This window comes from Diospyros lotus, chromosome 9 (assembly GCF_014633365.1).
Source record: "Diospyros lotus cultivar Yz01 chromosome 9, ASM1463336v1, whole genome shotgun sequence".
Taxonomy (NCBI): domain Eukaryota; kingdom Viridiplantae; phylum Streptophyta; class Magnoliopsida; order Ericales; family Ebenaceae; genus Diospyros; species Diospyros lotus.
In genome coordinates this window covers 5,612,810-5,683,093 of record NC_068346.1, presented here as the reverse complement: position 1 = coordinate 5,683,093, position 70,284 = coordinate 5,612,810, and the positions used below count along the sequence as shown (strand labels likewise).

General features: G+C 34.8%; 8 protein-coding genes across 14 annotated transcripts in view; 5 read left to right on the top strand and 3 right to left on the bottom strand.

Annotated features, from left to right (window-relative positions):
- The window catches only part of LOC127810142 (non-specific lipid-transfer protein 1-like), a 1,092-nt gene extending 231 nt beyond the window's left edge, over positions 1-861 (bottom strand). Inside the window, exons 1-2 of the mRNA XM_052349420.1 lie at positions 437-861; positions 1-146 (exon numbers count right to left, since the gene is read on the bottom strand). The exon at positions 1-146 is cut by the window's left edge and continues 231 nt beyond it. Of these exons, the coding sequence (XP_052205380.1) occupies positions 130-146; positions 437-785 (366 nt within the window). The 5' untranslated portion in view covers positions 786-861 and the 3' untranslated portion in view covers positions 1-129. The remainder of the gene's footprint in view (positions 147-436) is intronic.
- A 3,268-nt stretch (positions 862-4,129) lies between these two features.
- LOC127809131 (glutamate decarboxylase 1) lies at positions 4,130-7,364 on the bottom strand. The gene is made up of 7 exons (XM_052347833.1): positions 7,064-7,364; positions 6,702-6,906; positions 6,360-6,560; positions 5,625-5,839; positions 5,240-5,493; positions 5,003-5,055; positions 4,130-4,732 (listed from the first exon to the last, which is right to left on the bottom strand). The coding sequence occupies exons 1-7, from the start codon at positions 7,147-7,149 to the stop codon at positions 4,250-4,252; spliced, it is 1,497 nt and encodes a 498-aa protein (XP_052203793.1). The 5' UTR covers positions 7,150-7,364; the 3' UTR covers positions 4,130-4,249.
- Positions 7,365-14,545: 7,181 nt separating this feature from the next.
- LOC127810178 (protein NRT1/ PTR FAMILY 8.3-like) lies at positions 14,546-20,383 on the top strand. Its single transcript, XM_052349500.1, has 5 exons — positions 14,546-14,730; positions 15,551-15,656; positions 15,786-16,003; positions 17,874-18,430; positions 19,365-20,383. Exons 1-5 carry the CDS (start codon positions 14,668-14,670, stop codon positions 20,185-20,187), a joined length of 1,767 nt encoding a protein of 588 aa, XP_052205460.1. The 5' UTR covers positions 14,546-14,667; the 3' UTR covers positions 20,188-20,383.
- Positions 20,384-21,290: 907 nt separating this feature from the next.
- On the bottom strand, positions 21,291-29,040 carry LOC127810346 (cell division control protein 2 homolog). Of its 6 annotated transcripts, none has more exons than XR_008025409.1 (11): positions 28,890-29,040; positions 26,440-26,497; positions 26,177-26,358; positions 25,443-25,523; positions 25,067-25,187; positions 24,646-24,819; positions 24,118-24,278; positions 23,946-24,027; positions 23,783-23,854; positions 23,413-23,571; positions 21,291-21,790 (listed from the first exon to the last, which is right to left on the bottom strand). XR_008025409.1 is itself a non-coding variant. In XM_052349776.1 (9 exons), exons 1-9 carry the CDS (start codon positions 26,449-26,451, stop codon positions 23,482-23,484), a joined length of 975 nt encoding a protein of 324 aa, XP_052205736.1. In that variant the 5' UTR covers positions 26,452-27,296; the 3' UTR covers positions 23,139-23,481. The 6 variants fall into 6 exon arrangements, 1 of the variants encoding a protein (XP_052205736.1); XR_008025410.1 differs by having other exon boundaries at positions 28,934-29,030; XR_008025412.1 differs by having other exon boundaries at positions 28,910-29,024.
- Positions 29,041-30,814: 1,774 nt separating this feature from the next.
- On the top strand, positions 30,815-32,171 carry LOC127810345 (putative F-box protein At3g16210). The gene has a single exon (XM_052349775.1). It carries the CDS (start codon positions 30,875-30,877, stop codon positions 31,985-31,987), a length of 1,113 nt encoding a protein of 370 aa, XP_052205735.1. The 5' UTR covers positions 30,815-30,874; the 3' UTR covers positions 31,988-32,171.
- A 6,638-nt stretch (positions 32,172-38,809) lies between these two features.
- On the top strand, positions 38,810-44,445 carry LOC127810173 (cell division control protein 2 homolog 2-like). Of its 2 annotated transcripts, XM_052349490.1 has the most exons (9): positions 38,810-38,938; positions 39,850-39,904; positions 39,984-40,165; positions 41,614-41,734; positions 42,387-42,560; positions 43,482-43,642; positions 43,744-43,825; positions 43,912-43,983; positions 44,130-44,445. In XM_052349490.1, the coding sequence occupies exons 2-9, from the start codon at positions 39,893-39,895 to the stop codon at positions 44,217-44,219; spliced, it is 894 nt and encodes a 297-aa protein (XP_052205450.1). In that variant the 5' UTR covers positions 38,810-38,938; positions 39,850-39,892; the 3' UTR covers positions 44,220-44,445. The 2 variants fall into 2 exon arrangements, with proteins under 2 accessions (XP_052205450.1, XP_052205451.1); XM_052349491.1 differs by lacking the exons at positions 39,850-39,904; positions 39,984-40,165 and adding an exon at positions 41,281-41,367 and having other exon boundaries at positions 38,861-38,938.
- Positions 44,446-47,941: 3,496 nt separating this feature from the next.
- Positions 47,942-48,537, top strand: LOC127809211 (NADH dehydrogenase [ubiquinone] 1 beta subcomplex subunit 7). Its single transcript, XM_052347971.1, has one exon. It carries the CDS (start codon positions 48,051-48,053, stop codon positions 48,354-48,356), a length of 306 nt encoding a protein of 101 aa, XP_052203931.1. The 5' UTR covers positions 47,942-48,050; the 3' UTR covers positions 48,357-48,537.
- A 16,269-nt stretch (positions 48,538-64,806) lies between these two features.
- LOC127809219 (myb family transcription factor MOF1-like) lies at positions 64,807-68,937 on the top strand. The gene is made up of 6 exons (XM_052347981.1): positions 64,807-65,335; positions 65,448-65,524; positions 65,642-65,678; positions 66,173-66,326; positions 66,480-66,768; positions 68,496-68,937. Exons 1-6 carry the CDS (start codon positions 65,209-65,211, stop codon positions 68,814-68,816), a joined length of 1,005 nt encoding a protein of 334 aa, XP_052203941.1. The 5' UTR covers positions 64,807-65,208; the 3' UTR covers positions 68,817-68,937.
- Positions 68,938-70,284: the final 1,347 nt, after the last annotated feature.

Here is a 70,284-nt window from a genome sequence, read left to right as displayed (position 1 = left end):
CCATAGCACAAGCTGCTACAAAAAGCTTCATTGGGCCATAAAAAGGCTACAAATGGCCCACACATAACTTGTCTTATTTAACGCTAATTAGCATAGATGGAGAACTCAGGCCTTGGCTTGCCCCCCTCCTCATGGCACGGTATACCCTGCATCCAGACACAACTCAAGTGATTAGCCCAAAAGTGTTCATGTTCGAACACATAAACGAATTAGCACAATATTCAACATAATGTAACTTAAATCAAACCAATGTGAGATTTGGTCAGTTTGGTTTAACTAAAGCAGTGGGTCCATATACTCGGCCTAACTCAACTAATTGACTTGTAATCTCGATAATGAATTGAAAACAAGTCTGAAATGAAATTGGTCATTGATTGGGCTTTTATATGGGCCAAGCTAAGCCCATGTAGGCCTATAGCGATGTGAGATTACTTACTTCCACACTTCTTCCCAACGGGCCTGTTCTTGAGGCCACACCTCTTCGGAATGGAAATAGCAACCCCGGGATTGATGCCGGATTGCTTTGCCAGTGGCGACAGCAGAACGGCGCAGAGGCATCTCGGCGCCGTTCGAATCAACGCACTAACTTTGGCACAGCACGGCGGCGGAGCCTTGGCGCCGGGATTCCTTGCGGCGGCCAAGCAGGGGCTCAAGCTGGCGGCCGCCTCCCCAATGGGCGTCCTCCCACACTCTCCGGCCGCCGTGGCCACGTCGAAGCAAAGCTTCGAAGCCAACAGGAAAAGCATCAAAGCGGCGAAGCTGGTTCTCATCGTAGAGCCTGCCATTAATTGGTTGGTAATTAAGGGGCTTGGATTGGATGGAGTCAGTGGTGGTCTGGCTATCTAGCACACTGAGTCGAGCTAGAAGTGGAAGGCTTGTTATATATAGTTAGAAGATGCAGTGTGAAAAGGATGAAGATATGGGGGGGGGGGGGGGGGGGGGGGCGGTTAGTGGGGTGGTTGGGGAGACGTGGAGGCTTGCGGTGTTAACAGGTTCTACATGTAATCATACTTCTAGATACTTCCATCTCTTAACTTTTCTTTCTTCCACCACATTCTATTATTTAGTTTAGAATAACAACGAGTACGGCTTTTGCCCCCTTCATAATAAAGGGCAAAAAAAAGGGGTATACCCTTCATAATCATTGCAATGCTTAAAGGAATACGATGGGTATCTTTATAAGAATTCTTTACCTTAAATAATCATTCCAATGCTTAAAGGAACAAGATCGGTATCTTAATTTTTAATCTTAAATCAACCAATATCGTTAATCGACTTATTTGTACAGATCAATGAGTATACAAATCGAGATAATGCAAATAGCCAACAAAAAGAGAAAAATGATGAAAAATGAAAAGGAGATCTCGATGAGAAGACAAGCGAAAAAAAAGAAAAATCTAAAAAACCTAATGGCCCTCCATAATTCTAATTTAGAAATTGTACTCCATTCATAAAGTCCCTGTTCATTATATTAGAAGTCATTGAAAGGTCAAAACTTATTAAATTATCTAAGAAGACTGATAAACCTCTAGAAAAGGAAAAGAATGCTTTTTGCCAGTTCTACTAAACTCAAGGGCTAAAATGTAATTTCAAAAAGTCTGTAAGTGTGAAACCTGCAAAGTTGATGGCCGCCGGTGAAAGTCAAGGATTTTGGCAATAGAACGGTTAAGGTCGTGCCGGGGATAGGTCTATCTTGGCCTAGGAAGCTTGGCGACCAAGGATCGGCCATTGATTGGCCGAAGGTGGCCAAGTTTTGATTATAAATAAGCTGAGGGTTTCAAAGTTTTGGAGCATCAAATCACTCATGTTTGAGAGTGATTCAAGGGAAATCGATAAGGGGTCTTTGTTCCCTAAGTTAAAAGGAAGAATTCTGAAGAGTTTGGTGCGTTTTGGAGTCAAAATAAGAGAAATCCACGGTTGTCGAAAAATTGCGAGATCGTCGAAAGTCGAGGTTTTGCAGTTCGATCGAGGGCTTTCCAATGGATTTTTTTAGCAAATGAAGGCACCATCATTATCGATTTGAAGAGATTTTCAAGGTGGTGTGATTGGAGAAATTTTTTGGTTGTTGGCGGCGAAAGGCTCGCCTGAGAAGACAACAAACGCGTGTAGTGCACCCGCGGGTCTTCACTAGTAACCGTTTGGGAAGATGTTTATTTTTGGAATTATTGAGGGAAAAATAAGAAGAAAATAGATTAAAATTATGAAGAAATTATGAAAAAAATAGATATTGATACTTCTTTGAAAAAATATGATAGGCAGGGTACGTTGAGGCTCAAAATTGAGTAATAATATGATTATTTGAGGTCGGTACAAGAATCGAGATTGAGCATAAGAATTGAGGTACTCTAAGTTACGTTCAATGTGAGTGTTCCTACCTAAAACTTGATTTATTTGTGAGTGGTTCGACCTTATACTTGATTTATTTTTTACAAATGGTTTGACGTGTGATAGGTTAATTTCACGTGGATGGTTCATCCAAAATATTTATTTACATGTGCATTGAAATGTCGTTTTATGTAATGCATTGTTACATGTTGTGGTTATGACATTGGCATGTGTGTTGGAAATGGGTAGTGTTTTCGGGTTACTTTTGAGTGGGAACATAATCCCTAACGTGATTATGATATGCCGGATTTTTGCGTTTATGTTGACATTCCGATGATGGAAGTGATAACGATTATTCCCTAGGTGTCGAGAAGATGCGTTAATGTTGCCTCTCTTAAGGTAAGGCTCTATTCTGCCAACGTGTCTATGTGATTATGTTACATTTAGAGAGAATGTTTTTTCCCTATGGTATGGGTTAAGTGCTGTATGAATTCTCTCAGGCTGGGACATGTCGGGATATATCAGTTTATTTATGGTTTTGCATATATTTATAAAAATGTTTTGAACTCTCACTTAGATAATTCAACATCTAATTTGAATTTTGTCACTGGAATATTTAAACGTTTCAGGTGAAAGCAGCGATGTCAAGAGAAAAAAAGATTATCAAAATGTAGTCGTTAGTTACATAGGTGATCTTTAACATATCTTTTGACTATATTTGAGGTATTCAGTTGTTACTTCTGAGAGATAAGTCTCTATGTATTTTGTTTTGAAGATGTCATGTTGAACAATAGTACGAGTTCTATGTTATAAATAAAGCATTTACAATTATATATCATTTAAGATTTCAATCTTGTTTCTGCATATGTTATGACATTACCTATTTTAGTTTATTGATTTTTAAGTTTGATATACTGAGAAGGCCTAATGAGATTGTTGAAGAATAATTTATATTGAGTGTATGTTAAAAAAAAATATTCTTAAAATTTCAGATTAATACTACGCTTGAAAAAAACATAGAGTTATAGGAGTAATGAATGGTCAAGGTGATTTGATCAAGAGAAAAGTTGTCCTCGTCGCAAGGATGAGGACGAGAAAAAAGAAAAAGGACGAGGGTGAGGGGGAGGAATTCGCAAGTGGTGGTCGTCGTTACACTGGCGAAGGATGCCATCGCTATGGCAAGGATGAAGACAGGCAAGAGTGGCAGAGGATGACAAGAGAGGAAGGTGTGGTGAGAGTAGGTAGGTAGATGAGAATAAAACACTAGAAAAAAAAAGAGAAAAAAATTATTATTAATAGAATTTAAAGTAGGGTCAAATTAAAAAATTGTGTATTCTTTATAGAATATATTTAAAATATTTTTTTAAATTTTAGTACAATTTTAGAAAGTAGAAAATTTATTTTTTTATTTTTCAATTTTAAAAAGAAAAACCATTTTAAACACAGTTTCCAGTATTCTCCCTCCCTCAGTAGAGATATTTTGTGAAAAATAACTCTTATTTTTTTACAAGTAAACATGCCTTAAATTTTTTTAACTGAATACATTTTATTCAGACTATATATATGGAAGGGTATTATTTCAAAATAAAAGTTCTGCTTCAGCCCAATTGACATCTAGGCGTTATAAAAAAAAATGTTATCTAATCAAAAAAATATTTGTATATATAAATATGAAAGTAAAATTAATATTAAAAATATATCTAATAATTTTTTGTTGATAAAAGGTGGAATGTTTATTGAATGAAGAACAAAAGCCAAACAACGGAAGATTATCTCTACTTAGGACTAATTAACAAGATTAATATTGTCAGTGAAATCAGCATCCCCACAAGGAAGAAGATTATCTCTGGACCCTTAATTAAAAAAAAAAAAAAAACCTTTCAACTCTCAAGATTCTCCTCCATCAAAAACGCTTCTGAAAACCCTAGCAAATCGCTTTCCTGGCCAAGACGAACTTCTTCCAGACATCCGTGATCTCCCTCTGCGTCTCCAATGGACTCTTCTTGCCGATTTTCCCGTTCCTGATCGCCTTCTCATCATCTTCCCCGGCCGCGGCGGCCGTCTTCTTCTTCGCCGGCGGCAGCGCCTCGAGCTCGTGCATCACCTTGGTGATGTCGAGCACCAGGCGCTCCGCCAGGGTGCGGGAGAAGTCTTCCCGGATGACGACGCGGAGCACCGTGATGTGCTGGGCGTCGGCCGGCATGGTGTAGGCCGGGACGATCCAGCCGAAGCGGCGTAGCATCTCGGAAACCTGGAACTCGTTGTGGCGAGAGTTGTCCTTCATGGAGAAGGCCACGAGGGGAACGCCGTCGTCCTTGGACACTATGTTGAATTTTCCAGTCTTCTCCAGACCCTGTTTCAGCACCAGAGCGTTTTCCCGGCAGTTCTCCATCACATTCCGGTACCCCTGCTTGACACACAACATTGCTTGGTTAATTGATTGGATAAAGTGATTTTAGGACCCAAAAAAACAGTCTATGTAACTGAATACCAGTAATATTTGTAATTCTAGATATGAAAATCAAATCATGTCTTAGTCTTACTTTTTGTCACAGTAAAAAGCTTCAAATTTCTTAACTTTTCACACCAAACAATCCGCGTTCAATATTCTTTTTAACTTTGTTCTTCTTTGTTTTTATTGGGTGGGGGCTTATATACAATTTCATCAAGCTTTTACCTCATATCCTAAGCGAATGAGCTGATAGTACTGAGCAATGACTTGACTAGACCCTGCAAAATGTACGTAAGAAGTTACGGATTAGCCGATTAAGTATGGGAGAGGATAATTAATCCCAAAATGGCATTAAGCTTTTTTAAATGTAAATTTGGTGTTTTAACAATTGTATGGGAGTAAAAATAGTAAAGGGAATCTGTTAGTCACCTGCGAATTTAATTCACAAGTTGGTTAATTTACCTTTGGAGAAATTGAGGGTGAAGGTGGGTTGATCAGCTCCAAGGTAGTTGATGTGGAAGATGAGCTCTTCAGGCAAGTCCTCTTTGCTTCTCCAAACTACCCACCCAATGCCTGCATACACAAGCCCATACTTGTGCCCGCTCACATTGATGCTCTTCACCAACGGTAGCCTGAAATCCCACTCCAGCTCTGGGTTCAGAAATGGAGCTATGAATCCGCCACTCGCTGCATCCACATGAATCGGGGTGTCCCATCTAAAGCCGTCCACATGAAACACAACACGATTAAGATGGCTCGGGTTGACAAAATTGAGATGAATGAATACTAATAGAAGAAATTAAGTGGATGGAATAGAACAAATTATCTTTTATCAATTTATATATACCCAGTTTCCTTGTTCTTCTCGAGCAGAAGATGGTTGAGGAGCTTGACATCTTCGAACTCTCCATTGAGGGTTGAGCCCAGTATAGCAGCAACGCAGATGGTGTTTTCATCCACCAGCTCCACAGCTTTCACAGGGTCCATTACATAGTAACCTTCCCTTAGCTTCACTTCCTTCAACTCCACTTCAAAGTAGTTTGCAAATTTCTCCCAGCATACCTGCACAAATTAATTAATTAATTAATTAATTAAACACCCACAGGGCCGGCCCTGGGCATAGGCTGCCTAGGCAGCAGCCTAGGGCCCATGCCAATTTTTAGCCAGCAGGGGCCATGCCCATTTTAATTTTCAAATTTTAAATTAATTAAAAAAATAAAATTAATTAAAAATAATAAATTTAAAAATAAAAAAAAACGTTAGGGACCATGTCTATTTTAAATCATTATAAATTTTTAATTAATCTTAATCTCTCACCTTTCTTTTATCAATAATTAATCTTATGAACATTAATATAATTTTTAAAATGAAATATTATAAATTTTATATAATAATTTTTTTATTTAAATTAATTTTATTTTTAAATATAATCATAGAGGATCCATAAAAAATTTAGCTTAGGGCCTATAATCTCAAGCCGGCCCTGAACACCCAGTCACAAATTTTGACTATTAATGCTGCTCGCACCAACTAATTATATATATATCTAAGACCTTGATCCCTCTCCGGTGGAATTGGGTACCTGGACGTTGGCTCCGGTGACAATGTTGGGCTTGTCAAAGGGCTTCCCCTGAGCCTTGCGCTTGTTCTGCCACCTCCTCTTGAAGGCAAGTCCGGCCAGCATTATGGCCTCCGACGAGCCAACTGTTCCCACTCCGACGGCCGTCTCGGACGCTTCCAGTGGAGCGTTAAACAGATGGGCTATCATGTTCACACAGCGGTTCTGCAATTTTACTTACATGAATTAGTACGTATTATACGTATGGAATAAATTTCAGGTTAATGCTACTCTTTAAGGTATTATATCTCTAAATTTAATTACTCTATTATATCTATAAGGTATTATATATATATATAAGCATGCCTGGAGATCGGTGGTAACAGGGTACTCGTCCATGTCGACGTAGTTCTTGTTGATGGCGGCCATCATGAGCTTGTCGCACTCGGGCTCCATCCACGTTGTGACGAAGGAAGCCAAGTTGAGCCTGGGGTTGCCGTCCAGCATCAGCTCGTCGTTTATGATCTGGTACGCCGCCTCCTTCGGAATCGACTTCTCCGGCAGCTTAAACCTGCAGTACGTATATATATAGTACTAAATTAGTTAATATTCCTTCAGTTAATTTCATCATCAAAAGCAAAAAAAAAACCAAAACAAAAACAAAGAGAGCACGGCAACATCAATGGATGCGAGCGAGAAGATGACTTTGACAGTTTGATTGTAGGTACCTTGGCAAGGAAGAACGGACGTAGCGCGAGGCGAAAGTGGAGTGGATGGAGAGATCGGATTCGGAAGAACTGAATGAGAGAACCATGGCTGAATTTGTTAATTAATTAATGATCAGTAGTAGCTAGAGAGAGGGAAGAAAGGAGAAGGAGAAGAAGAAGAAGATCGGGGATGACTTGTGAAGAGAACAAAAGCATTGGGTAATTTATAGGGTGGGAAACGCGGATTGTTGCGCGACGATCGAATTGGAGATGTGAAAATGGGTATGGGAGGGGTGGGGTGGGGCGGGGCGGGGATCTTTTAGGGCCATAGGGAAGGAGACAGCCAGTTTCCAAGCGACTTTTGGCCTTAAGAATCAAACCATGAGAACTAAAGAACGACTTCAATTAAGGCAGCACATTGACAGTTTTTCTCTTCTTCATAAAAAGCAAGTCAATCTATTTTATATATTTGTTCGTCTGTGTATATGCCTTTATGCTGCGCCAGACGTTTTCAATTTTCAATTCATAGTGCGCCTTTCCAGGTTTTATCTCTCTGTTGCATTCAGATCAAAGAATTAATTCTTGATTCCTATTTCTGGGTGAATATTTGGATAGATTGGACTATTAACTTTGAAGAACCAAATTGGCTCAATTTAGTTTAGTTTCTTTTTCTATGTTTGGTTTTGGCATGGGCTTAACTTTTGAATAATACTTTGTGATGATGGCATATCTTGATTTTAAGTAAAATTATAAGAATATTTCCCATTAGAAACTCTTCAAATATGACATCTGTTCAAAAATATCTTAAGAGTTGAATCAATAATAGCAAGGGATACCATAGATCTTAGGTCCAAGGCCTAGATCTAACTTGGGAGGCAATATTAAGCCCAAATGAAATATGTGACTTGAAGGATTGAATCCGAACTTAGACTTGGACCTAAACTCGCATCACTTCTTATTAATATTTACTCATTTGTTTAAATTTAATTATTTTTGTAGTATAATCATAGTCATTCGTTAGATCATTCACATGGCATGATTGTGACATTCTCTATCTATATGAATATATGAATTTAAAACGTTAAGTACTTAATTAATTGTATCATTATCGCGTCGCTTTATTTTGAATCTTACGATTGATTATAGAGCACTGTCATTTGACAAAAGAAACAATTGTTAGACAAGATCAAAATTAAGTATAACCCAAAACATCTTAGAGTTAAAAACCCTAACCAAGAACACAACCCTCAAGTGCTTCTGGTAATGATTGACCCTAAAACATCAACAATACTATTTAATCCAAAAATTCAAACCAACCATTAGGGTCCTTTATTATCTTCATGCATCCAATTGATATATTAGGGTTTAGGTCTAAACCCTGAGGGAATATGAAGCCAACTCACATCAATTATTTTATGCAAGAATCTCTTAAATTTTATGTTACCTGCCTAACCTGACAATTTGTTAACATTTCACAGATAAATTGTTGGGTATAAATTTGTTACACTTTAGGCTTTCAAATAAGTTACATAATTTTGTTGCATGTACATTCTTGACTTTCTTTTTCAATAATTTACTGTTATTATATTTTGCTAGAATCAAGATCTAACCCCAATTACATTCAATTTTGATTGAGTTAAGTCGATTCAATTAAATTTTACCTAATGATTAAATTGATTGGGTTTATAACCCAGAACCAGCCCAACCATAATCACCCTTATTAGATAAACTTATAAATATGTGTTTTAATTCTCATTAATTAATACACAATAACCTATATGTACTCACCTAAGGATAAATTTAAACATTTTTCACAGAATATACTATTAATCCCTCACTTAATCTTCCGCAATATTTGTAAAGACCATGTTATTAAAATTATATATGTAACACTTGTCCAAGCTTGATCAAAGGAATCATATAATTGACACCATTAATTGACTAATGCCCTAAAAGTAACATCTTATACCAAAAAATATTACTAAAATAATGAGACTAACAATTGTACAACTAGAACCATTGACTAGTGATATATAATTTGTAGAACCATTAACAATTGTACAATTTTATATTTGCCTGAAAAATAATTAAGGCATTACCATCCATCCAACCCCCACCGGCCACCAGCACATGGGTTTTGACTTTTCACCAAGACATATACAAATAAACAATTATTTATGCTTTGTTTGTCTAACGCTAGGAAACAGTCGAAACTTAAGAAACGCATTATTCTCAAGTGAACTTGGAGGTGAAGAATCTAATTCCAATCCTCTTTCTAGATGAAAAAATAAGTAAAAAATTATTACTTGGAAACTTATGTTTTTACAATTTTTTTTTTTTAAAAAAATCGCTATTATGCTGATGATCTAGAGAAGGTAGAATAAGTGACCACAGAAATGGTAATTTAATGGAGTTATCAAAACTCATGATTTAGGGAGTGTTGGTTTAGAGTTTCATGAACTTTTAGTATTCTTGTTTTAAATTAATTATTATTATATGCGATGCCTATCGTTATTAATTGAGTTAATTTAAGAGTCATTATCGGAACTTAATATAACATAATAAGTCATTGATTATTAAACAGTCTCGTCAGGTTTAACCTCAATATGAAAAGAGAAAGTGGCCCATGACCATGACCAAACAATGCAAGCTTCGTCAAGATTATTAATATATATATATATATGAATGGGTGGGCATAGCATATTGGCAATTCAAATGTGCATACGCAAGCTATTATAGGTGCGGTAGCGTTGCTTATTTTCATTTGAACAAAGAAGGGGTAAAAGATAAAGAGGCAGGCAACCATTATAACACTTCATTGAAACGTGTATAGAGCAATTCATTAGGTTCTTGTCAAGTGAACCTGAGACCGGGAGGTTAGGTAGATTTAAAAGTAACCAACGGCGAGCCCATGGATCACAAGATGATGGCCATTTAAGCAGTTTTCTAAAGGAAAATATGAAACCGGCTACTGCCGTCGGTGACCGAAATTAACCCCGATACGCGGCGAATCTTCGCCGGCGACTTTTGACCCCCCTCGTTGGTCTCCATCGCTCCACCTAGCCGAAACACTAAAATTAGTAAATTTAACATTACCACCGTCTAGAACTTTTCCAGATTGTTCTCTTTCCTTCCAAGGAATTTATTCTTTTAGAATATATATATATATATAATATGGAATTATTTAATTATTATCTCTCTATTTAAACTTATAAATTTTAAAGAGATTAACCCTTAATCTCAAATTTGTACAATGATATTTTTAATCTGTTTGCTAGGAAATCAATTTTGATATCACTTGTTGGCCATCAAATTGATATCATTTGATCTAAAATAAAATAATTAATTTTACATGCAAGTTAAATAAAATTACTTTTAATTGAGCTAATTTTGACTTAATTGTTATAATTGAAAAGATTAAACAAAATTACAAATTCAAGAAAATGATTGGATTATTTTCACACAGTTAGCCCTTCAACGAAAATTAACTATATATAAATAGCAATTTTATACAAAAGATGGTACTTATTAACAAAAATACATTGTAAAGGAATTTAATCATCAAAGTAGTTCATGATTATTGAAAAAAAAATCATTTTTATATCTCATCGGGTAAATTACTAGAAATTATCATCTTTAACTGTATATTCAACTTTGGGTAAAAAATATTATCTTTAAAGTGCATATTCAACCTTGAGTAAAAATGTTAATATTTTTAATAGTCAAACTAAACTTTTTTTTTTTAAATTTTAATTGTGAAGTAACATTACACTCAACGTCCAAAACCCTAATTAAATAGTGAAATGAGAATATATTCATGAGGTGGGAAGACTATCCATCTAAAATAGAATAGATGTGCTTTGAGAGAACTTTTCGACCATTGAAATAAGTAAAATTTTTATGTTATTTATGTTAAAATAACATAATATTTGTCCAATGGTGATAAAATGAATGAAAGAGAAGGTAAGTCCCATCCCCTTTTATGTTATGGGCAAGAGAACAAAACCCTCCGAACAAGAAAGGAAGACTGATTTATTGGCTCACAATAGCATTAATTGCGGCGTAAGCAATGGATGAGATCAAGGCTTTTGAGAGCGAATAGCTTTTGGGGGGTATGGTCTGAATCTGAACAAGCGGTCCCCAAGAGGTACATACCAACCCACCACCAGGCACGATAACATAGACCCTGCAATCTGGAATCTGATTCTTGCAGCAGCCAATAAGGAGAAGCTTGATTTTTCATTATACATAAAATTGTATTAAGTAAATTCAAAGTAACATAATTTGAAATAATATTACAAAAAAAATATTAATTAAAAGATTAAGATAAATTCTATCTCGACCTCCTATAGTTGGTGTTAAATTTTTTTATTTTTTTTTCCTTCTATTAGGCTTAAGAACTCAAACGAGATTGTTTTTTATGTTAATTTCGAACTATCGAAAACGAAAGTAAGTGTTCCTTTCAACCCAAAGAGATGGTCGGATGTGAATTTACAACGACAGGGAATGGACTTTGGAGATTGACATGGCATGGAGTGATTGACACCTACAAAGCACTCAAACGCTCAAGTAAATAAGAGATTAAAGTGACAGAATATCAATAAATTCGAAAAGAACATCTCTTGATTCTTGATAGAGCAAGTTTATATAAAAAGATGAGAGCTCCTCATACATGCATGTTTGCATCGAGTATTACAGGATGATGGGACTGGATATCCAACGCCGACAAAGCTCCTTGACAGTGGCATGGTCTCAAAGAGATCTTCATTAAATATGAATGAAATCTGTCATTAATGAAGATGTGATACTCATCATCTTCATTAATGGAGATGGAATCTAGAGTGGACGTTGGAGTATTCAACTTGCAGTGATAATAATAGCTATTGCAGATTAAAGTTGGGCTGAGATTGGGTCGTGGGCTGGGCGATCTTTGGGCTTTCTAAACTAGTTAGACCTAGTTTGGCCAATACAATTCAGAAAATAAATGGCGGGGTTCAAAGATGTTAAAAGTAAAATTATATGGAACTAATGATTTAATCGAAGAGTTTGTTTTTGTCTAAAAAAAAAAGATTATATATAAAGGCATGAAATATGAAAAATATACCACATGGGTATTTGAGAAAATGACTTGGTGCAATTTAATAAATTACAACTTATATCCCGGTATCAAATTAAAACTGTAGAAAATTTCTTTAAAAAAGACCCAAATCATAATAAATTTATGTGCAATATTTATTGTGTCTTTTTAAGGAAGATTGGAATATGGGATCATCTCATCTGAATACCCAGCAATATGGGCCAAGATGGGCCGAGCGACCCAGCTCGCTAGACTTGGGCTTTGTAGGCCCGTTTACTCTGGGTTTACAAATGAGCCCATTGTCCTCCTTCTATTCTGTTATTTGCATTTTATAATTTATATATGGATATTTCTTAAATTAATATGATATGATGTGTCAAATTGCATCATGATGATGATGATGAAGTATTTATGGGATACAAAATTTTATAGTTACTAAATTAATTATTGTATATATTTTAATTCTGCCGCACTATAGAACAATCAGTAAGAATTTATTGCAAAATCTATTTGTTGTAACAAAGAAAGTGGGTTTAAGTCCAAAACAGCGAGAAGACCAAACAAGAGGCCTTGAAAATTTTTCAAATAAAGTACTTCTTGGGAGATCCTTTGAAATTTTTGCCAAATAAACACGAAAGAGGCAAAGTTCCTCTACTCGTCAGTTTAAATAGGGAGTAATTTCTTCAATTAAGGTATTCTAAAATTTCTATACAATCTATTTGAATGTTTTCTTATTTTTCAACTAAGACAAATTAAAACATTGAAGTTTCCAAAAGAAAGACACTTTGTGACTCTCACTATTTTTTTATTTTATAGGTCTCTCAAAAATTAAAAGTTTAAGATGAACACTCTTTTATAATTATAAATTTATTATTATATTTTGATAATATTATTATTGTGCGTTTGTCTTCTAAATTTTTAATTCTCTTTTCGTTTGGTATATAAAAATAAGCTTAAAATGTTTAAATTCATAATTTTATATTTATTATTATTATATTATTGTTTAGGCATGTGACAAATCGAGAATCCTCTTTTCTGATTGGAAGAGGGGAAATTGGATTCAAAACAAGTGGTGCGTCGCCATCGGCGACCACTTTGTTGGGGGGAATTGCCAGAGCAGCACGCAACCACTCTTTTTCTTTCAGGAGTGAGAATTCATCTTGATTTTGGTTTTGAAGTTTAAACCCAACAAACAAACAAAGATGCTATGCTATGCTTGCTGGTCGCATACGCAGCCACGCCTCTTAACAAACCATTTGGTCCTTTTCTCGCAATTTGCAGCCGTCTCTCGTAGGCTTGTTAATTAACCATACCTCCCTCCCAACTCGACTCCTGTTATATCTTATTATTTATAAAATTTAAAATTTATTTATAATATATCCCAACTAGATTCCTTATAATTAAATGGGCAAATACACCCCCCCCCCAAAAAAAAAAAATAATAATAATAATAATAAATAAAAACTCAATTTCTTTTTTGTGAAATTATAAATTTATCCAAATATTTTAATTTTAATAATTTTATCCCAATTGTCTTTAACATTTAAAATTAATTTAAGAAACATGTGTTATTGCTGATGTGATACATAATTTATTATAAAAAATATAAGTGAGACCTACATGTATATATATAAAAAAAAATAAAAAAAATAACCTCCAACTAGTAAAGGAAGAATTTGCTGGGGTATTACTCTTTGAGCCCTCAAGTCCCGTATTCGAGCCCTGTCTAGGAAATAATTCAATAAATAAGGAGTGACCTTAAAAAATAAAAAATGCTTGTCGTCTTCACGTTTGCGATTATACTAAGGGTTAAAATCTGTTTGTTAGATCATCTGATTTACCTCTCCTACTAGAATCGTGAGATCGAGCGCAGCTGGGGCACGAGTAATAGCACGTAATTTAAAATAATAATAATAATAAAATTATACATGTGAGTCTCACTCGTATGTGTATATGTGATTTTTATTCATATTTTTTTATGATAGATGACTTATCACATCAATAATAACACAAACCTCCAAAATTGATTTTAAGTATCGAATAAAATTATACTCAATTGAACTAATTGAGATATAATTATTAAAATTAAAATGTTTGAATAAATTTATAAATTTGAGAAAATGTTTAGATTTTTTTTTTTTTTGCTATTTTTTCTGATTAAATTTATTAAACATTAATTAAAAATCTAATTAATGTCTAATAAATTTTAATAATTAATAATATTTTTAAATTTTAATATTTATTTTGTAGACTAGACATAAATTAGGAGGGCTGCCGTGTTGCAGACTGCAGAGTCCTGAGATGAACCGGGACACTTTGGGCAACGGGGCACCCCCTCTACCTCTAGAATTAAATATTATGTGTATCTTCATATATTACGTCACCCAGCCAGATTCCTGGATCGCCCCCCCCGTTATATAAATAAAGGAAACCTTCGAGGGTATCTCGTTCGCAATAATATTGCTTCAATCCGCATCTATAACTGTGGATATAGATGCTTAGAGATAGATAAAGAGAGAATACAGAGAAGGATCGTTGAATCCTGGTGATGGGAACCCTGGAGGAAGAGAGATTGGAGGAGAGGCTACTGTTGGAGGGTGGGATTCCACTGGTACCCTTCTATCCTCTTTGACCCCATCTTTATTTACCTTCTTCATCTGCGTTTGTATTTCCTATTATTATCTAGATCTGTGATTCTGAGTTTAAATTCTAGATTTGAATTTCTAACTTTGTTCGATGTTTCATTTGATTGAGGACGGTTTTGATGTTAGGCTTGAGTTGTGTTCTAATTGAATATTAGGTTAATCGATTGATTCGGCGTCGAACTGCAGTTCAGCCCTGGTTAGATTGGATTGATCCTATCTGAAGTACTTTTTTGTCTTTGTTTTCTTCCTTCTCTTTTGGGTCGGAAATGTTGGATTTGAATCCGCTCTGTTGTGACATGTGAGTCTGCAGATAGGAATTGGGGGAGAAATTTATGGAATATATAAAGGCAGAAGGAGTTTAAATTTTCTGAGGCTGGCAATATGGGAAGCCTCTTCTTTTGATCTTTAACTCTCCATGGGTAAACCCTTCTACATGACCCCGTGCGTTCTATTTCCTCGCTCGCTCTCTCTTGGAGAGGCGTTCTGATGGTACCCTTGGAAACAGTACCTCTATTCATTTTTGGTGGTTCCCTAGCCGTTCCTTTGGTTTTAGTGTGTTTGTGATACTCAGTAACATTCTTTGCAAATCTTAACCAATTGCTGGTAGTTGCTAGCTACAGTATTAGCAAATTAAGAGTTATTCTACCTGGACTGTAATTTATAGCACATAGGCACCAGACGTAATATTTGCACTCACAAGCAAATGCAAGCATTTGGCAGCCGGACTTCTAATGCAACATTTATTTTCTAAGATGTTTCTGTTTTTTGCCTTATATTTGCCTTCAGGGTGAAAGTAATGGACTGTACACCGGAGATGGTTCTGTTGACCTTAAGGGACAGCCAGCGCTGAAGAGCAATACAGGAAATTGGAGAGCTTGCCCCTTTATTCTCGGTAATTACTGGTTGATAATTTTTCATGTTTATTTGTATTTATCAAAAAAGTATCATCTAAATTAAACAATTCATTATTAATTTAATGTTATTCCATTTTGTTCTTCTAATATCTTTGGATTAAAAACAGGCACTGAATGCTGCGAACGTTTGGCTTACTATGGGATTGCTACAAATCTTGTCACCTATCTTACCACAAAATTACATGAAGGAAATGTCTCTGCTGCAAGAAATGTTTCCACTTGGTCGGGAACTTGCTACCTAACCCCCCTTATTGGAGCTATCTTGGCAGATGCATACTGGGGAAGATACTGGACCATCGCTGCCTTCTCCACTATTTATTTTATTGTAAGTATGCATTGGGCTGTACCTGTGCTCAAAACTCATCATAAGGAGTTGGAAATTATGCATGGATGGCCATAGTGTTTTTTTTACCTTGCTTTGGTTTTTCTTCCTATTGAACATGTGCACGTTATTTCTTCATTTTTGGTACAAATGATCATGTTCCTTCCAATTGTGCATCTACTGTTCTACATTAGAAGTCGGAATTATGCTGCTGTCCTACTGTAGGGGAATAATTCATGCTAGAGATGTGAGACTTTGTATTTTGTTGGCAGTTACAAGTGATCATGGGGAAAAGTTTTGGCTTTCTATTATCTTGGAAAACAATTCGTTTTGATAAGCTTTTTGCCTATTTTTTTTTTCTTTAGCATTCATCAAGGCTATGTTGAAATTCAAAAAGATTTTGATTGCTAACTCCTACCTAGAAGACAATAGTTTCTATTGGTTTCAAGAAATTTTTATTCCTTTATTAGTTCAATAAGAAAGGTATATTTTTAAAACCTTTAGCCTTAGGTATTTTCCAGGCATATCCCTTACAGTGTTTATCCTTTTGTGTTATTTCAGCAAGAAAGGTATGATTTTTAAAGTCTTTTAATCCTAGGCACGTCTCTTGCTTTGTTGAAGGATTTATCTGGCAACTAACCAAACGATATGGCAAAATTAGAAGAATCAATATATATAACTTTAAAGCCCAGTATGCATAGATACACACACACATATATAGAAGCACTAGGAGGACAAATAAAAGAGTTATCTGGATGTTATATTAAAGTCCTGGCACAAGTTGAAGAAATTGGAGAGAATCATATGTGATGTTGAAGAAATTGGAGAAAATCATATGTGATGAGCCTGTTTGTTAGGCTGTAATTGGTTCATTCAGAATATATAGCCCTTCTTTTTTACCTTGTTTTCTTTCTTTATTTTTCTTTTGGTAACTTGTCACTCATTGTGTTCTATTACATGTATTTCTAGTATTTGTATGGAAGCAGGAATTAAGAAAATGGGAGGTCTTCAATGCATGAGGCTTTTTGCTTTGTGAAGGGAGGGGGAGGGCTATATTGCACGGCCTTCCCTTTGCCTCTTGAAACACGAAGTAATGAAAAAAGGATAATTACAAAAGCATGCTTGAGGTTTTTCATAATATTCACTTTTCATTAAACTTCATGTTAGCTTTACAAAAAAAATCCTAAGCAATTTTTGACCTAACAGAAACCTATCTAATGTCCAAATCTTCATAGAGGAAAATTTCACAAAAATAGTCAATACACTTCCCAAGAGTAGATAAAAGTGTTGGTAAAGTTGCTAGTCCAAAGAAAGTCATATGAGGGGTTTTAGGTATCTAAATTATCCCTTTAAATGATTTTTTTAAAGGGATAGTTTGACTGTTTGATACCTAAAACCCTTTAAATATTTTTTCTTTTATGGACTTGCAACTTTACCAACACTTTTATCTACCTTTAGGAAGTGTATTGAGTATTTTTGTAGAATTTTCTTTCATAAAGATTTAGACTTTAGCTAGGTTTTTGTTTAAAAATGGTTTAGGTAGGCTTCTGTAAGGTTAACAGAGTTTAATTTGAAGTGAATATTATGGCAAACCTTAGGTATGTTTTTGTCCATGAGAGTAACTTTTTTTGCCTATGGTATTTTTAGCATTTCTGAGTTGGGTATTTCACTTAGACTATTCTTTCCGACTTAAGTCAAATGCATGCCCATTCTGGTTCTGGCTTTTGGTCCAGTTTAGATGCATCCTGATTGGGCATGTTAATCGAGAGTTCTAGGTATTATATTTGGTTTCCAATCTGTTCCCTCTTCTCTTGTTTGTAGGAATGGCTTTTATCCTCATCCCTAACATTTTAAAATTTTTGATTTGGTTTAGGGGATGTGCACATTGACCCTGTCAGCAACGGTTTCTGCACTTAAACCTGCTGAATGTGTTGACTCCATATGCCCTTCTGCCACTCCTGCTCAGTATATGATATTCTTTTCTGGGCTGTATCTGATTGCACTCGGAACTGGTGGGATCAAACCATGTGTTTCTTCCTTTGGGGCGGATCAGTTTGATGATACCGATACTAAAGAGAGGGTAAAGAAGGGCTCATTCTTTAATTGGTTTTATTTTTCTATCAATTTAGGTGCTCTTGTATCGAGTAGTTTAATTGTGTGGATTCAAGATGATGTTGGGTGGGGCCTAGGTTTTGGCATCCCTGCATTGTTTATGGGCATCGCTATTGTAAGTTTCTTTTCAGGCACTCCTTTGTATAGATTTCAGAAACCAGGGGGAAGCCCTCTTACAAGAGTGTGCCAAGTTTTGGTTGCATCATTCCACAAGTGGAATGTGGAAGTGCCTGGAGACAGCAGTCTCCTGTATGAAACGCCAGACAAGACCTCATCCATTAAGGGAAGCAGGAAACTGGACCATACAGATGAACTGAAGTAATTTTTCCTCTTGTTCTCTTTTTGAACAACTTGAATCAAAACCATAAGCTTAATTAGTTATCAGCTTTTTCTTTCGCCAACTAGTGATTATTGCCTTTGACAATTGATTTCTGCCTCACAAGTATTTCATAGTTGATATGTTTTGGATATTTCACACAAGCGAGATATGTTTTTGTAGTTTTCTTGGTATATACTATTTACTTTAGGAAATGGGACCACCCAGCATGATTATATTCCTGCACCTCTAGTGATGAAAGTATATGATGCTTTAGTAGGCTTCTTGAATTAATCATGTATTATAATGTAAGAAAAGCTTACCATGTGGGCTTCCTCGCAATATTCTCATAGTGTCTGTATAGGCAATGATTTGGCTTTAATACTCTGCTTGATAGATTAACGGTTCTTCTGAGTACATTCAGAAGGGTTTCATTTTAGTTCTTGTATGACCTATCTCTGTCAAATTTTTGTTTCCAAGTTGACCAAAATTGAACAATAAGATGAAAACCTGAATATTCCCCCTAGGTTGGTTTAAGGACTTCTCAACTGCAGTGTGAGTTTTGGTGTTCATAGTCATAGAGCTTTATTTATTCATTTGTCATTCCTGCATTATTTATTATCAAAGACTAAACTGAGCATGATCATTGTCTGATTTGAGATATGTAGTGTATGCTGACCTGGCTTGGCAGGGAGAATTACAGGAACCATACGCGTCATCTGTTCTATTTGCAAAATTGACCTCCATTTACATGTGATTTGAACTATCTTGAGTTCTTGTAATAATATCTCTTGAATTGATGACTTTTATCCTATAACAGACACCCTGTTTTTTATAGTTTTGGATGCTAAAAAGATTTCTCACATCTTGGTTTCTTGGCCTTTTAAGCAGCGTATTTTTGTAGAACCTTACTGAAACTAGTATTGCCTTATATAGGTGCCTAGACAAAGCTGCAGTAATTTTGGATGCTGAGAACCAGAATGGGGACTTCTCCAATCGCTGGAGGCTTTGCACTGTGACACAGGTGGAGGAACTGAAAATATTGATCCGGATGTTTCCAATTTGGGCCACTGGAATCGTCTTTGCTGCTGTTTATTCACAGATGGGTACAATGTTTATTGAGCAAGGGATGGTGATGGACCGAAAAATTGGCTCCTTCTCCCTTCCTGCGGCCTCTCTTTCAACGTTTGACGTGATCAGTGTGATATTCTGGGTGCCCGTCTACGACAAATTCATCGTACCCATTGCAAGAAAATTCACTGGCAAGGAGAGAGGCTTCTCAGAGTTAGAGAGGATGGGAATCGGCCTCTTCATCTCAATCATAAGCATGGCGGCTGCTGCTTTGGTGGAGATGAAGAGGTTGGCACTTGCCAAAGAATTCGGACTGGTTGATGAAGATGTTCCAGTGCCTCTTAGCATCATCTGGCAAATACCGCAGTATGCCTTGATTGGCGCTGCAGAAGTGTTCACATTCATCGGGCAGCTCCAGTTCTTCTATGACGAGTCGCCTGACGGCATGCGCAGCTTGTGTAGCGCACTATCCCTTCTGACGACTTCGCTGGGCAGTTACTTGAGCTCGTTGATTCTAACTGTAGTGACATCCATAACAACCGAGGGCGGGAAAGTTGGATGGATACCGGATAACCTGAACGAGGGTCATCTCGACTACTACTTCTGGCTTTTGGCGGGGCTGAGCTTCTTAAACATGGTGGCGTACGTCTTCTGTGCCAAAATCTATAAACAGAAAAGGGCTGCTTAGTTTCTTTTCTTCCATTGAAGGGTTCTGTTGCAGGTTGTGAATATGATTCGCCATGTCCTGCAATTTTTATATTTCCTTCCAAAAGCTCAAAGCTTAACAGCTGCCTGTAAATATATATATATATATATATAATGCAGGGATCTTGTACTCTGTTTACACTTGCTTGCAATAAAAAAACTTAAAAACATTCATCTTACTGGAATCAGACTTGAGTGTTACAGTGGGTTCATTGCTCTCTATTGTTTGAATTAGAAAACCGCACTTTTAAGTGATAAAAATCTAGTCTTTTTAACGCCCATAGATTTTTTTTTTTATCAAGTGAGTGTCTGTCTGGTTTTCCTTTCATCTTGGCTGTTTTGAGAAAATCACCTTTGTGAACAGTAGAAAAAGAACATGGGTTACTATTAGCAAGCATGTTAGTCAAAATTTCAATTTGAATATACCTTCTTTAACTTTTAACTAAAAAAATGAATAATTTAGGCATTTAAAAAGTGACATTCTTCATGTAAAATTATGTAATATAATTTATGGGTAAAAAATAAATCCATTTTTCATTTTCCAAATGTGCATTAATTCAATTGTGTTTCTCAAACTAGAGTTACGGTAGCTTAAAAGTTCATTTGAATTTATAAAATTATTTGTGGGTAAAAAATTAGAAAGATGAAAATCGTACCTACTTAAATAATTTTAAATATCTAATCAGCCTAAGATAACATGAATCAATCAAATAGTATATAACTAAGGATAGAACAATCAAAATAGAGTTTTGAATTAATACAAAATTATAGAATGATTTTTGTATGCAGAATCTATTTCATGTGTTAATAAATAATGGGCTCTTATTTAAACGAGAAGAGTATTGTGGTAATTTTAACAATTGGACAAACCATTTTGACATCAAATTTCAGATTCTATACCAATATTCAATCTTAAATCCTTATTCTCAAGTGACTATTCAATCAACTATGTTTCAATTTTTGACTAAAATTGAGGTTCTAGATTATCAAGTCATCTTCCAACCAAAACCCAATTGCCTCTTTGGCAAAGGTCCAACATATATAGTTATTGGCACCACCATCACCATGTCCAGTTTGCTCAAAACTAGTAAAATCCACTGAAATGGTTGAAAGAGAGTCTTATCTTTCTAATTAATGAGAATTTACTTTCTTTATGGCTCTAAGTATCACATTATTTATGTCTAATCTACGAAGAAAATTGTCATTACAAAATGCAGTCTCTTATGACGACAGCATCCCTGTCATTACAAACTGGGGGAACGAATTAGTTCGTTCCAGCCTTTACAGACGCACCTGAATCTCACCAGAGATTTGACGGGCAATCTCGACAAGATTTTGATTTTGACCATTAGATCTTCTGGTAGATCACTGCGGCAGGAGATCGTTGCTGGAATACCATCGGCCATTCTGCTCGGAACTAAGAAACGCACTAAAGAGCAGAAAGAGGAGGATTTGATTTGGTTTTCTTCCTGGCACTGGCAGAATCCAAAACCAGTTTGGTATACAAAGCGTAGCTAGGATTAGGAAGACTGTTCCATTCCACAGACGTCGGATGTCTGCTTGACTTGAAAATTTTGATTTATTCACTAAACAAAGTAAAGTAATCGTCAGTCATTTATAATAGTTTCTTCAAATGGACAAAAAAAAAATTTAAGTACTGAAACGTAGAATGCAAAATCAACACGTATTAAATGATCTGAATTAAGTACACCAAACCTAGCCAGGAAGGCTAACGCAGTCATGTCAACTTAAAAAATTGGATTATTAATTCTATAAACAAACTAGAAGATGATATTTGGGCCTGGTGGAGCTTTCGCCAGATCTTCAATTTGTCCACCCCGGCTCAAATTCTATTTTGGATTATAAACTAATCCCACTTAAAATAATGCAAGAGTTACACGGAAATAAGAAAAACAAAAGAAAAAAAGAACAAATTAAACTGATCATTCGTTTCTTTTCACATTCAATCAACGTCTTTGCTCATATATCTCATCTCTCATCAATTCAAACAAAAGAACCGAGTTTCCTGTCAATTGTCGTTATTTCGATCAATCTCAACCCTTCCTCTTTATTCTGACTGACAACTCGAGAATCACGATCGACAGACCCTTCCCTTTCTCCAACTAACAACTTGTGACCAACTCACAATTCTCCTTCCTCTTTACTCCTACCAACAATTCACAAGTTGTGACCAATCCATCATTCCCCTTTCTCTTTACTCTAATTGACAATCCGCAACCTATCTATTCTCTTCTGTCCACTTTGCTCTGACTGACATCTCACAATGTATCTATTGGTGAGTTAATAATTTAGCGGCCGCTGGTCATTGTGTTTTGCTATTTTGTTTTCACAAGTTTAATGGCACGTTTATTACACGCTTAATATTAATTAAATAATTAGATAGTTAATATATGTAAATTATAAAAATTAAATATTCAATAGATTAGATTTAAAATTAAGAGAAGCGATAGTCTTTTCCTATAATGTTTAGGGGGGAAAAAATGAATTTGGCAAGTCCTCTAAAGAAATTCAAACTTGGACCTCAAATTTAATAAATAATCTCCCCCATCCTATTGAAACTTGAAAGTTATATATATATATTTTAAGACAACATATTAAACATTTATCTATGAGGTCGGGAATGTTAAGATTCAATGGCTCTTTCTAGATTAATAAAATTTCAGCAGAATTTTCATTCTAAAATATTGTAGACGTCATCACCGACTCATCACGCTAGAATAATCCAACACTAACAACAAAGTGATGGAGGACAGCTAGATCTAGATGCTAACCATATAAGAATTAGTTGGAATGCTTAGGCCATTCTAGTGTATTCTACCAACTTACTTCACCGACTCACTAAGTCGGTTATTATAGGCTATTAAAAGCCATGTAGTGGAGAGTTGTGAGAGAGGGGGGGGCAGCAGAGTAGAATGGTGGGGCAGCAAGTTTGTGCGTGCAGTGTTGTGAAAAGTCGGTAGTGTGTGTGTGTTGTGGTGAGCGTGTAAGGACAAGTGTGTAGTAAAGGTGTGTGCGAGTACTTGTATCAAAGTTGTTGTACAAGTTAGTCTTGCGTAATAAATTTGTTATTAAGCCCACCGTATTTCCCCTTTCAACTCAACACGGAATTATATTTTTTACAAAGAAAACATATTCAGTTGGTGTGAAAATTATTTTTTAAAATATAAGTATTGCAATAAATTGTTACCAGGTAAAAGAAATACAGGCGATATATTTCCAGCGCAGGCATATAGGATGAGGGATCAGGGATGTGCAATCAAGCACTAGTTTCAAGATCTCTGAAGTACGGATGCTTGAGTGCCTCATGAGCTGTAATTCTGCTGCTTGGATTCATACACAGCATTTTCTGCAAACACAAATGGTTATTCATCAGGTGAATTGAACCATTGCAGACCATTATCCAATTAGATTTTTAAATTACTTTCAGTGTGGAATGTATTCCAGAACTGTAAGCTTAGTTCTAAACAAGTTCATGTTCTCTTCTTTGTTTCTTTGTTTTGTTTTTAAAAAATTGTCTTTCTTATTGACCCTGTTAAATATAATGAAGCGCAACTTACAGAAAGGAGATCTAATCCAGCAGGCTCTAGACCAGGGACAAAGTCGGCAAGATTTTTGGTATTCGAGTGGAACTGTTGGCAGAGGTAGAGCAGGGTGAGAACAGTACATGTTTTTTGAACTACAAGAGGAACACTAAAAGGAAAGCAAAAGTCAGCACAAAACCTGCAACTCAGTCGCGGTGGAAATGAAATCAGTCTGCGAAGTCACTCCAGGCCATGTTGCCTCGTTTGGGATTCCAAAGATGCTTCACATTAATTACAAGTAGTGTTGAATAGGGGACTTAATTCACAACATAAAGGCTTAAGCTTGTGCATGCAATGAGGGCTTGCACTACCTGAACATGTCCAGCATTGTGATAACTCCGCCACTTCCCGTGAAGAGAGGCTTCTGGGTTACCATCTCTGCAAATATACAGCCAGCAGACCATAGATCAATGGGGGTAGAGTATTTCAAATCGAGCAGCAGTTCCGGTGCCATGTATGGTAGAGTTCCCACCTGAGGAGAACTACTTTCCAAGTGTGAGAATTATAGACATGCAGCACAAAGATAGCAAGTGGAATCAAACCCATCTTAGATCTGGTAGAACTGTAGAAGATTTTCAAGGAAAACAAACTAGAACACATACAACTAGTTTTAAAGAACAAAAGGTACATGCATTCAAACAAAACATATAAATGGAAGATAAACTGAAGCATAGCAATAATCCTATAGATAATCCGATAAAAAGGCCACAAAAACAGAGGAGGATGCTCTTTTTCTGCACCAATAATTAGAAGTGTATTGTCTTTATTCACTAAAACAGTTCGATGTAAACAGAAAACTAAAGGAAATAGCAACCCAGCAGATGGTAAGAATAACATACATTGTGGGAATAACTCCTGAGAGGAACGCCAAATGCCCTGCCCAGCCCAAAGTCAGCAAGCTTCACTATTTTGTTATTCAGATCCACAAGCAAATTCTGAGGTTTAAGATCTCGATGCAAAATTTTGTGAGAATGGCAATAGCTTACTCCACTCAGAATCTGATACATAAAGCTCTGCAAAGAAATATTCAAGTCAATCAGAGCAATCTTATATATAAATCGGTGGTGTTATTTCAAATGATTCCCCTTATCTATCATTGCGCCACAGAATTGATCTCCTGGAAAACAACCAAATCTGCAAACTTAATCTCACTGTATATTCTTTTCCCTGATGATCGGAGTTACTTCCAAAAAATGAAACAAACATCAATCTATTCACATCAAGCACCAGGGACTTCAAGTGACTGAAAGTCTCACCTACCTTTATCGTACGCGGATCCTTTGCAACCTCTGGATGGGATTCCATGAATTGCCTTAGGTCTAGGTCTAGACGCTCGAAGACAAGATCGACATATTCCAAATTGGTCCGAATATCTAACAGCCTTTTCCAGAAATTCCATTTAAGAATCATTCAGGAACTTCATCAAATAATAAGAATATCATAGATCACAAGTAACTAAACATACAAAAGCAATTGGCACCGGATGGAAGAGGAGGAGCATAAGCTAACTCATGGACTTGCTTTTACATGGAATCACTATCATTAATTTCAAAAGGACATATTAGGTAAAAAGACAACCATTCCGATAATAGGACTGGATTTTAAGTACAAACCTATCAAGTTATGCATACATCACCTAGTAGAAAGGGGCATTATGAGAGAATTGTATGGATATCCCTTGTCGAGAGCATGTTTAATCATTAGTGATTCTACAATGCTGAAGAATGTAGAGAAAATTCGGTAGTCAATGATTAATAAAATTCTTACGGAAACAAAGATGAGAAAAGAAAAGGGAAACATCGTTAGTCAATGATTAATGAAATTCTTATGGAAACAAATATGAGAAAAGAAAAGGGAAACAGAATCTTGTTCTAAAACAATTCTATATAGATTCAACACTCAACATGGAATCGTTGTGTTCTGCACAAGATTACAAAGAAGATTGCCATCATTATGGATTTTAGCAGCATTAGAAGAAAGATTTCCATTACTGTCAATGGAAAGTAGCATTTAACTCCCGGAAATATAATTAAAAATTATGCTCATTTGAAAACTAAGTAAATGATTGACTACGATAAATGATGATGCCACCCGTTTTCTCGTCATCCCATTTTGGTCAGACACCTTCATATCAAATACGTGTTATTTTCCAATTCTATAATCCATAATCCATTTTCATCTTGTACTTTGTGGACATAGTAATGTTTATATATTTAAAAGTTAAACTTGATTGACACTTTTGGGTAAAGCATTTGAATTATTATAAAATGAAACTTTAATCATGCAATGGCCTAAAGAAAAGAATTTATCATGACTCAATCCCACATTTGTACCCGAAGTCAAAGAAAGAGAGTTTTGTTAACTAATCACCTGACTATGTTAATGTGATCCAGTTCCTTCAAAAGTGAAACTTCTCTTATCACTGAGCTAGGCACTCCATGCTCATCTCGAATAAAAATTCTCTTCAAAGCTAGAGTCTTAGTGGTCAAGGAATCACGGCATTTATAGACCATGCCAAAGGCACCTTCCCCAATATTCTCCATCAGCTCATACTGCAACGACCGCAAACATGAGTAGGGGAAGTGGATAAAAATGAATAAGCATATAGCACCAACACAAGGAGAGAACTCTACCTTATCATCCATTTGATCAGATCAGACAGCCCCAACTCTTAGTAGAAAATAATAGTTGCTGAGATTTTAGACATAAAGGCAATTCTCAGTAACGAGCTCAATTAGCTAGGCAGAATGGAAAAATGAACAGTCAAGCCTTCATCCCAGTAGGTGGGATAGGCTGCATGAATTCTAGCTAGCTGATTCACAAACAAGAACATGCCAAGGCAGAATAGAAAAGTGAACATCAATGTAAAGATAAAAAAAAAAAAAGAGGAAAAAAGGCCGCAATGTATTTATACTCATCATTGATAACATAAACCCAGGGCTACCAAATTCACACCCTCAAGGCAGTAAGGAAACTAAAATATCATGAAGCAATTCTTTTCTTTCCAGTAAGTACTTATGAAGCAAATTTTGACAAGGAATATGAGTGTAATTTTTGAAAATCAAGGAATGACTTATATACTTGGGCCTGACTATGATTTACTCAATATTATATTTTGCCTTAAATGTATGCAACAGAGGAGCATTCTAAAATACATGATTCTTATAGCCCCTAAGGACAGAAGAAAACTCAAACTATTTCAGTTGGTTTCTTAATCCTTGTTGGCAGCTTCAACTCTTTGGACAAGATTTCTATCTGCAAATGGTTTGCCTGTCCAGTCCACAGAAAAAGTACCCTGTTGAGCAGAGTCAACAGAGTTTCACCTTGTAAGTGTGTTAGACCCTTGATTATCTTCAATGATACAAGTTAATTTTCTAGTGTTGAATATAGAACCATATATATATATATATAGTAGAGCATGCAGAATTCAAGACAAATCATATCATCGTATTTAAGAAAGACAAAAACAGAGAGAAAGCTACACATGCGTCACTTACACTAAATGAAATTCAACACTCTCTCAATCACTTTTTTTTTCCCTCTTATTTAGCATCTGCCCAAAAGTGAAACTCCTGCATTCCTAGTACTAGAAAAGTTTAGTTAGACGACACAATTTCCTTGAATAATCTTATTAAATCATTGTAGCAACTGATAGGCCTATTTCAACCCTTATACTTCTACCAATTAAACAATATACGTACAAAACTAAAGTCCAATTAATTTTTTAGAAGCCATAAAAAGAATCAATATGGGTTTCAATTTGTGTGTATCAAAAGGGTTGATGAGCTCATTGAAAAGGCATCAAATCTCACGTCTGATTAATTTCAAGGTATCAATCCTTGAAAATTCCTTCTTTGCAATATTTCTCTTTCTTTTCTTGTATGTGAAAAGAATTTCTTTTCTTTTAGGCAGCCTCCTTGCACAAAGGGGATGGCTTCCAAGCCATCCCCCATTATTCCCATTGACTCCTTTCTTCTTCTTTTTTTAATGTGTATAGAGATACATTTATTTTACATTTTGCTTTTAAAATTTTCATAATATTAAACCTTAGGAGCATTTACACTATTATCTCAAATGTTAATGATCATTTCTATAATTATGGTAAACTTTAGAGGTACCACGTGTCAAATCTTCAAATCTGACAAGAGGGTTGTTTAGGAAGAATTGGGAATTAGAGGGAATTTGGAGGGAGAATTCAGATGAAAAGGGAGAGAAACAGTAGACAGAGGGAGAAAGAAAGAGAAATAACAGAAAATGATTCAATTCATTTCTCAACATGTGTCCTCCCTATAGCTATGGCTTATTTATAGCATAGCAATACATCTATCCAGAATACACAATCAGGTAAAACACAACCACTATAACAATTAAGTACAATCAACAAGCATAAGAGAAAAAAAAATTACGTCCCTGTCCCTAGGAATGTAACACCACGTAAAATTTTTCTTATTTAATACACTGAAACGGAATTGGGGCGGGGCTGCACAAATTGGATTTGGAGCATTGGCAATTTAGGAAAAGCAAACTAGGACAGATTCAGTTTCAGTGTCAACAGAATGTTTATGAGACACTCAGAAACACAATAGCAGATTGATGAGTCGAGATTTAGCTATGAATTAATTTTTCATGTCAAAAGCCTGCTTCTAAGTCTGAACATTCCTATTATACGTGTCTCCAAAAACTACTATAAAAGCAACACAGCATTTTTGATAGAACATATAAGAAAAGCAACTAACTGATAGGGTTTCCTTAGTTTTGTGCGCAAAATCTATAGATGGCAAAAACAGAGCACAGGATTTTTACAGAGTCAATGATGATCGCTATGACTAAGAATATTATACTCCAGGAATCAGCACTTCAACCGCCAATCAATAATCAATCAATCAATCAATCGTTCAATCATACGCACAAAACTAGTTCGCAATCTTTTTCAAAGAAGAGATGATAAACCAACTAAATTCAATTGAAGATGTTATGCTCTAGAATCAACAATTCAACCGCCAAACAATAAACCGATCAATTATTCAATCACACGCACAGAACTAATTCAAAATCTTTTATAAAGAAGAGATGATAAACTAACTAAATTCAACTGAAGAATACAGTTTCGAATATGCAGTCGCATACAGGTACATGCATAGGCCCTGTATGAGAGAGAGAGAGAGAGAGAGAGAGAGAGAGGATTTCTCATTCCCTCCCGAAAATTCGGAGATGACTACAATTTGTTGCGTCGAAGGCCGATGGCTCATAGCTGTCATATTAATGGATACACTGAAATGGAGTTTGGGCTGGGCTGCACAATTCATAGCATCAAGGCCCAATACTTGGCCCAAAATTTCTATTTTCTAGTTTGTATAAAGAATCAAGAAAATTTTTTGAGTTACACATCTGGATTAACTTTTCATGCGGTTTAGTATTAGTCCCTCGTTAAGAAAAAAAAAAAATCAGAAAATTAAAAATTTTGAAATTTAATTTTTTAAGGATAATGACCAAAAAAATATTAAATTTTAATTGACTTAAAAGATTGCTTAATTGACTTTGTGTTCTTTGGCTTGGTTGGACTTATCACCATAAAATTGGTAAAATTGGTATTTGGATTAGGATTCCGTAAATATCACTACTAATTTAGTCTTACTAGTCTAATCTAGGCTTGTTTGGCTTTGGTTGGACTTATCGCCATAAAATTAGTTTTGTGCTTGATAGGAATTCATTAAATATCACCACTCTTACTAGGATTTACATATCTAACTAGTTTTATTTTTGGTATATTCAACTATATAAAGGTGTTTTTGCATTCTACATCTAAAAGGAAAAAGTAAGAAAATCAAACCCTTTTACATCCTTTTCGTGGGTCTCTTTGAGAAAATTGAATGTTACTCAAATTAATAAAAAACTTAAATTGTGCTCTCACAATAACACGAGTATGAATATAATAAATAAAGAAAAATGAGACATCCCAACAATGTTTCATCCTAGAGAGACAAATAAGGTCATGCAACAATGCAAGTTATCAAAAAATGTGATGATCGAAAATTTATCGAGATTGATTGTGAAGTCTTTAATGTAATTTAGGTGCTTGTGTAAATATTGGTGCAAACCAACTCTTTTTCGTACTATTATCGGTACTTACTTCAACGAAAACAAAATTAAGAAAAAATGATCTATTTGTGTGTCTGTGTGTGAAAAAAGAAAAGATTTCAATGCTAAGGATGAAGAGATCGTTTATGTGCACATTAACAAAGCCACCACCAATGTGCCTATTCCAATATTGGGATGGGATGTAAACATTGTGGATTTTTTTAATGGTTAATTTATTTTTAAAAAATATTATATTATTATTCATATTAAATAATATAATCAAAATCAGAATAGAGCATGAGCGCCACCTCAAGCCCGACACGGGCAGGAGAATGGAATTACAGAGTGTGGAATCATGCAACTAGACAAATCCAAGCATGTCCCAAAACTCAATGTTGAGCTGTACAATGTAATTATTATGCCCTTCCTCTTTGCAGAGTTGTACAATGTAATTATTGTGGCCTTGGCAACAGAGTTGTCCATGTGGGTGATAAATGAACATGGTGCGCTTTGATTTGCAGAGGAGAGGATGAGGTTGAATTAGTTCTTGTTCACATGGGTGCCTAATGGCCTGTTCTCATTCCATCCAATTAGTAGAGAAATAAAAAATAAAAAAAATTACATTGAATTGAAGAGTGTTGAATTTAAGTAAATATTCAGTATTGAGACTAAAATTGGGATTGGAGGAGTAGGATTGCCATTTATCAAAAGCCTATACCGAAGACCGACCTAATCAAATCTCATTCAATCGTAGATTAGGTGAAGTCTTAAACCCGATCCAATCCGAACCAAACCACAATCTTAACACGCTCGCTGGACCCAGTATCATTATGCTGGACTAATTCAATGCAATTAAATTTGGGCCCGGCTCCACTTAGCTGCAGCATTGGTAAATGAAGCCCAGAACATGGCCCATCCTATTATGTATTTTGTCGTCCTCGTACCCTTCCCTTTGGCTTTGGGTGCGTTTCTTGCTTCTGAACGAGAACAATGGGCGATGGGCTACCGGAAGACCTGATCGTCAATATCTTCTCGAGACTGCCGGTCAAGACTTTAGTCCGATTCAGGTGCGCCTGTAAACGCTGGAACGAACTAATTCGTTCCCCTGATTTCGTCGATATTCACTTCAACGCCAACAATCAGAACGAGGGGGCGAGGAGAGGCTCTATCACCCATCACATTAATGGCGGCGCGATCTTCTCCGTGCGGGTCAACGAAGCGACCGCCGATCTGAGCCTGCCAGTTCCAGATGTCGAAAGGGCCGTAGATGTGGTGGGTTCTTCCAACGGCTTAGTCTGCCTTGTGGTTCGTCCTTGGGACTACGCCTTGTGGAACCCTGCAACTAGAGAGTTCAGGTTTCTCCCCAAACCCGAAGCTAAGTTGGGCGGTAGATTTAACTCCCTAGGGTCGGGATTTGTGTTTGATCCGAAAAGCAAGGATTACAAGGTGGCGATAATCACAGTCAGGAATGATAATGGCAGATACATTACTCAAGTTGATGTGTTCACATTGAGTAGTAACTCCTGGAAAAGCATCCGACTCAATCTCCCATCTGAGGTCTTAAGAATTTCTTCTGTTAGACCAGTTTTCGTCAATGGATGCAGTTACTGGATTGCGGTTCTTCCCTGGGAGGGAAAAAATCGAAGGCACGCATTGCTTTGCTACAACATAGGCAAAGAGAATTTCAGGGCACTGATTCATCTGCCATGCGATCTTAAAGATGGCTTCCAGGCAAGTGTTAAGGTATCCGGAGACTCGCTTGCGATGTTTGTTTGGACCCATAATTTTAGTTATCCCGAAAGGACTTGGTTTGATGTTTGGGTGCTGAATGAACACGGTGATGGTGGTGCCAATTATTCTTGGAGTAAACAGCTATCTGTTGGCCCTTTGGAAATGATTGCACTGCCGTATCGGTTTTGGGTGGAGGATGGAGTTGAATTAGTTGTTCTTCATATTCCGGACGAAGCCACTGGCGGCTTAAACCTGTTCACGTTCAATCCCGTTACCCGACAAATCAAGAAATTTCAGGGCGATTGTCCGCATGACGGCTGCACCTTCCCGCATGAAGGCTGCACCTACTTCGAGAGTCTTATTCCGGTTTGAATCAAATCTGTTTGAAGAAAATCTTCTTTCTCTATGCGTAAGAAGATATATATTTGGTAGTGTTGTTCCCGTTCGTTTTCTACTTATGTTATATTGTAAATGGGGATAGCGAAATCTTGATGCCTATGCCGATTTCTTACTGGTTTTGTTCTCTTAACAGCAAATATGGTTATGGTTTTCCGTAGTTTACTTGCTATTTTATTTAATTTGCATCGCGTTGTCATCATTTTGAAATTCGTTTTACCAATTCAATTCACTCTGCAATTAGTGGCTGATTTGATCTTTGTTTCATGTGTTATTTGTCTGTATAAAGAATGTGGTGAGATACTTCTCTTTTTATTCTTTTATCTGAATCAATGTTGAATGCCCCAAAAAGAGCAGAATGTTGTAGAAAGTGTCTAAAAGTGGAAAAAAGTAGAGAACCACAATGAGAATGTCACTGAATTTCTCATTTAGGTTCAAAGGGTCTGAATCATCATTTTTTCCGTGAAAATTTTTGCAAAAACTAATGAACACACCGCTTTAAGGGCAGGGAAATATTTACTAAAAAGTCAACTAGTAGGAAAAGTTTCGGAATAGTTTCATCAAAAGTGGTCATAAACAAAAAAAAAAAGAAGGCTGTAGAAGCTTTGAAAAAATCAACAAAAAATAGCATACAAGTCTTGAATATCATTTTTAGAGCTGTTGGAAAAGTTTTGTAGTGTGAAAAAATTGTTTCAATATTTTGTAACTTGAGTAAGGAGTTTTAGTTCAAAATGAACTTTAAAGGAGGCCCTCATAAAAAAACCAGCCATGAAGACTTTAGAGAAATTCCTAAAAATTGCATAAAAGTTCCAAATGTCATTTTAGAGTTGCAGGTACAGTTTCGGTATAAGGAAAAAGCGTTTGATCAATTTGTAGCATGTTTGGGCATTTTGGCACAAAATGAACCCTGAGAAAGCCTAGATTGTACAAGATGATTTTGAAGGCTCAAAACATTTTTGAAAAATCTGAAACAATAGGAAGATAACCTAAGACTGAGGAAAGTGGTGTGCAAAGATTCAGAGTAAAGAAAAATCATTCAAGCCAAGACTAATAGCAAACTGAGGGAGAAGCCTACATTTCCTAGTTTGCTGAAGTGCCTGCTTCCAGCAGCCACTTCCAGAGGTCTTTTCTTTTCCCTTTTACCAGTCAAGAAAAAATCTGGAAAACTAGATTGGCTCCCAAAAATATTTATAGTAAGTATTACCAAATCCTATAAAATTTCAAAATCTGGAAAGGAGTAAAATGAGGCTCAACATGGCAGCTAGAGCAACTTTCTCTGCTTTGAAATTAGAATTGCTCCAGCAGCCACTCCTAGGGGCAGTTTGGTCATTGAACTGATGACAGAAAATTTAAAAAAAAAAAAAAAGGAACATGCCCCCTAAATTATGAAGAATATGTGTTGAACTTCTAAGAATTATAAAATCAATAGATGGGTAAAATGAAGTCCCAAAGAGGCTGCAGTATAATATTCTCAACCATCTGTTTCTTTGGCAAGAAGACAAACTCAAGACTTTGAAAAACTTACAAATACATCCAAAAAAAAAGGGGAAATGGGAAAGTTATCAAATTAGTCTTCGAGCTTTCCAATTTCCTTGTAGTTTGTTGATTATATTTTTTTTTTTCTTTAGAACATTTTAAGTAATTGTGTTGGCATTGACATCTGTTAATTCTTACTGCATCTTGTATTGAGCAGCTAGCCTCTTTGGTGCTGATTTATTGGTTTCCGTTGTGGTTTGTAGGGGCTTCTTGTTTTGTGCTAGCTAAACAGGGATGTTGTCATCAAAAGAGGCTAGCACTTAAGCTACCGCATTTCTTAGTGACGATTTTCATCACAGATTAGACAAAAATAATGCGATAGGAACACCATAAATAAAAGGGTACTCATTATTTATTGATTTTTATAGCATTAGTACAAAGTTTGTGGTTTCTAGAGACTTGCTTGCAATGTTCTCCCCCCCCCCCCCCCCCTTCTTTTGCTGAGTTCTTGATCATTGTAATGGTGTCTAAAACTGAAAACTTTTGATGTCCTATCAAGTTACCCGACAAATCAAAAAAATTCTAGGCGATTATCCACAAAAGATCTTCTCCTACTGTGAGGCTCTTGTTCCGGTTTGGTAGAGAAATAGTTGTCTGAAGGCAAAATAACCTTTTGTATGCATAAGGAAATATATATCTTAAGTAGTGTCGTCCCATTGTTATTCTATGTAAAGTCTATAACATTGAAAGGTCGTGATTTCTTGTTTCTGATTGGTTGTAGCTCCTTTTCCCCTGTTGTTTTTCTCCTGGTTTTTTATCATTAATATGGTGCATTCAAGAAGGTTTTGGAGAAACTTGCAACAGAAGGTTTATAGTTTGTTTCTTTTGTTCCCTTGCTATTTTATTTAATTTGTTTCATGCAGGCATCACTTTTGAAATTAGTTTTTAAGGATCAATTCAACTCTCCTGAGTTTATTTAGTTTCAGCAGCTCCGAGCAATCCACTTTACTCTGTAATTAATGGCTGATTTGATCTGTCTCATTGTCTGCAGCAATGCTTCCTATGTATTTTCATCCCTTTTCCACTTATGTTATTTTGTGAAGAGAGAGAATGAGATCTTGATACCTATGTTAATTTTATACGGATTTTATTTTCTTAACAGCCTACAAGTTATAGTTATAGTTAGTTTCTGTTGTAGCTCCCCTGCTATTTTATTTAATTTGTTTCATTTTGTCTATCATTTTTGAAATTTGTTTGAAGGATCAATACAAGTCTCCTGAGCTTATTTATTTTGAGCAATCCAATTCACACTCTGATTAATGGCTGATTTGATCTTTGTATACAGTAATGGCTCCTGTAGAGTTTCAGCAGCTTCTAGTTTTACTGGGTTTATTTACTCTATCTAAGACTCCAAGCTTTAGTCTTACCTTCCTCCCCTTCCTCCTGTCTTCAAAAGCTAACACACTCCTTTCTCTTTTTATTCTTTTCTCCCAATCAATGTTGAAGGTTCCTAAAGAGCAGAACCTTGTAGAGAAGTGGGTAAAAAGGGAAAACACTTAGAGAAGCACAACAAGAATGTCAACTAAATTGCTCATTTATTAGATTCAAGGGTTCTGGATCATCGTCTTCTTTGAGAAAATTTTTGCAAAACTAATCAACTCACCCCTCAACATATGGGAAAAAAGTGTCCGCAAAGTTTCAAATCGAGAAAAAATCACTTAAGAGGCTGCTTTATAACATGACCCAAAAATTATGAAGAATATGCGTGCCAAGTTTCAAAAATTATGACATTCTCTAGATGGGTGAAATGATGGACCAAAGAGGCTGCTGTATAACATTCTCTACTTTTCCTTTTCTTTTATTTTGTTATCTCTGTCTTTCCACCTGTTGGATCAGAGTGGTCCCAAATGAGCTTGCAGTTGTTATCCTCTGCTTTGAAATTTTGGAGTGTGAAAAAAAGTTACTTTACTTTTAGTAGATGTATAAAAAACTAAAAAGAAAGGGGCTAATATTCCAGTCTTTTATTATGTGGAATTGTGGAAGCAGTGAGCATTGATCTTTTGGTTGGGTAAAGGATTTGATGGGTGGAGATTAAAATCATTTGATAATGTTTATGTTCAATTACTAGATCCATGATATGTATTTCTATCCCCAGTAAGCAAGATGCTAGTACCATCTTAGAGCCTGAAAGCAGTATTTAATTACATACTGTGATTAATTTTTTCAATGTTAGGGTCGATCCGCGATGAAGCTTTGCTGGTTTGTTGTTACAGCAGGACAGGCAGGGGCTGCAACGATTAAGGTTTTTGGGCTTGATTGTGGTTGTTTCTTGTTTTTGTTGCTTTGTTTCACTGTAAGTGCTTCAAACCGTATGCTGGGCGCTGCTTCTTGTTTAGATCGTGGACAGTTTCATCTTTGTATAAAACTGAGTGTTGGTTTGTTTCTTGTTTAGATTGTGGCTTTCTTTTTACAATATTTTTTTCTTGTTTATAACTAAAAGCCTCTAAATTTCGTGCCAAACAAGGAGATGGTAAGTTTGTTCTGCTCTGGATTGGGATTGGGTTATGAATTTAAATCTGAATTTTCGTTGGATTTCATGGGAAAGAAGCACCTGCATTTGTATTTGGAATCTCAAATATACAAATACTAAAGTAGTTTATGTCCTGTTTGGATAGGTTGATTGGTTGCTAGTTTAATAAGGATTATTATTGTACGCCATAGAATAACATTTATAATAAGTTTTAAAACTTGGAAGATAAATTAATGAAATTAAAACATCAAGAAAACTTTAAAAGCCAGACAAAAGTTTTGTTGTTCTTAAACCATTTACCCTAAGCAAAGTTTATGCTATGATTAACAATTTGTATTCTATTTTTCTTTGATCCGGATGAATCACCCAAAGATCCATTGCTCCCCAATGTTTGAATTAGAAAAATAAAAATATTTCAATATCAATAAATTTTACATTGAACAAGAATAGAGCCAATTAACCCTTAGGTTATTGCCTAACGGTTAGGGCGATTCTGAACAAAGATATTTTGCCCTCACGTTAGCAGGTGTGTCAGAGATCAAAATCAGTTGTTGAGTTCTTAATTTATCTCTTTTGCTGATATCGTGGGATCAAACAGCGAGAAACGTTCGTGATGATATGTAACAAAAAAATAAAAAATAGAATCAAGTAAAACAAAATAGGATAGCGTTGCCTAGTATATATTTTGCTATGCATATATAGGATAAGAATATTTTCTTTAAATAATTAATTCAGCTTAGGAATTCGAACAAGACTCTCGCAGTAGGGGAAGATTTGATTTGCTGGACAATCGCCCATAAATTTCTTAATTTCTCGGGTAATTGGATGAAATGTGAATAGATTTTTAGGTCCATGTCCTGTAGTATCAAAAACCAATAATTCATCTTCATCCTTTATGCAAAACCCAATTGGCTCTATTGTAATAATCGTCGTCACAGGACCAGCGGATAGTTGTTTTATCCATGACTAATTTGTACCATGGTCATTCATCACCCACGTGTCAAACTTATCACAAGGATGTTTGGAAACAAACATAGCAAGCGAGCCCTCGTATACATCAAGATTATATCGTCATTATGGATCATATCCAAATTTATCTCTCTTATTAAAATTGTGGGACTAAGCGACAAGAGCACCAATGAGAGAGGGCATCCCAAGATTGCTCATTAAGCCATGAAAATCATATGGTACTTTAATTTCTCTAAACTCTTCTTCAATCATATCGAAACAACGCAAATGCAACTAATTTATTTCTTCCTCAAGAAATAATTCAATTCAATAAATATATTTAAAATAAGGCATTCAATTTCCAAATCAATGATCTAGATTGATCGTTCTCCATAAAAAGAGATAAATAAGTTAAGTTGAGGAATACCCTTATCACTATCACGTCTTATTATAATTTTTACTACTTTATAATCTTTATTTTTCATATCAAAAACAAATCTCAATATATAAAATATAATTCTTAAGTTCTTTAATGTGTTGTTTCCTTGATATATCAATTTTGGTAGATGCTCGTACTATTTAGTTGTAGGGTTCCATAATATATAATTTTCATAATAACTTAAAAAGTAAACTAAACCATTAAAAGTACCCACAATGTATAAGTCCATTTCGAATATTGGCACATATAGATTAGTGGTGGCTTTGTTAACACACACAAAGATGGCCACGTTATCTTCCGTGGTTAAATCACTATTTATGGAATAAAAGATAGAATCTCTTCTTTTATCTCGATTATTATTGAGGTGAAATTCAATAAAAGTGAGGGAAAAAGTGAGTTCATACCAAAATTTGCACACACACACCTAAATCGCATCAATGAATTGGTTGGTTGGTTGTCTTGACAATATTTCAATTATCATATCTTCTAGTAACTCACTTTATGACATAACCTGGATTGCTTCAATATGATAGATCTTTACTAGGATTTCAGGGTATGAGAAAGGGTTGATAATGTTCTTTGGGTCATAATCCAGAATGCAAAGTCATGTATATATAGATCAGCAAATCAAATCCAAAACTAATTAGATATAAAAAAATCCAGTGAAACTGGGCTTAGGAATGATATTTAATGAATCCCAATCCCACGCTAACTTCCTCTTTGAGAATAAATCCACCCCAAGTAAAATAACGATCTGAGACAATCTTTTAATCAAATATGCATCTTTTATCAAAAGGTTTTTGAAAAATTGTATATTGTTTAATGTATCTGAGGTTAAAGATTTTTAATTTATATTAAATTTGAGGATAATTATATAATCAATTATGCTTGGAACTTATCTAAAAAATATTAAATGAAGACGGATTAAAAATATGCCTAAGGTCAAGATATGTCATACTTTACTATTAAACACTTTTTATAATAATAATAATAATAATAATAATAATAATAATAATAATAATAATAATAATAATAATAATAATAATAATAATAATAATAAAGACTTATTTAGAAGATAAGTTTGGATATTTGTTATTTTGTGATTTTTGATGATGGCAAAATTGGAAGCAAAAAAAAAATTAAAATAAGTTTGCTCTATTAGTGCCAATAAGTATAAATTAAGAATATAATTTAAAATGTTCACTTTTATATATTTTTTCTTAAAATAGATAATAAGAAATATGTGAAAAATAATCCAAAATATAGATATTATGGGCCAAGTTTTGGGCCTGGCCTAGTTTCTGCTGAATGATTGAATTCTGCAGCGGGCCCAAACTCCGTTTGATTGGAGTACAATTAATACAAAACTTGCGAACTGTATCATATCAGCCTTCTCGCCTACAAATTGTGATCACCTCCAAATTTTCGTGGCGAAGTGGTTTCTGAGGGAAATGCTGTTGGTTGTAATCCTCTCTCTCTCTCTCTCTCTCGTTTCAGCGAGACAGTGAGGCCAAATTAAGACCAGCTGCTTCAGGTAATATATCACTGTGTATGCATCTATATGTGACTGCATGTGCGAAACTGTGTTCTTCAATTGGATCTAGTTAGTTTATCATCTCCTTTGGAAGAGATTTTGGATTATTTTCTGCGTATAGTTGATCTGTTGTTCGATTGTTAACGTTCTGATTCTTGGAGTATAATATTCTAGTCATAGATCTATAATCATTGACTATCTGGAAAAATCCTGAATTCTTTTTTACCATCTGCGGCTTTTTTTCAGACGAAGTAAGGAGACCCTAACTGTTAGTTGCGTTTCAATAAATGCAGCACAAATGAATTTGCTGCATTTATTGTAGTTTTGGAAGACTGATTCGGTTGATGTAGAATAGGAATGCTTGAATTTCTAAGTAAGCATCAGACATGAAGAATTAATTCGTGGATAAATCTTGACTGATCAATCTGTTATTGCATTTTTAAGTGTTTCGTAAACATTCTGTTGGCAGTGAATCGGACTCTTGTCTGAAGAATTTGAACCTGCCAACTTGGATTAACGAGCTAGTTGCAACAGTTTGAGTTCTCTTCCATCTTCGGGGGCTATAACAATCGTGTATTTTTGCATGCTATGTTGTAGCATAAAAATATAGGCAAAATATAATATTGAGAAAATCATACTCAGGCCAAATTATTTAATCCATTCCTTGATTTTCAAAAATTATTCTAATCTTCCCTGTCAAAAATTTGTTGAATGAGATTTTTAGTTTCCTTTGTGCGTTCGGGATCTGAATTGGATAGCCCTGGGTTTATGTTATCAATGATGAGTTTAAACACATTGCAGCCTGATTTTTGTTTTCTTTTTCTTTTTTTTTGACAATGACGTTCAATTTCCTGTTGTCTTCCTAATTGAGCAAATTACCGAAAATTTTCTTTTATTATCTTCAACCTCAGCAACCATATTTTATGCCTAGTTGGGGCTGTTTGATCTGCTCAAATGGATGATAAGGTAGAATTCTTTCCTGGTGGCACTGTTAAATACTTGTCCATTTTTATCCACTTCCCAGTCATGCTAGTGGTGTATGCAGTATGAGCTGATAGAGCATATTGGGAAAGGTGGCTTTGGTAAGGTCTACAAGTGCCGTGACTCGTTGACCAATAAGACTCTAGCTCTGAAGAGAATTTTTATTGGAGATGAGAATGGAGTGCCTAGCTCAGTGATAAGAGAAGTTTCTCTTTTGAAGGAACTGGATCACATTAACATAGTCAGGTGATGCCCCGAATAGATTTCTATGGTTTTTGGGTGACAGGCAAAATAATGAACCTAAACAGTAAGCTCAGAGACATTGATTTAAGTTTTTCTCCCTGTATTCTCAAACTTTATTGTCTTTTTCTGAAAAACTCAATTGAACATTAGTTTGATGCCCTGACTAGCCTTCATTCTGCCTACTTCTATGTTTTAATGCTGTCCATGGTCAATGAAAAGTTAGATTTTGGAGTTGCAACCATTATCTTTCATTGTTATGACTTCTACATCTCAATCACTAAATCCTTCAGAATTGGATCGTTCCCCAATCCTTCCTTTTATGTTATATTTTTTTTTTAATTATACTTTTAATCAAAAGTGCTATACAAAATTAATTTTTACACTTACAGGAAAAATTAATGTATCTAAAATTATTTAGAACTACCTAGTACACACAATAATGGAATTAGGCGACAAACTCTCTTTCTTTAGACTGTGGGTACAAATGTGGAATCACGACATGATAAATGTTTCTCTTTAGGCCTTGGCATGATTACAATTTCATTTATCAACTTCAAACTTAAATTGGCCTCCCATATACTATCTTAGCTTATACCAATGAGATAATAGACTTGAGCCTAGTTCTATTCTACTAGTACATAATGCTTCATCCAAAAGTACCAATCAAACTTAACTTTTAAACTTATAATAAAAAGTAAAATATTACTATCTCAATGAAGTACAAGTCCGAAATGGATTATAGAATTAGATAATGACATGCATTTGATATGAAAGTTTTTAACCAAAATGGGAGGCATCACTTATCATAGTCAATCATTTATTTTGTTTTGTGGAGTGAACAGAATTTTTTAATTATATTTGTTGGATTTAAATGATATTTTGGCCAGTGAGGGAAATCTTTCTTCTAATCCTGTTTTAATCCATATTGACGGAAATATTCCTTCTAATTCTGCATAGAGTAGGGTGCTTCCTTGCTGAGTGTTGAATCCATAAAGAATTATTTTAGAACAAGATGATGTTTCCCTTTTCTTTTCTCATCTTTATTTCCATGAGAACTTTCTGTACTTTCCATGAATCATTGACTACTTTAACTTTCTCTACATTCTTGGCCATTGTAGGATAAACATATATATGATTTATCCAGCATGCTCTGGACAAGGGATATCTATACAACTCTCGCATAATGTTCATTTCTACTATGAGATGTATGCATAACTTGATAGCTTTGCATTTAAAATCCAGTCCTATTATCAGAATGCTTCTCTTTTTAGCTAATATGTCCTTTTGAAATATAATGGTTTCATGTAACAGCAAATCCATGGGGGCAGCGTTTGTTTTTCTGCTGCCTTCAGGAACCAATTGCTTTATATATGTTTAGCTACTTGTGATCTGTGATATTCTTATTATTTCATGAAGTTCCTGAACAATTTAAAATGGAATTTCTGGAAAAGGTTGCTGGATGTACTGAATGATTCAGAATGTGTTGATCTTGTGTTCGAGTGCCTAGACCTGGACTTAAAACAATTCATTGATTCTTATCCAAAGATTGCAAATAATCCTTGCATGATAAAGGTGGGTGAGATCTTTCTGTCACTTCAAGGACCTGATGCTTCTGGATTCATTTTAATGGATTGATATTTTTTCTACTTTTGGAAGTAAGTCCAGTCATCAGAGAAAATAATATACTTGATATTTTCTAAAATTTCTCTTTTAGACACGAATTCAAGGACCTAATGCTTCTGGATACATTTGAATAGATTGATATTTTTTCTATTTTTGGAAGTAAGTCTAGTCATCAGAGAAAATAATGTACTTGATATTTCTAAAATTTCTCTTTTAGAGACAAAGTGCTGTTCTTTTTCTCTGTTTTTCTTCTTCTAGTTATATGTTTATATATTTACATTTGTTTGTCACATTGAGGAGTGATATTTGTTTGTTGTTTTCTAAATTTCTTCAGTTCTTACTGTTTTTGTAAATATCTTGGATATTGAACTATTCAATTCGTTTCACATCATTTCTACCAAATGTTGCGCTTATAAGACAGGTCCATAACTGAACTGATATTGATAAGACAGAAACATATTAGGCAGATTTACATGCTGAAGATTGTTTTCCAGGAGATTAGTTGTGTGTCACAATGACAGATGATGGGAAACTACTTAAAATAACAACACCAGTTATATATATGATTTCCCTGATTGACTTGATGAATATTTCTTTGCAGAGCTTTATGTATCAGATTCTCTGTGGACTAAGCTACTGCCATTCTCACAAAATTTTGCATCGAGATCTTAAACCTCGAAATTTGTTGGTGGATCTGAACAACAAAATAGTGAAGCTTGCTGACTTTGGACTGGCCAGACCATTTGGTGTTCCTCTCAGGACTTATACTGGAACTGTATGTTACTCTTCCCATCTGTTGGCTTGCTCTTTCCCTTGGTTCTCTATTTATGCCTAACTCTTTTAGTGAGTAAAGACAATACACTTCTAATTATTTCTCCTAGTTGGACCTACCAAAGACCAAAAAGATAAAGTTTTTGGCTTTTTCATTATAATTTTGGCTCAATAAGACTTGACAAATTTGGATATTGTACCTGAGAGCATTTGGAGATGCTTGTGTAATGAAAAGAATAATCCTAACAAAATTTGCAAAAGACAGATCTTTTCTAAACATTGGTTGATCAGCCCAGAGCAATCTCAAACTTCCCGTAGTGTGTCTCTCAAAGAAAGAAAGTTTACATGCCATAAATAGGGCTCTCCATGAAATTAAGTAGCAAAATCACTTCTCATTCAAGCTCAACCACAAATTTTACCCTTTTTATTTTTTATCTGCATCAGTAACTTGTTTTGTTGGTAGTGAAACGTTAGAACTTTGGAAATTTCTAATTAAGCTTAATTTTTTGTTTACCTTTTTGAGGAAATAAGGGGGAAAAAATTCTTTCCAGAAACAAATCATGGTCCTCTTTGTGTAAAGTAGCCTGAGTCTTCTTTCTTTCACTTTTCCTTCCATTTATTTGTGAGAAAGAACATCTTCCTCTCTGTTTGTGGCCTTCTTATGAGACCATCTATAGAATTATTGCTATCTACTTATTTGTAATGCTTTCAGTTTATCTTCTGTTTATTATCTTTTGTTTTGAAAACAAGTAGCTTTGTTTGTTAGAACTAGTTGCGCCTGTTCTAGTTGGTTTTCCTTGAAAATCTTCTATGCTATGCTTTTACTACACCTGATGTGGGTTTGTAAGGAAAAAACCAGGACATTCTACTTGCTAACTTTGTGCTGCATGCCTACTGTTCTCACACTTAAAATAGTTCTCACCAGGTGGCAACTCTACCATACAGAGCACCGGAGCTCCTGCTTGGTTTGGAATACTCTGCTCCAGTTGATGTCTGGTCAGCCGGCTGCATATTTGCCGAGATGGTGGCCCAACAGCCTCTGTTCGGCAGAAATTGCGAAGTTAACATAATGCTGGACATGTTCAGGTAGTGTGTTCCTTACTTTCCTTACTTAGCATTTATGTCTTGAATTGGTAGTGAATTATAATGTTATATTGAACACTACACTAATTGTAATTAATGTGAAGCATATTCGGACTCCCAGATGAAGCAACATGGCCTGGAGTTACTTCACAATGTGATTTCATTTCCACGATGGCTGAGATGCAGGTTCTCTCTGCTTGCTTTCCTTTTATTCTTCCTCTTGTAATTCAAAAACATGAACTGTTCTCATCCTGCTCTACCTCCTCCAACAGTTCTGCTGGAATACGAAAAATCTTGCAGACTCTGTCCCTGGTCTCGAACCTGCTGGGTTGGATCTCCTTTCTGTAAGTTGGGGTTCATTATGTTTAACATGAACCCACTACTCTAGTATAGAACTAAGCTTACAGTTCGTGTAAGAAATTTAAAGCTAATAGGGCAATGACCTGTAATGATTCACTTTGATGACTAAAATAACCATTTGTGTTAGCAGAAAATGCTGTGCATGAATCCAAGCCGAAGGATTACGGCTCAGGAGGCGCTCAAGCATCCATACTTCAGAAATCTTAAAGCCAGGCCTTGAACTTGATTTTGCCCATCCATCTTCCTATATGCCTTCCATAGAAATATTCATGGATATATTAACTTGGTTAAATAGGTATAGGCTTGGGATAAGAGTTCTTGCCTCCCATTATTGTCATATTACCCCCATTGAATTTGGTTCTGTACTAACTTTGAATCTCTCTCACACAAGTAAACAATATGTTTCGTATAGAACTTGTATATCGAAATATTATAACTGATTTGCTACTTTCTACATATTTTTTATATTATTATTACTTAATTTTAATTTTATGCTTAATTCTCATAGTTTTATATGTTTTTATATTAATTTTAGATAATTTATTATTTTGATATAATTTAAAAAAAATAAAAAAGAAGAGCAAAAATTATAAATTTCTCCTGCTCAAATAATTAAAAGAGGAGGCAATGTGTTATTGGAGGATAGGACAATGTGCATATATATTATATTATAAGATATCGTATAAAAGAGGAATTTGAATTGAAGACGTCTTGAAGAATTGGAAGACAGGTTAGCATGTTTTACATATAATAATATATAAGGATTATAAGAAAGGAAAAAAGCTAGGGCATATATATATAAATATAAAGGAGGAAGAAATTGGAGGACCTGCACATGTATTAATATATTATTATAAAGGAAGGAGTGGAATTGAGAAAGCTGTACACATATTTATATAATATTAAATTGGAGATTTGAAAGGGAAAATTGTAGAGGCAGGGTGCCACAGATTGATTTGGTGGAGAGAATTTAAAAAGATCGCTGCAATTAAAGACGACTATTTGGCAGCAGCAATTGAACAATTGAATTTGGAAGAGGAGGTAGGAATCACTGGGGCGTAATTTGAAGGAGTAATTGAATTTGATGGGCATTTGAAGGAAGCTATGCCTATAAATTGGAGAATAACGAAATAGCGAAGAGGAAAGAAAAATGGTGAAAGAGCTCGAAGGAGTAAAGAAATAGGGCATTTTTAGTAGAGTATTTTTTGGGTTTTTTTTCAAAAATTGGTGATATCGTTTTTGAAAAAAAAAAATTTGTACATCAAAAGAGTTTTTTTTTTTTTTTCTTGCATTTTCATTAAATTCTATATTTACATTCACTTATTTTGTTATAAATTTTATGATTTGTAATATGAACTAAACTCTATAATTAGGGTATTTTGATGTAATTTAAATATGATAATTTAATTTTTTTGAATTGATTTTTTTTATTCATGTAAGTGTTTATTATTATGCTTAATGCTATCAAGTACTTGACCAATATTTGATTGATATGTTGATATAGATTTAGACCGGAAAAAAAGATCTATAACTTGATATAGATAATAAATATAATAAGAAAATATTTAGAATAAAAGTAAAAATTTGACTTGTGTGCTTAATTATCATTGTATGAATCATTAAATTTGGATTTTCAATAATTTAAATTAAATTAGACTATTTAGGTGAAATTTAAATACCCTAACACCCTCCAAAACTTGAAATTCTTCGTAAATTATTTTATGTGTTATTATTTTATTTTATTTTCTTAAATTAATCAATTCATTATTTAATTAATTATTTAAATAACATTTAAGTTAACATAATTTTGATAATTATTAAACCGATCTTTGTGGGAAAGAATAACATTCTTTCTTATTATTATATTACTTGTGTGATCCGTACACTTGTAAAAAATTGTTATTAATAACTCATATTATTTTACTAAGAAGTAAGAAGATATTTGTAATAACTATTTTTAATTTAACAAATTTTCTTTGTAAAAATATTATTTTCCATTTCCATTAGTGATTGATTACATTTGAACTTCCCTATGAGTGGATATGAAGCAGGTCCAAATTGTTACTTGCAATGTGCACTTGTCACAGATAAGCCTGATATTCTTGCAATTAGATGGAAACTTGCGTTGTATTATTTTAAAAAAAAAAATTGATATTTTTACACATTTTTATTAAAAATTGTTTAAAGAATGTCTTGATATTTTCATAATTATAACTCATTTTAGCTTTTCTTTTTCCAACATCAATGCATGAATTTGAATGAGTCACTTCATTTTACAAAAGCTTTTTTTATTTATTAAAAATTTTCTATATATCACATTATTGTTATGAGTCATGAGAATATACCTGAATTTAAAGGTGCATTTGATTATAAGTATAGAATTTGTATGGAAATAAAATATTTTTTAGGAAATTGAATTACTTAAAATTAAATTACAAAAAAAATGTTAATTGAAAGTGTTTGATTAGCTTAATTTTTTATCTAAAAATTATTATATTTTTTCGACACCTTTTGGTGTTTGATTGTAAAATATATATACACAAATATATATCTCCCAATTCATCCATTTCATGGAGCTCCTCTCTCTCGCTTTGCTTCTCGCCATTGTACTCCCTATTGCCCTTGCCATTTTTGCTTTTAGAGGCCGCTCCGATATCGACTCCAACCAAAACTAGGGCTAAGGTTTATTGCTCAAGAAAATGAGGCTCAAGTAGAGATTGTCGGAGCCGGTGATTTTTCCTATGCAAATTCAACCGCCCTTTCTTTATTTCTATTTGTCTATCTCTCTCTTTCTTTATATATATATATATATATAAATATTTATATTTATGTGTGTGTATGTGTGACTGCACACGTGCATCTTGTGCATAGGTTGGGAATGATCCATTCATTTGATCTCCTTCCTTGTTGCTATTGTTGTTGATGAAACAAAGAAATGAAGAGTTTTTGAGGATGAAAGAGGGTCGGGAGTGAACGTGTAATTGTTTAGAAGACAATTTCTCCCCCCCCCTTCCCTCATGGAAATTTCTTTTTCAACAAAAGTGAGAAAAGAGGCTCATGTGACTAAAAGATGAAAATTATTTTTATAAAAAATTTGGATAATCAGACCTATCAAAATTTGAAATTTAGATAAAAAAAGAGAGACTATATTTCATAAAAAATTGTGATCAATCAAACATGGCCTAATTGTCCGGTCTTCCCAGTGGGCAAGTCTAGTAGAAAAAGTAATGGCATTAAAACTTTTATTAAAATTGTTATGAACTACCAGTCACCCCATTAGTGGAGCTGCCGTGTAGGGCTAAATCTGATCCTCCCAATGGACAGGTCCACTAGAAACCGAATTGTGCCCAAGGTTAGATCAACCTGATTGCTTGGGCTTTGGGCCTCAAGTATTCGGCCCATACTTCATCCAATTCTACGAGGAGAGCTTAAAAGTTTAAACAGTTACACAATTGAGCTCTATTGGCTATTTGCTTAGTGGAAGGAGAGTATAACTTTTGGGTTCCCTAGTGATCGGAGGGTGGTTAGCTATCTGAGTTCTCAAATTTAGATCTATGTTTTGTATAATTATTGTGGATCAAACTTAAATTTATGTTTTCTATTAAAATTGTGAGATTGAGTGACGGAACCGCGAGAGAGGGCATTCTAAGTGAAAGTAGAGTATAAAAAAATGATATTTTTATTTTCCAATTACCTTATGCCTCTAGGATTTAGCTTTAGAAAATAAATTTAGAGTAGATGAAGATGTCAACATTTTTTATTTTTAATGTGAAAGATTTGATTTTATAATCATAAAAAATTCTTAAATTTTAAAATCTATTGTAGAGAATTAATATACTCATTAACAAAATTTATATATTTTTGGTAATTATTATTTTTATTTAACATAGGTTTAACAACATCTGAAAAAAAGTAACCAAAAAAAAAAAAAAGGAACACACGCTTGCATTTCAGAGAGAGGACCGGAATCCGAAAGGCCATCGAGAGAGAGAGAGAGGCGAAGCGACAGTAGTCAGCGAGAGAGACAAGGCGGAGAGTAGAATCGGATCGAATGGAGGTTGCAGGATCGTCGAAGAAGATGATCGCGACGCAGGAGGAGATGGTGAATGCGAAGGTGCCGATTCCCTACAGAGACCAGTGCGCTCACCTTCTGATACCACTCAACAAGTGCCGCCAGGCCGAGTTCTACCTCCCCTGGAAGTGCGAGCCCGAGCGCCACACCTACGAGAAGTGCGAGTACGAGCTCGTCATGGAGCGAATGCTCCAGATGCAGAAGATCCGCGAGCAAGAGGCCAAGCTCAAGCACGGCCAAAAACAGGGCTCCATTCCCCTCATTCCCAAGACAGCCAACGCCTAACCCTCAATTGATCAATCAATAGCTGGTCCGTTTGCTTTGTCTATTTTTAAGACGCTCTCTTTGTTGTGTTTTTCGTTTATTTGCACTTGGCTTGATTTTTGAATTATGAATAAATGGCTACGTTCTATTTTGCTCAATCGAGGGTTTCTATTTGGTTTTTTGCCGAATAGCGAATACTTTATGTTATGTGTTCCTTTCTTTTCGCACTTCGTTCTGATTGTCGATTGTTTGTTAAAGATTTGGTTTTTGATGGGTTTATTGATTGCACAAGTTCGAATTTTTTACTGCCATTCAAGAATTTCTTCTCCTGATTTAGGGTTTTTTCTCTTTTCCTCGATTCTGTTCTGAATTTGGGGGTTCTGGATGAAATTAATCCGTTCTGTGTCACAGAGCCTTGTTTTTAGGTTTCTGTTGGTGGCTTAACCTTTTGCTTTCGCAAATTTAGAGGCTCTTTTTGGTGGGTAATTGCTAACAATTGCAAAGGCCAAAGGGTTTTCCTATCTTAGTGGTTTAATGTACATTCTAGGGTTCACTAATGATTTCAATTGGGGTTTTATTTCTTTCTTCTTTTTTGTTTTTGTGTGTTTCCTGAGTATTTGGAGAACCAATTGGTCCATCAATGGTTCCAATCGAGCACCTCAGGCTGTTTATTGTATTTTTCCAGGGACAGTACGGCATAAAAAATACACGCTTAGCTATGGGTGCTGGGCTTAATGCTGCTGTTTAAGGGCTCATGCTTCATTATTTCTTTTCTTAGAGAATTTTTTTTTGTCACCCATATTTTTGTCGTTGTCAATTGAGCTAGTTAAAATTTACTGATCTTCCAGCATAACATTTCCAACTGGTTGAGCTAGAGTTCAATTACTACTGTAGAATATATGATACTTATGTTTGATGTGGCCCAATGATTTGTCATTTTGGAGGCTTGTGCATATGTTCTACATGTTCACTTCATCTTTACTTGCACTAGTGTAACAAAGGGAATCTGAAATATAGTTAATTGGACTTGTTCCCAAACAGGCAACATATTTTTGTTTTAATTTTCAATTCTTTGTTGAACCCAACCCTGTCTCTTTAGTCTTTAGTATATATTTGGTTACAATTTGCAATTAAATTAGAAAATGAATGGACAATTATCTCTTCTTTATGGTTCATTTTAGGGACTTTCATTTTTAAATAGCACAATCCCCTGATAACTGTCATGTGAAAATGCACTGTGCAATATGAATTTCTACCTGCTCGCCACACATCAATGTTTTGAAGTGACAGGACACCGTGACTGACTTTAGAAAGGTCCTTTATTCCGAGCCTGAAAGCTCCTCATTAATGGTTCCACCAGTGAACCTATTCTCGTGCCTGGCATCTCTATGTTCTAGAAAACATCCCACCTAGTCTGGATACAACTTGTAATAGTTAGAGCTCCATGCTCAGAGCTTCTATTAACTTGAATTTGTACCTCTTCACCATTGAGCTAAAACTTCTTTGCACCTAATTATTCCCTTATGTTTATTCATACAGGATATTTTGCTAGGAACCTAGGGTAAAAGTGTAAAACAGACATAGGGTCCCTCTTATTGGACCCTAAACTTTTAGATTGGACGATAGAGTTTTAAGGCTCTATCAAGGCACGTGTGGCGTGCCTGTCTTGGCTTAACCAATCAAAAAGAGGAAACCATTAGAATACAAATAGACTTTTAATAGGATTTTTTTTTTTTTTTTGCTTGTTTAGAGTGCCTACCTATTACCTAACTTGGAGCAACCACCTAACCTCATAGGAAATATAGTTTTTATTGTAATAACTATCCAATCTCCATCTTTCTGAGCCAAGGAGAATGTATCATCAATCCTCAAGATGATCTCAACTTTGGAAGCATTGTTTTTGCAGCCAAAGACTCAAGTGGCTTCTTAAGTCTATCCTTATCAGAAGGGGTTCTTGTTCCCAATTGCTTTTGTCCAAGCGCTCTTCACTGCTACTGTCCCTATAGTATACTGCCTGAAGTGTCACCCTTCTTGCTTTTGGTGTTCTGGTGAGTATTTAAAGTTGCTTACCTGAGGGGCACACTTACCGTTTATGTTCTCATCCACACTAACATTCTTTTTCATTTTGGTGTTACCTTAAATTTTCTTCTTCCATTTGCAGGGTGCTCTACATTTTTGGCTAGATAAGCTGTTATAATTGCTGGTTACACGATCTGTTGTAACAATGTTTTGTCTTTGGCCTACAGCACTGCATTTAACACTTAATCTGTAGTCATGTTTTGGGTGTAGGCATTCATGAGTGCTTCCCTAGATAAATGGCAACTTCCATTTATTTTAAATCGAAGAGGATGCATGAAAAATGGAGAATGAGCATTCTAGTGCCTATTCATAAGAACATTTGGAGCCCTAGCGTAACTTTAAGGAGTGTGTGTAGACTATAGAAGAGATCTCTAGACTAGAGGTAAGAATAATTGTATTAAAAAACATTACACTATCAATGAAATATGTGTATATATAGATATAAAGAAACCAGAGAGTGACGATGAGAGGATGTGGGGCAGAGAGAGAGAGTGTGAGAGAAACAAGTAACAATGTATGATACATATCAAGGCCCAATAACCCGGGCCATCTCCAAAACAGTCCGCCCAAATCTGGTCCTAATCAAGAATGGGCTCCTGGATTTCCCCAACCCAAGTAAGACCGGCTCAAAGCCCATAAACATTCCTCCAGCAACTGCCAAGATTCTCCAGAGTGGGTGACAGCTCATCAACACTTAAAAGAAGAATTCAAAGAAGCATCTGGTTTCTAGAAGCCAATCATTAAAAGTTCTCATCTTTGCCATGCCACTAATAGTAACTATCCTACATTTCCCAGAACACTAGACATGTGAATAATTATTCAACGTTCCAAGATGACTGCTGTAATTCTCATGCACAATCAATGTAAGTCATGGACTTCTCTCCTATATAGGGAAGACATGACCGGTCATTAGGATTATTGAACTTTTGGCTTGAATTCTGATAGTCTATCGACTTCAGTTCTTTCTTATAACTTGCTGTTCAAGTGTGGCAAAATTCCTAACTCTTATCTAAGTGTGGTTGCCTTGCATTATCTTTTAGTGGTGAGTTGTCCCATTCTTGTCCTTCCTTAATTAATCAACTATCTCGTTCTTGTTAATTGATTTTTTTTTTTTTTTTTTACTTTTAACTCAAACTTTGCTTTGTTACTGGACTGCCCTAGTTTCAAGCTACTCGAGTCGCCTATAAACCTGCTCCATCCCCCCACCCCCACATGACAAGTTAGCCCTATCCTTGATTAAATTCCTATCAATGTAACTTCTGTGTGTACTGAGCAATTCGATATAATATTTATATAATTATAGTCATTGGAGATAAGATGTACGAGACATGATTAAGTTGATTTAGTTATGTAAAAAAAAAAAAGATTAATGGGGTTCTTACGGCGAAAGTGGATGAAATAGGATTTTTTTAGCAAGAGGTAGAAGAAGACTAAAAAAAAAAGAAAAGAGTTTGTTTCCCACCTAGTGGGGATCTCGTATGCACGGAAACACCAAAACAGTATCGTTTCAACGTTTTTGAAACATTTCCTATCTCTAAACACCAAGAAATACCAAAAAGATATTTTTGGAACGTTTTCCTAATTTTAGAAATGTTTTAGGGCTGTTTTGCAATATTAGAAAAATATTGAAAACATGTTTTTGATTTAGAAGCACGTTTCTCTTTCATGACCACATTAAAGATGGAAACAATTATGTGTTTGCTATTCCAATGACTTGTTAGAGACAAAAACAACTTATATTTATATTTGCTTGAATGGATGATAGAATTTATATTTATGTTTGATTAAATAATTAATTTTTATAATTTTTATATTAAAAATTATATTTATAAAAAGTTCTCTATATATTTTCTTTACCCGTTTCCCCCGCCTTTCAATTTCTTACGTTTTTGAAAAATATCATTTTTATGTTTTTATTTCTTATCTTTTTTAGTTTTTTTTTTTGTTTCTGTTTTGTAAACAGCTTAAGTGGGGATTAGGGCTTAATGTTGTTGTTGTTGTTTCTGCTGCTGCTGCTTTACTTCTAAACACATGGTGTAGCAAAAAGGTGTGTTTCCTTTGTCTCTGGTCAAATGAACTTAAACAGTATGAAAAGAACATCGGAGTCTCATGGAAAACATGGAAAATAAAATATTTTCTAACCAAATCTCCACTTTGGGTGTTCGATTGGTAACTTTTTCCATAGAATTTGTTTTTCACCCAAGTACTAAAGTGTCATATTTTCTACAAAAACAAAGAAAATCAATTCTTAGGGGGGGTGGGGGGGGTGTTGGTTTTGATTTTTTAGAGAAGTTGAAAAACGTTTTTTTTCCTATTTTGTGCAATCAAACACACCTTTTAAGTTATTTACTGAGGAGCAGTTTTGCTGGGGTGACACTTAATGCCACATTGTAGAATTCGATTTCTTGATTAATTTTTGTGTTGATAACTCATGTTAATTAGTATGCATGCCTGCTGATTGAGGACGAGCGAGGTTGGAGAGCCGATCATAGTACCTCTTTTAACGTCTAGGTTACTTTCTTTGTGGGTTTTTTTTTTTTACATATATTTGTTGTAGACTCACTTGCAGTTGGCCTTTGTTACTGATTGATACTTTCTGAGGTCTTTGTAAATGATAACTAATATGTCTAGCCGGCCTTCCAAAATTGTATCAATCCTCAGAAGTATTCTATTGGTTTCCTTTGTCCAGATCTTTGTTGAACTAAAAGACGAACCTATTCTGGTTGAAGATGTATTCCTTGCTGTGTGTCTGTGCTTCGAATTGCACCTTTTTGAACTCGTGAAGGATGATGACAATCTGTTCAAAATGTAAATAATAATAAGAGAAGCAAGAGAGAAGGGCGAGGAGAAAGAAGAAAAAGGAGAGGCAAAAGAAGAGAACGGACACTTAAAACAAGAAATTATACTGTTGTTGCATGTAAGAAACTTGCTCGGTATGCCATCGAGAATAAATTTAGATTTGGTGACTTGACTATCCATTAGAATTCTCCTCGTTAATTTGAGATTCTAGCTAGAACCCAGAAAGGCCGAAGCAGACCCCAAAGTGGAAAGAGGGTGTGGTGGTGGGGTGTAGTGTGTTAAATGGGTGAATTGGGTCTGGTTGGCTTAATGAAAAATGGAACAGCCCAACACACCAAGAAAGAATTAAATCAGAACACGTACGGGTTTCTCCTCTTCCTGTTCTCTTTCGCTTTTGGACTTTTTCCTAATTATGACTTACAAGTTAATGATTTGAAATCTTCCCTTCCTTACGTTGTTCTCTTCTCTTCTCTTCTCTTCTATTAATTGTTTATTAATGATGTTGACAGTAGTAGTAATTACCATTATTATTATTATATATATATATATATATGTTTCTTGCTATTTGAATGATTCCAAACCCATTTTACCGTTTCATCTTCTTCCCATTCTTATCAAAACGAAATTAATTACAAAACAATTAATGAATTGGCTTGGCCCTCTTATATCCCCTTTACTCATGCTCCCAAATGTCACTGTCCTATTATTATTATTATTTTTTTCTCTCTATTTTTCTGCGAAGATTCTCTAGAAAATGAAGAAGTCAATTAGACTTAATCTAGCTTGCTTTTCGGGTCACTGATAAACAAAGAACACAAAACATTAATCAATTAGTGATAGTGATGCAAGTATTGATCAATAGCACAATGTGTTTTGCTTTTTAAAATGCTTTCTAGATTAGCATATTGACCATTTAGAACATTTAAATTCTATTTTTAAACACGTAGAATATACAAGTAGCGATCAGTTAAGTCATTGACGAAGTAAATTCCACAAAATTAATTACATTGAATTCACTTGGAAGAGACCCAAAACATCAGTTTCATGCATAGCATGGAATGAAGGGCATGGCAATGGAAAAAATGAAAAGAAAAGCCAAAACGAAAAGGAGCCCAAAAAAATCTTTGGAAATTAGATGCATTGGTTGCAATGTGTTGAAAGCAGCAGCCCAAGAAGAAGAAGAAGAAGAAGTCATCAATCAGATGAGAACAAGGAGGCAGACTTCTCCACCCATTTGTTTTAAGAATTCAAACCCCATCCCATCATTTCTTACCTAATTCCAACCTTCATGGATCCAAAGTCAAAGTAAGTGGCTCCCACTTCAATCCATCATTCATTCCCTTTACAATTAATTCTCCATTTTCTTTTCTTTTCTTTTCTTTTCTTTTTCATTTAATTTTTTCATAGAAATTCCCTTGACCTTTTGATATCGACACCCACCCTCCATACGTATCACAAATTTAACCAACCTTAAAACGAGTGTCAATACACAAATTTCTTGAAAATCATGGGGTTTTATATATCTTCTTATACTTTATAATTAATTATAAAGTATGTATAGTTATTGCATAATTTCCATAGTGATTACTACATTAAAATTTTTAAATAAACATTCCCCCAACCACCCCCCCAAATTTAGATTATTCTTCTTAATTTGTCCACACACACACACACACTCGTATCAATACATATATATATATATATTATATTTTTAGCATAAACATGTGTCAATTCTGTCATATGTGGGCCCTTTGGGAATGAATTAGAAATGATGATCATATGATATAGTGGAATTAGCCATTTTCTTTGACCAGTCCCATGAACAAATAAATCCACGGCCAAACTTCATTAAATTTCATTGAAAATAATGGTCTTTTTTCATTTTCCGGGTGGCATTCTCTCCCACCACCCTTCTCTTCGCATTATTATTTTTCTCACACGTAACCACCCTTGCCTTGCATGGACTACTCTCTAATTAGAAATTTGCCCTAGACCAAGTTGTGGATTTCCATTTGTCACACCAAGATTCTCCTAAATGCTTTTAATTTGTCTTGTTTTGCGATCATCCCCCAAAACCAAGTCACGTCCAATCATGTGATTTACTAATATAATATTATACAAGTAACGTCTCTAATACATATATAGACAGTGTCTGATTTTTCTATATCAACTCATATTTTTAAAATATTTCAATAATAGTTATCTCAACCCTTGTATCAAAATAAAATATTCAAAATTTAAGACTGAGTAATGTTGTTTTTTTTTTTGTAAATTGCATCTACAGTTGAACATTTCAACGTGATTTAGTGCACTCATATTCTCTAAAATATTTTTCAATTTGTCTCATCTTGCAAACACAAGGCATAAAAAAAAAAAAAAAAAGTCACAATGATAGAACATGCATGTTGTTTACAAATATTAGAAAATTGTGTGTTGGAATTCAATTCACACGAGATAGTTTGACAAGACTAATTACATGAAAGTTTTTAAAAAAAATCTTTTAATTTTCTCTAATTTTGTGAGCATGCCAAAACGAGTCACAACAATAAACCATGCAATTTATCGATGTTACAAAGATAATGACTTTAAGTTGGGTTTCTCCACAAACCCATGTGTGGTGTTCAAAATTTAAGAAGAAAATTGATGATATTTTTGCGATTATAACCAAAGGGTCGGCTTAACTAGACTTTTTTATTTTTCTTTCTTTTAATTAATATATTTTCTTGGACACATTAATTAATATACAAACATTAATAGGGGCTTGAGGAATATGGAAAGACAACGTAGACAAAATGTCACGGTTGACAAAAACCCTAAAGCAAGCTTTTTTTGGTGGCCATTTCCATGTGCATAACCAAAAGTTGATGGACCAATCATTAAAGGAAGAGCCCAAATTCAAAGACATCTTACCTAATTCAATGCCTCGAGGATAAGGGAGTCAGGACACCCCCAATTCCTCAATGATTGTTCATTCCACAGATGGTGAGAATGATGAACAAAACTGCCCTTTTTTTTCCCAATATTTTACCTGCTCGTGTCTTCATCCATTGCATACTTTATTCTCCTCAGCGTCCATGCACACACCTAAAAGTGCCACACGTTCTCATATGGGTGCACCAAAATAATTAACTGCTTTCATATTTTATATATATATATTTATGCTTAATTATTAGGCATTTCATGCACAATGATTAACCTAACAACTGGTCTAACACTTTTAAAATTTTCTCTAATAATAATAAGGTAATAATAACATATATCAAGTCTTAATCTTGTTATATAAAATTAGTTATTTTTATTTATGACCCTATTAATTATAGAGTTCTTAGAATTCATATTATCCTTAACAATCTATATATGTTGGTATTTGATTCGGGTCGGGTGTCAATGATGAGTTGACAGAGACCTAGATTTGCCCAATTACACCATTATATATATATATATAATATAATAGTTGCACATCTTTTGAGTAGTTGCAACCATTGTGAACACTTATACCATTTTTGAAAAATAAGGTGCAATTTATTAATGTTGAACAACTATGAATATGAGCATGCAATTAATAAGGAGATGAGTGGGTGCACAAAAAGCTCTCCCATCAAAAGGTTCATAATTTATCCTTTGCAAATTGAAGCAACAAATATTTACAACAAATAGGTTATATTGTGGTTCACATGCAGTGTATTTCCTTTAGTGATTTGAACTAGAATCTGTCGCTACAGTACTTGTCGAATCATCAAGTTTTCAAGTGTTCTATAATACTTGATTTCATTCTATAACTTCTGCATTTATTTTTAAACACTCTCCCATCAAGATTCTTTAATTTGGTCTTAATATATATATATATATATTTTATATCTTTTATTAATTAAATACTTGTTCTATATATTCTATACATTAATTTCCAATATCTTTTATTAATTAAATACTTGTTCTATATATTCTATACATTAATTTCCTTCATATATATATATATATAAATTTCTATTCATCTTTTGTTCAAATGACTAAAGTGTTATGTATTTTGGTCTATTAATTAAAATGAAAAACAAATTATGTAAGTCCACGTGTGTCTGACGCATTTTGGTCCAAACTTGTGATTTAACATATTAATTGTGGGAGAAGATTAAACACGACAAGTGTAAGGATGCTGCACGGTATGGTTACAAAAGCATGCATGCATTTAATTAGGTTATGAAGTCGACTAGCTAGGAATATATATATATATATATATATAATTAATAAAAAAAAAACACACAATCACAAATAAAATATATATATTTAGCTAGTAAACTTAAGAGTATAGCTAAAATGGTTCTAGAAAAATTTAAACCCGAATCACAAATAAAATGATTAATTATAATAATCTCCTACTGGGGAAGGCAGCTAGCTAGCTGCTGGGAGATTAAAATAAGTTTACAAACATATATATGAGAGGACAAGGGTGTTGCATGAATGAATATATGTGTTAATAATTGTGAATGTGGCATGCAATTGATTAAGGAGTAGGGATCGATTGGGAAGGGTTGGGTGTTAGGTGAAGCTTAATTGAGTCAAAAGTTATGAACACATAAATGCGATTAATTTAATTTAGAGATGAAATATTTGACTAGCATTCCCATTCCCATTCCCTTGTCGTGAATGTCAAACATCACATGGTGAATTTATTAGTGTAGCTAGCTAGGTTGTAGCCCACCAAAAGATCATAGCCAATTTGGAGATGCTAAGCAAGCAAGCATGCCATGTACATTGATTGAGCTAGAGATAGCCAGCTAGCTAGTCTGAAACTCTTTATCCTTCAAGCAATGTATGTACATATATACTCTAATAATTACAGTCAAAATATATCCCATCTTTTATTTGAGGTGTTCCGAGAATATATAAAGACTTACTTAATCATGAATAAGAAAACATACACACACAAGCATTAGTTGATCATGATGGCTCATTTTAAAGGTGTATGAAATATATATATATATGGACTATTTTGTATGATGAAGATATTAAATCCACTAAGTAAGTTAACTAGTGGGAAACTCTAATTATCGTCACGTGAGGCTGACTTAGGACATTCAAATTAAATTTCATGCTTTAATTCTACATTTTCATCTAATTTTATGAATCTCTTTACCCTTTGATTGAAATATATATATAGGATGACAACTAACAATAAAATGTCAACAACTAAAGATAAAAGTCAATACCAAATGAAGGTTTAGAAGGACTTTCAAATGGAATCAATGTAAAGGCCTAATCAAAAGGTCGATGGTTGCTCTCTTAGACTTCTATAAAGGTACCCTTTTTAGGATTCTTTTCATTTTTTGATATATAGGTGCAATTAGGTTCATTTGGTACCCTTTGTAAGACTTTTTTTGTAATCATATTTGATAGACCAGATTAAATATTGAATAAAATATATACGAATACGATTATTGTTAAAAAATAAAAAAAATATATCGATTATGATTATTGTTACGATATGATTATTAAAAAAATAACCATAACTATAATTATAATTAGTCTATAATATAATTATATATACATAATATTAGTTGTTATATGTCATATAGTATTATTTTATAAATTGTTAATTTAAATATATATATTCCCTTTAGAAAATATCCCTAAGTTGTAATAGCTTAAAATATATTATAAAGATATAAAAAAATAGTAAAATCATTTTCTCAAAATGCATAACATCTAATCATCATTTTAGTTGCTAAATTTCCTTAGGTCAATTTTAATTTGATTGTGTAATCATTAGTTTAACTCTAATTTAAGTGTGCATTTTCAGTTTTAACTGTCAATTTAATTTATTTTTGTGTGTTGGCCACCCATTATTTATTTAATGTAGTTTTAACTGTCAAAATGTATTTAATGTATTGTCCAAATATTATATATATATATATTATATAAAAATTTTATACGTGACTGAATTTCCTCCAAACTCCAACCTAGAGTGGGTTTTATGGGGATGGGGAGTGTCAAATTGGCTACTCCATTAATATAGATCGAAAAATGTATGATATAAAAAGTATTTTAAATAAAATTATTTTTTATTATATTTGTTAAATTTATCTGAAAAGAAGTAATATGACTACTTATTTTAAATTTTTCAGATAAATTTATTTGTTCATCTTTAAATAAATTTTTTTGAATCTTACAAATAAATTATTATCTTAATATAATTTTATTTTATTTATTTTAACAAATACTATAATAGATAGTCTTTTTTCATTAATTATATTCGTAGACCTCGCACTTTGAACTAATTTAATATTTATCCCCTTTTTTTTTATGCCAATATGATTTTTAATGAGTTGGAAGTTGGGATGTTAGGATTGTATTTTCTTTGTGTTTCAGTTTTGAGTTTGAATTCATTTTGAATTTTGTGTTTTAAGTGTCTGTTTTGAGATTTTTAAAAATGCATTCTTTTTGTTATTCTGAAAAATTGTTTCTCAAAATAGAAAATTGAAAAACGCGTTTACTTTAAAATTTTGTAAAATATTATTTTATGATAATTTATTTAAGAAATTTGATTCAAAATAAATTATAAAATTAATTTAAAGAATTTCAAATATAATACAAGTTATATAATTTAATCATATATAATATATTAAAATTACAAAGTACATTCTAAGTCATTTTTAATTTCACTCAACTATTAATTTCATAATAAATTTATTTTTACCTATAAATTAAAATCTGATATTAATTTTGAGATTTAAATTATTCACAACATAAATATTTAAAAAATATATAAATCATAAAATAACAAAAACTATATTAATTGGGCGTGGAGGCACGAAAGGAAGAAATGGCAGAGAGTGGTGGCGGGCGACTGGATTTTGGCATGGCAGGCAGTGGCGATGGCTTGGGCGTGGAGGGTAATGGCGGTGGCAGATCTTGACGTTGAAGGCAGTGGTCGACGGTGGCTGTGGCGGATCTGGGCTTGTAGGGCAGTGACAGAAGAGGGCGATGGCGGTGACGGATCTTGGCATGGAAGGCAGTAGTGGTGGCGAGTCTGGGCTCGGAAGGCTATGGCGAGCGAGGGGGATGGCAGTGGCAGGCGGATTTGGGCGTGGTAGTGATGGTCGTGGCGGGCGGTTGCAGTGATGGCAGTGGTGAGTGTGGATGGCAGTGATGGCGATGGCATGGATGATAGTGCCAACCGAGCTTGAAGAGAAAAAAAGAGAAAGAGAATAAAGAAGAGAGATGAAAGAAAAAAGATGAGTTCGATGGCTGTTTTCCGTGTTTTGGATGGAAGGCAAAATAGCCAAAATATGATTTTGGCATTTTGAGTTTTCTGTGTAAATTTTGTGTCTGTTTTGCAAAATGCGTTTTGAAAATGAATAAGTAAACGCGTTTTGAAAAATGGAAAATGAGTTGATAACGTCAAAGAGAATAGCCCCTAACATTCTGTCAACTCCCATTTATTTTGGTAATTAAATATGCATTTTATTAATTAATTAACAATGTGAATTGAAATTATTATAAGTATAGTAGTATTTGAGTGCCTGAATAATTTTTTAACAAATTAGTGAAAAATTTCTATTAACATAATTACAAAAAATAATGCTAACTATTGTCACACTTCTTTTTGGGACAATGCATAATAATTTTTATATATCGTTATTAATAATGAGGCAATTTATTTAGAGAAATTATTATTATGAGTTACAAAAATAGGAAAGATAGGAGGCCGGCCGGGGAAAGGAGGCGACCAATCATGTTGCTGGAATTAAAATCATCAAATCAGAAAAAAGAAAAAAGAAAAGGCGGCTAAGCATTTATTTGAGTTGTGGATGGCGATGCGATGTCATGTTAATTGTTTTGTTTTGGTTTGAGGGGAGGACGAGGACGGTTGGGGGGATTTGGAGATTTCCTGGGTCACTATTCTACTACCCTGCACCCGCACACGTCCCGATAGTTTCTCTGCACACGCCAGCCAGCCAGCGTTTAACATTACATTACATTACATTACCCGCCAATGCCATCCATCAACTCCCTCTCCTTCTCCCTCTGCACGCGAGCTGTGCTCCTCTGTGCTCGTCTCCTCTCCTTTTTCACCGCTAGCAGTCAATGTCATCAAATGACCGATCAACTTTACCTTCTTTACTTACTTCAGTAAATAATAATAATAATAATAATAATAATAATAATAGGAAGCTTATTTATAAAATAAAATAAAAAGTTAATTTTTTTTTTCTGATTTTAATAAATAAATCCTAAGTTCTGTAATTACAACTGTAAATTATGTTAAATATTAGAGTGTCCTTAAAAGTCGGTCCGGTCACGAGAAGAAAATAAAATAAAAAAAATAGAATAATAGGGGGGAGGGGGGTGTGGTTCAGAAAGAAAATAAATGTTGGGTGCAGCAGAAAGTAATAAATGGGGGGATTTGGAAGTATCAGGTTGGGGTTGGGGCAAATTGGCAATTTGCATCATTCCCTCCCCCGTTGGCTTGCAGCAGCAGCAGCAGCAGCAAATTCCCATCATTCCCCTCTCTGCCACCCTCATAAAAGTTTCTTACCTCTTGTTCCCTCCCTCCCTCCCTCAACCATTATTATTATTATTATTTTCTTGGTTTTTAGCAAAAGCCAACTTTCAAATTTCTTGAGAATTTGTGTATTGTCTTTTCTGTTGTCTAGTAATGCCCCCCCCCCCCCCCCCCCCCGCGCCCTCGTAGTCTCCTCTTTCAATAGACTATTTTGCCCTTTCCTATTTCATATTATTATTATTATTATATTTGTACTCCCATCCAATCCCATGTTACGTATATATCTTACATTTAATTTAAAAACCATCTATTTATTTTCATCCCAAGGGAAGGGAGGGTGTCACTGTGCATTGGCAATTAAGACAGAAGCGGGAGCCAGCAGGTATGTATGTGTGTATGAATATGATTTAGCAGAGTTTGAACGAGGGCGCGTGGGGAGGAGCGCGTGAGAGATTATATAATGATGATAATTCATTCCTTTATGCAGGTGTGGGAAGTGGGAGTGGAAAGGCAGTGGATATTCTGCGGAGGAGAGCGGCAGTAGCAGCAGCCAGCCAGCCAGCCAGCCAGCCAGCAGTTGGGAATTAGTAAATGCTGTTTGTCCCCTTCTCTCTCTCTCTCATCCATCCCTTCACTGTTAATTTCTTCTTCTTTTTCCCCCCCTATTTCTTAAGGCCACCCACCCCCCTACGTCTACTTCTAGTTCTAGCTGCCTCTAACCCAATTTCTTTTTCCCTATAACAAAAATTAATATTCTTAATTTTTATTATTATTCAAGTAATAATATTACAAAAAAACCACCCAGCCTTAGATACCCTCTGAAGGAGGGCTTAGTTGGAATGATAAAAGTATAATAATAATAATAATAATTAAAAAGAATAAAGATATTTACAAAAAGGAATTCTTTAAACTTAATTCACCACCCTAGCGGAAGCGGAAGGGGAAGGGGAAGTGTTACAATTTCAAGAGTCGGCACCGTCTGCCTCCTCCTCCTTTTCCTTCTTCTACTATCCTTCACCGTACGGTTCTAATTCCTTGCTACAAAATACAAAAATAAAAAACGTGATTGATGTGATGTGAACCGTGGATTTGATTGAAAGTTATTCCTCTATTGATTCCAGTCTCTGGCTACGGCCGTCCGATTGGGCATGAAAATTCGTGCCTTCTGGGTTCGGGTAACCTTCCCTACGGTGGAGATTTGGTTGAAATTTTCAGCATTTGGTTCTTGTCTCCATTGGATTTACTACCTTTCCTTTCTTTCCATCTTCTAGAGTTGACTTTTCATTTTTTATTCTTTTTTTTCTTTTTTTAAATCTCTTGACATGAAAAGCCCAATTTTGGCCCAAGAGTTCATGACAAGGCAGAAGAGTGTTTTTATGGTTTTGACCACTTCCAGAGAAAAAGAAACTCAGTACAAGACAGGAGGGAGGATCAAATGAATGTCGCTCATCTCATCTCTACTAAACTAAAAATTAAAAAAAAAAATAGAAATAATTAAATAAATCTCTACTTATTATAAGTTATGTTAGATTTATGAAAATGAAAAAATGTGTGACCCACTAAAATTCTTGTTTTATTGACCCCCCCCCCCCAAAAAAAAAAAAAAAAAAAAAACACACACACACACACACATATAACGTTTGGGTAGAAATTAAGGATTTTTAGATGAATTTTATTTATAATAAATAAATATTAAAATTACATATTTAGTTTGGACGACTAAGGTTGGAATATCATGTGCTATACCAAGTGATATTTTGTTTCTCTTCTTACGAATGCATTGAAAATGAAATTAGGAAAACAACTGCATTTCTTAATGAACTTGAAATAAGGGATGAATAGAAGGTTGAATTGAATTCGTCCAAATCCAAACATTCAAATAACATTTGGGTGGGTGCGCAACATTGAGAAAATGACACGACATCCATAAAGATTAATGTTAATTGTTAGCCATAAATTGGTAGTAGTTTAATTTAATTAGAAGATGAAACTTCACTCGTATTCCCTTAGGACAGCATGGAGATGAGCTCCGAATGATGTAAGCAATTTTGAATCCCTAATGTTTAAAATTATCAACTTCCCTCCATGCATTTGTAAGAATTGTGAAGTTTTTGTTCCTGACACATAAATCAAGTGGTCCAACAAGCAATATGTTAAGTTCATATTATTGGGTCGTGAATTTGATCTTTACTCTCCATAATAAGATAAATTCTCACACCTGTGATTTATCTCATCCGTCAAAATCGAGAGCACGAGTGATGAAAGTTGCGTAAGGACAATCATTCAAAAAATTATAAAGTATTTCGATCGAGTTATTATAATATATTAATTGTAACGTAATTTTATTTAATAATTAAACACTCAAATAATAATAAATAAAAATGTTTGGAGGTGAGTGGGCTAATACACCAATTCGTTATTAAAAAGAATAAAAATATTAAATTTTCTATTTGTTTGTGTGTGTGTGTGTGTGGGGGGGGGGGGGGGTAAACTAATATAAGATAATATAATATGTTTACATATTATTTTTGAAGGGCTTTTAATCTATAAAAAGGATAAAAAAATCCCTGAAATATAAGGTGACAAATTTGGTCTACCAAGTTAAGTAGGAACCATGAAGTGGATGATTTTAGGATGGAACCCAAAAACTTGCTTGTTCAAATTTAATTGGGAGTATCTAAATTTGACCTTTGCACGATCAAAGGCAACCCAAATTTTGCTGATTCTTTCCGTTCAATCAAAACAAGTAACCGAAAAATACCCTTTTAGTCAGAAAAAGAAAACAAACACTTTTTTTTTTCCTGCACTTTGTTTGGTCAGCTTAGCCTTAGCCCAAGTAAGGGGCAATAATCTGAGGTCCGAGGTGCCCTAACTCTGTAGGGTAGGCGCCCTACAGCATGGAAAAGACCACGAAAATGTAAGGGGCAAAATGGTCAAAGGAGGGGGGCATCATTCATCAAATGCTAAGGCTACACACAGTCGGGCACTGAGGCAAGGTCGTCGCTATCGCTGTCCTTTTGTTTCATTATGTCAAGAAAAAATGCGTATAAATTCTTCATGGGCTTTTGTGATCATGACGACGTTGGCGTATTATATACATGTATGTATATATATATGTGTGTGTAGAGAGAGAGAGAGAAGGGTCAAAGTAGCAGCGTAGCAGAAGCAGAAGCAGTTGTATTTGCAATGATTTCGTGTGGAGAGAGAGGGATCAGAAGCTCGTGATGAGAATTTCTCTTTGCAGATGATCAGAAACCCAAAGGAATTTACAGAGCTTCCCCTTCGTCTCTTCCTTTTCTCGTGATCCTTTCCCCCGTCTCTCTCTCTCTCTCCTCTCCCTCTCTCTCTCTCTCTCCCCCTCTCTCTCTTCTACCTTTTTATTGGGTACATCAACTTTGAGACAACTGCATATTCATTCATACACAGTGCAGCAACCACCAGACCTAGATTTTGTATGAAAATCGAAGGGTTTTGATATTTGAGAAGAAGAAGAAGATGGGTAGTTGTGGAAGAAACGGAGCTGTGAGGCAATATATAAGGTCGAAGGTGCCTCGTTTGAGATGGACGCCTGATCTTCATCACTGCTTCGTTCATGCCATTGAAAGACTCGGTGGCCAAGACAGTAAGTTTTCTTTTTTGTTGTTTTTTCATGGTTTTCTCAATCTTTTTGTTTCTGGGTTTTTTATATGATATATATATATATATATATTGGTTTGATCTTCGTGTCTCTGCAGAAGCAACACCGAAGCTGGTTCTTCAGTTGATGGATGTGAGAGGGCTCACCATTTCACATGTCAAAAGCCATCTCCAGGTAGAAAAAACCTTGCTTTCAAATTTAAAAAATCACTTGAGGTTCTTTTTTTTTTTTACCATTTAAGCAGAATGACCATATATTGTTGGGTTTTTTTATTGATTCTTGCTTGAACAGATGTATAGAAGCATGAAGAGTGACATGAGCAGACAAGGTATTCAAAGCTTGAGACATCCCTTATTAATTTGTTGACATATGTACGCTGCATAGGGACTTGTAGAAAGAAAATAATATGGAAATTTTTTGTTCTATATTGATATTGTTTTGCTGCACGAAACTTGCATGTGTTTTTCCATATCAAGGGTTGCTCTATTTAGAAGTCCCAAATTAAAGTTCATTTAAACACAACCTTGCCATGTTTGAAAATGAGTTGCTTCCTCACTTCATTTATTAATGTCTTGTTCCCAATAAAGTTGTTCACTGGCCAAAACGGATGAGCATGGAATGAAGGTTTCTTCCTCTTAAATCTTCTAATATTGGCATTCCTTATGATTTGTGAAATCCAGGGACCCTAGTTTTTACCTCCTAGTTTTCTTCAAATTTTTTTGAACCAGAACCTTATTAAATGCTATGCCCCATTTGGGTTTTTTTTTCCTTGTTATATTTTCTTGCACTGTTTTTAATTAAAACCTTCTGATATTTACACAGATAGGCCTTCCAACCCGCAAAGGAAACAATCTTTTGAAGATCATCATGATGGCTGTGTAGATCAAGAAAATGAATTTGTGGGTTGCCATCCAAACTCAAAGCCCATGGAAGAATCAGATTCTCACTTCATCTACAGTCCTCTCCCTACAAAAAGGTAACCTTAGCTTTATATATACATACATATACATTTATATATAGCCTTGCATAGCCCTCCCAAATCTCAAGAAAGGTGTACAAAGAAACAAAATGGATTTGCATTAACACAAGCCATGAATTTTCTCTCTTGATGTTCTTTTTGTTTCCTCAGAACTCGAATCGAGAAGATGAGTTCCTTCTCAGAGAGCCTGCAATGCAGCCAAAGAATAAGTGAGGCAGTGGCAAATCCGTACGGCTTTGATGATTATACGCAGAATATGGCTGAGCAGAAAGGAATAAAGGAAGAGAAAGAGTGTGTTCACAGATGGCAGCGGCAGCAGCAGAGCCATGAAGAAGCAGAAGCAGCCCCAATATTCACAGCCTTCTCTCTGCCACACCATCTTTTCTACAATCCTTCTTCCGCCCATGCAGATGCAGTGGAAGAATCTGATTTCCTCAAGGTACAATGCCTAGCTAGCTTCCCTTCCTTTCTCTTTCTTAACTATTATTTCTCTCTCTAGACTGTTTCTTTTTCCAGCTTTTGTGATGGTGGCTAGAGTAAAAAGTTGGGTGCTTTTCTAGCGTAATTTCTTGGTTTTGTTCTTAAGCTAATTGATACTACTCATATGTAAGTAAAGAAACATTACTTCTCTTAAAAAAATTATATTATATTTTAAGAATATTTGTTTTTTTTTTTTACTTATATACGATGTGTAAGCATTACTTTTGAGTGTGTTCACATAGCTTTGTTTATATTTGCTGGTTTGACCAGTGGATACAGACATTTTGGTTTTGGAATGAGCTAGATCAAGGGAGGAAAAGTAGGACTAGGAAAAGTTGGATTGGTATTCTTGTTGTCTTTTGTGAGGCTTACTAGAAGTGCACACAGAAGCACAGTGACTATTGATCACTTCTGTCCTTTATTCTTTTGAGCTTTGCATGTTCTTGTATAGTATTCATCTACATGCTCATGCTCACGCCATTATTGCCGCCTTGACCTCATTGAAATGGCTGAGACCTAAGATAGTTTTTTAGTCTTTTTTCCCTTTTATTACCATTTCTTTTTGCAAAGTGTTTCTGCACAGAATGCAGTTATGGAACATGTGTCGTATTTTCCTCTACTAATTTGTTGGGTAGGAAATATGTGCATGAATAGTTGTAGGTTTCACTCTTTGAGTAGTTGGTAGAACACTAGAACTTTGGTTATGTTCACTCTTCCCAATACAAATAGACCTCTTTTTTTCGCTGATGAAAATGGTATTTTCGTATATATATATATATATATATATGTTGCTCTCCAAGTTAAGATGCCTCTGTAATGATATGGGATTATCATTTTTGTGAGTACATATACATGCCCTCCTTTGCTGCCCATCATGTAGATACAAGGCAAAATCCATCATCTTAATTACTTTTTATATATAAAAATTCCTATCTGTATCTACATTTTACTAACCGAGTTCATTTTTTTATATAAGGCGGCTAGCTATTTACATGGTATCAAAAATTTTATACAAAATTTCATATAAAATGATGCTTCTTGTAAGAGAATTCAAAACCAGTGCAAGTGATGTATTTTCTCACACTGTTTGATCTAATTTTCTGTAAACAAATTCTGCATGAATAACATTTTGCCCACAATAACATGCTAGCTAAAATGGGCGTCCTCATTGCCTGGGGTCATTTTTATGTGTAATCTTGCATTACTTTCACACATTGAACCCGTGAACTATTGAGTAATATAAATATTGAGGAGCTGTCGTCAAATGCTAGTTAAAAAGTCTTTGGAGCTGTAATTGCAGGGCAAGTGATTCAATGGATTTATTGATGTGGAAAATTGGGTAGATGGTTTGACTGGTAAAAAAACAAAAAAAAGGCAGACTGTGGTCCATGCCCTATATTGCTATAATGGACAGGGCCCCTAGTTGGAATCCATAATTGAAATCCCAGACCAGAATGCCCTTTATTGCATTAATTAGACTTGTACTACTCTTACATTATTTGTGGCGATGGCAGCAGTCTCTCAGAGAACTCGAACTTGAACCCGTTGGCAGAATAATAATAATTAAGCACGTAAATTTGAAAGCTAGAAGAAATATTGTTTCATTCATCCTTCCCATTTAAAAAGGAATATTCTTACAGAGAATGTTTGCATGGAATGAACATATTTGCTCTCGATCCTCTGCAGATTTCCATGCAAGAAGAAGATGAAGAAGGTGCCTCCTCTAAGAGGTGCAAACTGGGAAGCTCCGGCCATGGAAATGGAGATGAAGAAGAAGAAGAAGAAGAGGCCAGACATGGGTGCGCATTGTCGTTGTCGCTGTCGCTGCCCCGGTTTGCCGCCGCGCAGGGAAGCCATGCTTCTTCGACAAGCGACCTCAACGAGGCGATCTCGTCGCCGTTCTCCCGGTCTAGTTTCAGTCGGTCTAGTTTCAATGACTGCTCGGGGCCGGCGTCGAAAAAGCGTAGCATCAACTTGGATCTCTCCATTGCTTTGTGTGGTAGCTGAATTTGTTGTGAAACGTAATTAGATGCCTCTGTTGTTTTCACCCATTTTGCTCCTTCACATGGATGAGCTTTGTAATTTCACTCTTGGCTGATATCATAGAAACACCTATATTTACTTGTTAGTCTTCTTCTCAGCTTGCAAGCTTCTTAGGATTAGCTTAGCTATGGATCGGATGTCAATCGGTAGGACCTTTCTCGTGCCCATGTCTCATTCTTGTTAGTTCATTAGGTACGCAATCTACTTAACCTTTACTCTCTCTCTCTCTCTCTCTCCCCCTCTCTCTTTGGGGTGCGTAATGGATATTCACCCTTTCATTTAAATTAAAAAGAATCTCATTTATCGAATTTTTAATTTAAATTTGGATAAATTTATTATGTTTTTAGGTTAGGGTTGTAATTAAATGATGAGTTTTTATTTGATTTACACCCAATGATGAGCAACACTTAATAAATAGATAAGATGAGTAACACTCAACAAGTAGAGTCGACTTCTTAAGTATGATTAGTAATAGTGGGGTTTTTATAGTTCTTCTTAATTGTATTTATCTAATATTGTTACATTTTACGTTGCCTCAAAACATTAGCCCAAGTATATATATTAAAGCATCTTAATACATTGTCAATGTACTCATTGTGTTCGTACCTCAATTTGATTCTTAATATTTGCAGTTGTTTCCGCCATATTTAACTACCAATTTTGTTTCATTGGGCAATGGATATGTATCAAACGACCTTATTAATTCAATTAAAATTAAAATTAAAATTGCCCCCATTTATTCTTGTCTTTATCTTAAATAAATCCTTGATTCAAATTTGGAGTTGTTGCCCAATGAAGCATGGGTTTTGATTAACTAGTAACTTGCAATAAGCCTTGAATTATGTTTGGTCTAGTTTATATGCACGATGCACGATCAACATTGTTAAATAAAATAGTATATATATATATAGATATTTATTGATTAGGATATACTTGTCTATATGCTAAATAAAACCAAATTTATTAAATATTCATTAAGCCAGATACAGATTATAATAATCCCCTAATTATTGTAACAATCCAAAAAGTCAATTGGAGTGATAATCTGGAAGAAGGGGGGTTCCCCCCAGTTCTGGAAACATATCCTTCCTGGGAGCAAGGGAAAATACACAAATTAAATCGACAAATCAAAGATTATTACAAATGATATATATAGCAATTAATCAAGCTTATCCACGTTACGTTACGTTACGTTACGTGTGGGCCGGCAATATATTTATTTATTTTATTATTATATAAATAGAATTCTTCTTAAGAGATCAACATCCAATCCAAGCTGTCAGTATCCCAGCAAGCAGTGACGATGGGGAACACACACAACGTGGTTTGATTCATAGCGAGATCATTTGGCGAATAACTGAGATCGTCCTGATTGGCCCATTCATTAATCTTTCACTTAGTAAGAATGATCTTTCCCAGATTTTATTTGTAT

What these genes read in the sequence shown, in the direction of transcription:
- LOC127809131 (XM_052347833.1), bottom strand. Translation starts at nt 7,149, where the DNA reads ATGGTTCTCTCATTCAGTTCTTCCGAATCCGATCTCTCCATCCACTCC. An exon ending in TCACCGGAGCCAACGTCCAG is followed by an intron (nt 5,840 to 6,359) that starts GTACCCAATTCC and finishes TAATTTGTGCAG; the next exon opens with GTATGCTGGGAGAAATTTGC. An exon ending in TCATTCGCTTAGGATATGAG is followed by an intron (nt 4,733 to 5,002) that starts GTAAAAGCTTGA and finishes TGTGTCAAGCAG; the next exon opens with GGGTACCGGAATGTGATGGA.
- LOC127810178 (XM_052349500.1), top strand. Translation starts at nt 14,668, where the DNA reads ATGGGAACCCTGGAGGAAGAGAGATTGGAGGAGAGGCTACTGTTGGAG. An exon ending in TGGAGGGTGGGATTCCACTG is followed by an intron (nt 14,731 to 15,550) that starts GTACCCTTCTAT and finishes ATTTGCCTTCAG; the next exon opens with GGTGAAAGTAATGGACTGTA. An exon ending in AGCTTGCCCCTTTATTCTCG is followed by an intron (nt 15,657 to 15,785) that starts GTAATTACTGGT and finishes GATTAAAAACAG; the next exon opens with GCACTGAATGCTGCGAACGT.
- LOC127810346 (XM_052349776.1), bottom strand. An exon ending in GATCACATTAACATAGTCAG is followed by an intron (nt 25,524 to 26,176) that starts GTGATTAGTTAA and finishes TACATTCTTCAG; the next exon opens with CATTGTAGAATCACTAATGA. An exon ending in CCACCGCGACTGAGTTGCAG is followed by an intron (nt 23,855 to 23,945) that starts GTTTTGTGCTGA and finishes CTCTGCCAACAG; the next exon opens with TTCCACTCGAATACCAAAAA.
- LOC127810345 (XM_052349775.1), top strand. Translation starts at nt 30,875, where the DNA reads ATGGGCGATGGGCTACCGGAAGACCTGATCGTCAATATCTTCTCGAGA.
- LOC127810173 (XM_052349490.1), top strand. An exon ending in GATCACATTAACATAGTCAG is followed by an intron (nt 40,166 to 41,613) that starts GTGATGCCCCGA and finishes TTTCTGGAAAAG; the next exon opens with GTTGCTGGATGTACTGAATG. An exon ending in CTGGGTTGGATCTCCTTTCT is followed by an intron (nt 43,984 to 44,129) that starts GTAAGTTGGGGT and finishes TTGTGTTAGCAG; the next exon opens with AAAATGCTGTGCATGAATCC.
- LOC127809211 (XM_052347971.1), top strand. Translation starts at nt 48,051, where the DNA reads ATGGAGGTTGCAGGATCGTCGAAGAAGATGATCGCGACGCAGGAGGAG.
- LOC127809219 (XM_052347981.1), top strand. Translation starts at nt 65,209, where the DNA reads ATGGGTAGTTGTGGAAGAAACGGAGCTGTGAGGCAATATATAAGGTCG. An exon ending in ATGTCAAAAGCCATCTCCAG is followed by an intron (nt 65,525 to 65,641) that starts GTAGAAAAAACC and finishes TTGCTTGAACAG; the next exon opens with ATGTATAGAAGCATGAAGAG. An exon ending in GAGTGACATGAGCAGACAAG is followed by an intron (nt 65,679 to 66,172) that starts GTATTCAAAGCT and finishes ATATTTACACAG; the next exon opens with ATAGGCCTTCCAACCCGCAA.